The following is a 72,089-nucleotide window of genomic DNA, read 5'->3' as shown; positions in this document are numbered from 1 at the left end:
AGGCTTGGATGAGAAATGTGTGCAGGATGTTGTTAATGGTTTGTATAGTGCGTTCAACTTTATCGTTTTGTTGAGAGGTATAAGGAAATGAGAAACAAATTTTAATTCCATGCTCATTAAAAAAAATTCAAGAATGATTTGTTGTTGAATTTAGACCATTATCACAATAAAAAAAAGTTGAATATCAGTTTTAAATTGGTTTACCACATAAACACGAAAAGATTTAAAAGTAGAAAACCCATTTGATTTGGAACATAATGGAAATATTCATATAAATTAGAAAAAGCATCCAAGAAAAGAACGTAGTATTTAAAACCACTAATACTTGGAATATGAGAGGTCCATAAATCAGAATGAATTAATTCAAACACATGACTAGTTTAGGTTTGAGATAAAGAAAATGGTAAACGACAGTCTTATCTAAGTTTGACAGGCGTGGCACAAATATGTGTTTTTACTAGGACAATAAATAAAATTACATGACTTCAGAAACTGAAAAATAGTGGTGCTCGGATGTCCAAGTCTTCTATGCCATGTATCATGAGAAACGACACCAAGAACAAGGGATGAGGCATATCGTGCAGTAGGCAAAAGGACATGATAAAGATTAGAGTGGTTGCTATCACATCATTGAAGGAGAGTATCAGTGCTAAGATATTTCATAGTGAAACCAAAGGGATCAAACTCAACAGAAAAAAAAATTGTCAATTGTAAATCTACGAACAAAAATAAGATTCTTGACCATTTTATCAGAAACCAATTTTTTTTGAGTGAGAAACGATCATTAGAAATAAGAAAAAAAAAGATTGTCATATAGAATTAACAGGAAGTACAGAACCATTGCCAACCATAATGAATTTTAGAGCTACATGGAGTTAGAGAGTGTATCGTACCTTGAGTAAAGGACATGTGAGAGCTTTCTCCCGAATCCATACAGTAGTTGTTGTCGCGAGGTGGTTGGATAGACGTTGCTTTGAAGACGAAAGAAAGATCTGTGAAATGTTGGTGACAAACTTGATAACCAAAGGCATGAGAAAGAGGTTGATGTGGTGGACCTGTGGATCTCTAAAACTGTTAATGCGGAGTCAAAAAAGATTGTTGATGAGGTCCGAAGTGGGGCAACACTTTCAGTTATTGTTGACCGAGAGTAAGCAACAACTGCGAAGGTTGCTGGAACGATTGGAAAACAACATACAGAGGTTGTTGATAACCTCTGAATGGTAGGATACGGAGTCCGTTTTGAGCTCCATAAAAAGTTGGAAAATGACATGTTGCACCTTGAGAACCTGAAACATGAGAAGTGATGTGCACAGATTATAACTATCTAGTTTTAAATTTATAAACCTAACTACTTATCTACTAATACACCTATAGGCAATGTACCTAGTCATTTTACAGTATAGTAAAGTAAGTTGGGTGTCGAGCACAGGGAACGAATTTAGTTTACTAAAATAATTACTAAAAAATAATCTAAAAGCAATTAAATAAAGTAGGGGTTTTTATATGATTTTTCAAGTTCGGATTAACTTAAATCTAAGCACTCAACAAAAAAACGATTGTAAACAAGATTAAGAAGACACTTTCCTTTAGCTTCGAATCCCCCTTTTTCCTATGTGTAGTTTATAAGTATGGATTTACTCAGTTGGTTACCAATATAAATATAATTAGCAGTCTTGATCCGATCTACTAATATTTTCACCAATTCATGAACTACTATGTAATGATCATACACAAGCAAACATAAAATTGATTATGAATGATATTTGGGCTATGTAAGATTCATCTAAGATAACTATCTATGATCAAGACAATTAATTAAACACAATTATGATCAAATTATGTTCTCCAACACAGCTAAAGTTGTTACCTTTATCACTTAATCTAAGATGTGATTAATCCTAACTCTTGCAATTTAATGATCATAAACTACTAAGTAAACAAGTTCATGTAATTCAAATGGTCAATAAACTACACTTAACTTGAATCAAAGCCACAAAGACGCAAACTTTAACATTATAGGTAATGATTATCAAATACATGCATAAACCAACTTCATAAAATCCAAGTATAAGAAACTAACACATAGTATTAGGGTTCATCTACACTAAACGAAAGCCTAATGATTTAGCTACTCATGGCAGAAAATAAGCACAAAAAAACATTAGAATTCGACATGATTGATTCAATGCAAACCGAATGTGACATGTGATTTTCAAATCTTCAATCTCGAGTCGTTCTCTCTTCCAAGGATTGTTTTTCTCTCTTCTATGACTGCTGATTTCGACTATAACTCCATAAAATCAGATTCAACTTCCTTAAGTCGAATGTGCAAAGGAGTATTTATATTTTCCTTAAATCATCCTTCACGTCGTGAAAATTAGGGTCTCACGTCGTGAGACCAGTACACTCCGTATTCAACAAGGAAACTGCATTCCGCGTAGTTATCTTCTGGAATAATCAATCTCACGTTGTTAGATTATAGTTCTCACGTTATGAGAACTGGGAATTAGTATTTTGCACAAAAACGAAAGTCATCCAAAATTTTGTCTAGTTTCCGGAACTTTTTTATTCTCGTCAATCGGAGTTACGAGTCATGAGATATGGTCCAGCAACATCCTTTTTGTATCCTTTTCAGCTCCAGTCCTCTAACTTCCAGGTTTTGTTAAGATTTGGCCCTTTTCTTCGTGAATATCCAATTTAGATACAAAATAGAATTTAAACATTATAAGTACCAAATATCTTCATTATTAACTAAAAATGTAACATAAATGTATTAATATAATGCCTATATATATATATATATATATATATATATATATATATATATATATATATATGGCAATATCAAAATAGCCCACACTTATATTTTGCTTGCCCCCAAGCAAAACTAATCTTTTAAGTTAAACTTTCATCACCAACATCACATAAGAGAATCTATTCAGAACCCATCCATTATACCAAGACCTCAATGCGCATATTTGTGTCTAAGGTTCCTAAATACTTTCCAATCCTAACTACTCACAATCCTTATGAACATTCACCCCTTAGTTTGTACGACACTCATTTTTGCAACCCTCCGAATCCATCCTCATAAATCTTTCTTAGCCTCAAGGTATTTTTAGTCAAGCATCCCAAGAATACATATGATCTAAAAAGAAGTTACAACTTTAATACCATAATGGAGCTCCTTGAATTCATCTCCTCTTTGATATTTGTTCTTTGATTTCTTTGAATTCAACACCTTTTTGTTTGATTTTTGGCATCTTCAATTTTTGATTTCTTAATCTTCATACTTTGATAGCTTCTTCAAAATTCTTTCACTTTTGCAATTTTCTCGCTTTTTTATATATATCTCACTTTTTTCGCTCAATTCCTACATGCTTAAGCAAGGGAGCTTAACTTCAACCTTCATTGGTTAGAGATATTAGTCTAAGTGCAATGACTACATAAGCTCTCCTAGATAGATTTCAGGTACACGCTGTAAAACTTTTTATGTCATTCAAACTACCATATTACCTTTCATATCTCATCACTTTTCACTAGGACTGGGAAGCCACAAATATATTATAACATATGTTGGCTCAATTAAACATTTGAGTTCGCATTGGATCTTCCCACGCAACACTAGCAACTTAAGTTTTTAATTATTACTAGATTCCAAATTAGACCATTTTAAATTTTTGATAAATTTTTAAATTTTCTTGATCTAGAAAAATTTTTAGTTTTTAAACTTAAATTCCTTTTCCGACCCCTACCCCACACTTATTTCATACAATGCCCTCATTGTATGCATAAAACTATAAAAACAGTATAAAGGGAGAAAAAGGATCAAACTCCCCTGGGGTAGTAGTGGTGAGATCGATTTCTTGATAACGTGTGGAAAGCTTGAACATCTTGAATATGTAATTGGAACTGGACTTTGCTGGTACTCGTGAATGTGCCGAATAAAATGTAAACCAAAAACTCGCATCTTCGAAAAGTGTGGCGCATAAAATCTTCAAAGTAAGACTTGTACTTTAGCCAAAATGTGGGAAAGCATACGCCGCATTTCATGGTCGAAATAGAGAGCAAAAACAAGATTTTTATATTTCACGTTATGGGTATAGAGAGCTACAACGTGAGTCTAGAGTAAATTTCTTCTGAATCGTGATTATGTCAAGCTCACGATGTGCGGTAGAGAGCTCACATCATGAGAACTGGGGCGTGACAGATTGCATATCTTCTTCAAAATCTTCACATCGTGAAAACGCTATTTCCCTCGTAAGTCGTTAAGACACAGTTTAAGACCATATTTTCTGTAACTCTTCCCTTTATTCTCTAAAATTGCACACGATTGTTACCCCACACAAATCAAAAAGTGTGGTCTTCGATTCTTATCTCTAACGCTCACAACTTTCCTTTCTCTCGACATTCTAATAATTCTGCGAACAAAACAAACCACTGGTTGCAAGAAAACAAACATCTACCATCCGGTTACATGTCTTAAAAAACAAGCCAAATAAAAATAAAAACACACAAATTAAACACACCAAAAATAAACTAAGAAAATAAAATAAAAAATGAAAATAAAAAGGTTAAAGAAAATCATTCATCATCTTCATCTCTTCTTGCTCCATTAGGCCCGGCCCCATCGTGTTGTCCTTACTAATACTCGCTCCACAAAGGACAAATTGGTTATTGATTTCCCAAATTAGGTGGTTGCTCCACATGAAAGTGTTCAATCATGTTCTCCATAGTACCACCTATCCAATTCATGCTCAAGCTCATTCTGTCAAAATACCTGGCCATCTTCTCATCACGAGATGGTCCTCCTCCCATAGGTGCATTTTGTTGCACCGGTTGACCTCTCTCACCTCCCCTCCTCATGTTCCTGCGTCCCTGAGGCTTCGGTTGTGCTTCGGTTTGTTCCATTTGTTCTCCTCCATTATCAGCTGGAATACTCTAATGTGAGCCCATATTCACAATAACATACATTGACTCGAAGTAACTAAAAGAAAAATCACCCCCTTCCTTCTATGTCAAAGTGCAACTCAACCTTGGTGTTAAAATACCATACCACCTTGCCAAGCGAGTGACAAAATGGCCACCTGCAATAGGACTCCCAGCTCATGAAGTTACCACTCTTGAAATTAGTCTCACACTTGATTTGTTACTTTTTTAAAAAAAAGATGACTATGATGACTTATCCTAAAACTTAAATGAAAATGCAAAACTAAAGAAAATGAAAAGGAAAACCAGGCTCGGGTTGCCTCCCGAGAAGCGCTTCTTTTTATGGAGTCGTGAGAAGGACTCCTTCCTGCCCTACGTTGTTGCGTTTGGGAGTGGGGTCTCCCTTTTCTCCTTTTACTCCTTCCAGCTCCTTTTGTAGGCTTGAACCCGTTTTATGTATGCTTTATTGGAGTTTTCTTTCTTTGTTTGAACGTTTCATGCCTCATGCTTTCTTTTAACTCCTTGGATTTTTCATTTTTGGAGTTCTTCACTTGATTTTCAGCTAGTCCCTTTATGTCTATCTCCATTATGGCAACATTTACCTCCTTTCCTTCTTTATCATCCTCATCATCACTTGAACTTAGCTCTTCACTTTCACTTGGTGTAGTAAAGGAAAAAACCTCAAAGATCATTGGGATCGAGGCTCTTGGTTTAGTAAGATTGACTACTTTTTTAGGCTTTTCTCTTCTTTCGACCTCTTCATCAATTAATTTTTCTAATTCTTCAAGTTCATTGTCTTCATCCATAAATAATACTTTATTTTGAGTCTTAGACTTCCCAAATCTTTCTTCCACTCCAAATGTCATCTCCTCTTTTCCCACTCGCAAGGTGAGCTTTGATTCATGAACATCTAGCAAGGCTCGTGCGTTATTAAGTAATGGGCATCCAAGGATAATAGGAACATCTTCATCCTCCTTCATGTCTATCACCATAAAGTCTTTTGGAAAAACAAATTTTCCAATTTTTACCATTATATCTTCAATTATGCCTCTAGGATGAGTCACCAAATGATTCGCCATATGAATTGTTTGTTGGATAAGGTGTCTAAGTTCATAACTATATTTGGTATGTACTTGACCCGACCCGGCATGGTCCATTTGGGTTGCACTTCACCGGAACAATTTGTATGGATAGCTTTTGAGAATAGTATATTTATGATTTATTAATATATTATAAACTATAATATATTAATATGAAGTCATATTATTTAATTAGTATTGATCAAGAATTAATTTGGAATTAATTTAGTGATCAAAAGGAAACTAATTAAATATGGACTCTTATATATAGAACGGGCCAATGTTCATTTAGGATGGGCTAAGCTTGAATGGAAGTCCATGGATAGTCCATGGAGCTTTTAACCCATGGATCCTATGGAAATGAAAGGTCATGGGTATTAGGGTTTACATGGATGTAACCCTAATCCACCATACTATATAAAGAGGTCCTTGGCACTTGAAATGACACTAGTGTGTGAGATAACAAGAGTGGGCCGATTTCTAGAGTGCTTCATATTCTCTCAAAATCTTCCAAGTTGTTTTGGTGATTTGTGATTCCACTTGAGGCATTCACATTATTGGTGCTAAGCTCTTAAAGCTCCAAGCAATCAACCACAAGAAAAAGGTATGTCATTCTACTAGTTTTATTTTACAACTACCCCATGATATGCTAGTTAGGATGAGAACCTTGGAAAAATCAAACTTTGCATGTATAATAGAGAAAACATAGATCCAAGGTTTCTAGGGTTGCATGCACACCATATGAGTGTTAGAATGCTCAAAACCCATCAGTGGTATCAGAGCCTAGGCTTGTTTTCATTATACTTGATGAAAATTGTTGGAAAAAGTCGAAATTCTGCTCACTGTTCAGTGAAATCGCCGAGTCCATGGGGGGACTCGACGAGTCCATGGGGGGACTCGACGAGTCCAAGTGAAATCTCATCCTACTCGTCGAGTAGGTTCTTGCACTCGGCGAGTAGGAGGCCCAGAGTGCAGAATTTCGAGTTTTAATGCTCGAATTGGACTAGAATCATTACCATAAACTGTTTTGGACTTATAAAATCTGTTTTTGATGTGGTAATGATTATGCTAATCCATTTTCAAAGGTTATTATCAAAGTTTCAAGTTTTATATATGCTTATATGATTCTTGAAAATTGTTGATATGAATGTTCATGCTTATAAGTTTTGGTAGATCATAGGAATTATTTGCAAATTGTTTGTTAGTGTAATTCTTGATCTAAATGCCAATTAATGGACTCCATAACTTGTCCTCAAGTTATGGAATTCCAAAATTCTTTTCTTTAAAACCATTAAAACTCATAAGTTATAGAAATGAAAGGTTTTGAATAGTTTCAAAACTTTCCCTCAAGTTTTGGAATTTGTAAAGTCTCACACACACTTTAAATCCAATCCCTAGAATTTCAAAAGTTCAAAATTCAACCCTTGTACTTTATAATATTATAAGTTAATAATATATATATATATATATATATATATATATATGTATAAGATTAAGTCTGTCTTACCGTTACTAGGCCTCATTCACGAAGCCGGTCTATAAGGGGGTATAAGGTCGTTGCCTATAAAATGGCAGCTTAATGGGTGTCCACTCTCACCCACTGCTTCCTTGACTGGTGGAGGGTCGTTAGCCGAACGGGTAGGACAAGGACTATAATTCTCATTAAAAGTATAATGATAAATATAAAGTAACTAAACCTTTTATAAATTCCCAATCTTAGTTACTTTAGGAAAATGTGAATTTGGTGCTAACCCATGAAATTACACTTTGCACCTTACCAAGTCGTTAGTGGAGCATGTGTGGTTAACCGGCACACTAACATGGACTAGTAAGTGTGGCAAAGGGTAGCTTAATGTTTATCATAGATTGGTGGAGCGCGTGTGGTTAACCGACACATCGATTTGGTGATAAAAATTAAGGGTACCAAGTTAATTTGCATGGTTATTCACACCTTGTTTGTGATCCTCGGCATCCCAGTCACAAACTTGAGAGGGCACAATCGAGATTTAAACATGCCATTGAAAAGTTCAATGAATCTCAAAAGAATCTAGGAGTTTTAGTCCAATTAAAACCTAATAATTTATTTCGTTTTCATGGTGGAAATTGGTGAATCGTCATTCGCATACCTTCAAATATTTTATAGCTTGGATTACGGCACCCCTCTTCCAAGTTATAAAGTATTGTGTTGGGTCCTAGCCTTAATATTACATTTGGGTGTCTTATTAACGACTCTTTATCTAATCTAAACTTGTCTTTCTTCTTTTCAGATTTCTTCCAACAATGCTTCTGGCTCAAACCCTACCGCCTCCTTCTCACTCATGAATCTTTGTGGGAGAGTCATCTTTGATGGTTCCAACTTTAATGATTGGATCAGGAACATCAGGATGGTCACACGTTATGAGGACAAGGAATATGTCCTCGATAAGGAGCTGAAGGAAATTGATGAGTCTTCTGCTACTCCACAGGAGATCGCTGACTTTAGGACTCATGAGAGAGATGCCACCAAGGTGCCATGTATCATGTTGGCCACAATGACAGATGAACTCCAAAAGTCCTATGAGTACTTTTACCCTTTTGAGATGCACATAGACCTGATGGATAGATACCATCAGAGTGCTCGTCAAGAGAGGTATGAAATCATCTCTTCCATGATAACAACCCGAATGAAGGATGGTGAACCCATCACGGGCCACATGCAGAAAATGCAAAGGTTTGTGGACCGTTTGCTGAAGTTGAATGTGAACTTCCCCGAGGAGTTGGCTATTGACATCATACTACACTCCTTACCTACTTGTTATGATCGATTCCGAATGACCTATCATATGAACAAGGAGGAGGTCAAACTCAGCAAGCTTCAAGGACTTTTGAAGACCGCCGAAAGTGGTCTCAAAGGAAAGTCGGTTGTTACCACTCCTACTCCTACCACCGCCCCTATTTTGGAAATCGGGAAAGGTAAATGGAAGAAGAGAAAGGCCCCTTCGAAGGGTACCAAGGGAAAGTCTCTTGATGGATCCTCTTCGAGTGGAACCAAAGGTGGTTCTGCCAATCCCTCTGCCAACCCTAAAGAGGCTAAATGCTTCTATTGTCATGATAAGGGGCACTGGAAGCGAAACTGCCCAAAGTACTTGCAGGATGTTAAGGATGGGAAAGTTAAACCCACCCATGTAGGTATTTACTCTATATTGTCTAATAACTCACCACATACTAACTCTTGGGTCCTTGATACAGAGTGTGGAATAGGAAAGCTTCACCTGTCACCAAGATTGGAGCACGGGAAGATAAACTTAATCATGGGGAATAGGAAAGCTTCACCTGTCACCAAAATTGGAGTTTATTCTTTATTGTTGAGTAGTGGGTTAATATTAGATTTGAATAAATGTTGTTACTCGTCTGAAATGGCGAGAAATATTATTTCTTTTCACGGTTTGTACAAACAAGGATTTACTTTTTCATTTGATAATGAATGTGGTGGTATTAATGCTTTTTATAATGGTGTTCTTTATTTTAAAGCATTACATTGTGATGGTGTATATGAAACTTTACCCGTTGTAGACAACTTAGGAAATAATGTATTGCATATTGATTCTTCCAGTAGTTTGGATAAGGCATCCTTGTGGCATTATCATCTTGGACATGTCAACAAGAAGCGCATAGGCCAACTCCAAAAGGCTGGAGTCTTGGAGTCATTTGACTTAAGGTCAGATGATAGTTGCAAATCTTGTTTACTTGGAAAAATGACTAAGTCACCCTTCACTCTTACTTGTGCTAGGGATGAAGGTTTGTTGGACCAAATACACATTGATATGTGTGGACCCTTCAGAACCGCCACAAATGATGCTAGCCACTTCTATGTGACTTTTACTGATGATTACAGTAGATATGGTTATGTCTACTTAATCAAGCATAAGTCAGAAACCTTTGAAAAGTTCAAAGAGTTTAAATAAGAAGTCGAGAATCAGCTGGGCAGGAACATTAAGATGCTACGTTCCGATCGAGGTGGAGAGTATCTTAGTACAGAGTTCCTTGACTATCTTAAGGAATGAGGAATCATTTCACAATTGACACCTCCTAGAACACAACAACTTAATGGTGTGGCTGAGAGGCACAATCGAACCTTGTTGGACATGGTTTGTTCCATGATGAGTCGAGCTTCGCTACCAATCTCATTTTGGGGGTATGCCTTAGAGACTGCCACCCATATCCTTAATCTAGTCCCAACTAAAAAGGTTGCCAAAACACCTCACGAGATGTGGACTGGGAAAATCCTTTGGTTACCTCTTCTACAGACCCAATGAAAATGTGGTATTTGTGGCAAGGAGAGGAGTCTTTCGCGAGAAAGAATTCACAAGCCAAGGAAACAGTGGGAGGCAAATTGACCTGGAAGAGCTTCAGGAGTCAAGTGGTGAAGGAACCTCAAACCCTAGCAATAAACCTGAGGAGGAAACTCCTGTTCAACCAACTGACGAGTTTGTACCTCTGAGGCGCTCCACTAGAGTTAGAAATCTGCCTGAGCATTATTATGGTTTCCATATTACTGCGGAAGGTGATACATTTATCAGTGATAGTACACTGGTAAATCTGGATGAACCTAACATCTTTAAGGAAGCCATGGCAGGCCCTGAATCTGCCAAATGGAAGGAGGCTATGGACAGCGAGATTCGGTCCATGTATGACAATCAAGTTTGGAACTTGGTTGAAGATATATCGGGTCGTAAAACAGTCGGGTGCAAATGGATCTTCAAGAAGAAGACCGACATGGATGGGAAAGTGCACACTTATAAGGCGCGACTGGTTGCGAAGGGCTTCACCCAAACTCAGGGAGTTGACTATGATGAAACCTTCTCACCAGTAGCGAAAATTAAGTCTATGAGGGTTATGCTGGCCATTGCTGCATTTCATGATTATGAAATATGGAAAATGGATGTCAAAACCGCTTTCCTTAATGGAAAGTTGGCTGAGGATGTTTACATGAGTCAGCCACAGGGTTTTGTCAATGCAAAGTACCCTGATAAAGTGTGTAAGCTTGAGAAATCCATTTATGGATTGAAACAAGCATCTCGCAGCTGGAATCTTTGTTTTGATGAGAAAGTCAAAGAGTTTGGTTTTTCGAGAAGCGAGGATGAGTCCTGTGTATATGTCAGAGCTAGTGGGAGTATAGTTAGCTTTTTGGTACTGTATGTGGATGACATACTACTCATAGGAAATGACATCCCAACTTTGCAGGAGATTAAGTCCTGACTTGGGAAGTGTTTCGCTATGAAGGACCTTCGAGAAGCTGCCGATATCCTAGGGATAAGGATATTGAGAGATAGGAGTAAAAGACTAATTGGACTTAGTCAGAGTACCTACTAGGACAAGGTGTTGAAAAGGTTCAACATGCAAAATTCCAAGAAATGTGATTTACCGATCCAAAGCAATGCCAAACTGAGCAAGGCTCAGAGTCCGAGTACAGAGGCTGAGATAGCTGAGATGAGTCGATTACCGTATGTTTCCGCTGTTGGCTCGATCATGTATGCTATGACTTGTACCCGCCCTGATGTGGCCTTTGCTTTGATCATGGTCAGCAGATATCAGGGGAATCCTGGCAAGGCTCACTGGACTGCGGTAAAGAACATTCTCAAGTACCTGCGAAGGACTAAGGACTGGGTCCTTACCCTTGGTGGGAGTGATGACTTGAGAGTAGTGGGGTATAGTGACGCTAGCTTTCAGACTGATAGGGATAATTTCCGCTCTCAGTCGGGGTGGGTCTTTACCCTAAATGGAGGAGCAATTACTTGGAAAAGTTCCAAGCAGGAGACGGTAGCTGATTCAACTTGCGAATCAGAGTACATAGCAGCGAGCGAGGAGGCGATATGGCTGAGGAACTTCATTGGAGACCTTGGAGTTGTACCTGCTATAAAGGAGCCTATGGAGATTTTCTGTGACATCAATAGTGCGGTTGCCTTAGCCAAGGAACCGAGAGATCATGGAAGATCCACACACATTGACAGAAAATATCACTTCATAGGACACAAGATAGAAGAAGGATTCCTCGTGGCAAAGAGGGTATCGTCAGAAGAGAACCAGCAGATCCCTTCACGAAGGGACTGACTAGGGTTAGGCATTTCCAGCATGCGAGGCACATCGGCCTGAAGGACGATATTAGTTTTACTGATTAGATAGCTAATTCTGAAACTTGTAAAATGTAATTGACATTTGTTGATTAAATAAAAGTTGTTGTTTATTTATGAGTAAAGTGTTACTATCTTGTGTTAATCGTTTACTATTGTTTCAACTTTTCATGTTTTGACTTCCAGAATAATTACTTTATTCAAACTCTCCACAGTCAATCATACTTTGGAAGTAGGTATGAATCAAGACTGTCATGAACTGGGCTTGTAGATTTCTAAAGTGTTTAGACATAGCAAAAGTTGCTTCAACATTCATGATTGCTCATAAGTTCTGAGTATTGTATTAAACCCACGCTCACTTGTATCACTTCATGGAATTTATCTCGAGTGATCATGAGACGTTAATATCATATAAGTCTTCAAACCTAGAGATATGAGTTGTTGACTATGAGTTAGTTGTACATTGATTGTATGAAAACGCATCAGTAACTTGATGTTATAAAACGTGCCTTTGTGTATGATTCAACAAGTAGTTAGTACAAGCATATGAGTCGACGTTTATCTGTTCCTTTTAGTCCTTGGAGGATTAAAAGCGATATCTGGGCCCCTCGATGGTTTTGTTTTGACCTATGTGTCGAGCCCGGTCAGAACCAAATTGATGTGTTCAGTTTAGTTCTATGTCAAAAAAATCGGAAATCGGGAAACAAACTGCTGGACAATAAGTACGACGTTGTTCCATGTATTTGTCTGGCTGATATCTTGAACAGAGGATTATATGATCACTTATCTAAAATGACACTTCATCGTTCAACAGAGTTTTAAGAGCTATGATTGTTGGTCGGTTCCTGAAGTCATACTTGCAACTATAGTTATCAGACTTATCCAAGTGGGAGACTGTTGGATAAGGTGTCTAAGTTCATAACTATATTTGGTATGTACTTGACCCGACCCGGCATGGTCCATTTGGGTTGCACTTCACCGGAACAATTTGTATGGATAGTCTTTTTAGAATATTATATTTATGATTTATTCATATATTATAAGCTATAATATATTAATATGAAATCATATTATTTAATTAGTATTGATCAAGAATTATTTTGGAATTAATTTAGTGATCAAAAGGAAACTAATTAAATATGGACTCTTATATATAGAACGGGCCAATGTTCATTTAGGATGGGCTAAGCTTGCATGGAAGTCCATGGATAGTCCATGGAGCTTTTAACCCATGGATCCTATAGAAATGAAAGGTCATGGGTATTAGGGTTTACATGATGTAACCCTAATCCACCATACTATATAAAGAGGTCCTTGGCACTTGAAATGGCACTAGTGTGTGAGATAACAAGAGTGGGCCGATTTCTAGAGTGCTTCATATTCTCTCAAAGTCTTCCAAGTTGTTTTGGTGATTTGTGATTCCACTTGAGGGATTCACATTGTTGGTGCTAGGCTCTTAAAGCTCCAAGTAATCAACCATAAGAAAAGGTATGTCATTCTACTAGTTTTATTTTACAAGTACCCCATGATATGCTAGTTAGGATGAGAACCTTGGAAAAATCAAACTTTGCATGTATAATAGAGAAAACATAGATCCAAGGTTTCTAGGGTTGCATGCACACCATAGGAGTGTTAGAATGCTCAAAACCCATCATTGTCATCCTTGTGGTCTTTAATTCTGGAAGGTTGAGCTTCTAATAAAATGAATAAGACATTAAGTTTATACTAGCTCCAGAATCGTCTAAGGAAAATGTCTTCGTGTTATTTCTAAACTCACATGGTAAGTAAGGCGTCCGGGATCTCCCATTTTCTTTGGTATTCCTTCCATAATTACCATTGAACATTTTTCACTAAGAACCACTTTGGACGTCTTCTCTAATTGTTAGCGAGTATTGAGGAGATCTTGAAGAAACTTAGCGTATTCGGGAATTTTGGCTAATTGGAATACCCTTGACTTGTTGTAAAAATCTTTTGTGTAATAAAGAGAAATTTTAACATACTGTGTATATTTACATAATTGACCCTCAAAAATAAAGTATTAAACAATCTCGATTGAGATGAACCAAGTGGTAGAGATTGTAACAAGGTTTCCAAAAATATAAAGAACACTAAAATCCGAGTTATAACGAATAAGTTATGACCAATCGAAGATCCGCAACAAAACCGACAAAACACAGTTCAATGTAAAAACTGAACTTTTAATAAAAAGGCTTTTCAGCCATAACAATCTAAATGAAAGTTGTTGATTACGTTAAACCGAGAACTTTCATAAAAAGAACGGCAAAATCTGACTTCGTATGAGGAAGTTATGATTTTTCTAAGTTTCAGTATAGCAGTATACAGCTAAAAACTCGAAATAAAGATCGAGTGATTTTTAACCGACACAACCTAAACGAGAATTGAAGGTCTCGTCAATAGTAGTACAACGGTAAAAAGACAGACAAAAACGAACGTCAGATGAAGAAGTTATGAATTTTTAACGGATTTCATGTCCCGGTCTGTTAAAAATAATAACATTAAAAATAAAGTTAAAGTTATCCGTAGAAGTCTAAACGAAAGTCGTAGAGTATAATTTTACCTACGCGTGCATATAAAGAACGTCGAAAACGGAGCTCATATGCGAAAGTTATGAATTTCACAACTTTGGGCACAAAAACCGAGAATTAGTGGATAACCGGGAAAAACCGCATGGCCACAATCCGGACACGTCAGCTCGCATGCGAGGCTTCCCGGTGTCCGCTCCGTGTCGTCTGCTGATTCGTCTGAAACCGAGGTCCAATGGGCATCCGACGCACCTCGCACAGGTGGCGCCTTCCGAGCCTCGCACCGCTGCTTCTGACTTCGGCCTCGTGGCACCTTCTGATTGGACCGAAGTTCGGTCCACTCCTGATCCGACACGACCGAGCCAGCTGTCCGAAGCGAGCCCTCTTCCCTCGCCACCTGTCCGAACATGCGGCAGCTTCTCCCTGCTTCGGATCTGAGGCTTCTGCCTATATAAGGCATGCGAGACTCTCCAGATTTTTTACACTTTTCACCCCATTTTCCAATTCTTTTCACTCCTTTCACTTCCACAAACTTACATACAACCCCCAAAGCCCCGGTATCAAGTCTAAAACCCTAAGCAAGCCTCGAAACCCCGAGATTCCCGAGAAAAACAACTTTCTCCAGTCAAAACTCTGCTCGATTTAAGCCGTTTTTTGTAAATAAACTCTTTTCCAGGAAACGAAACGTTGTCCAAATCACCACATATCATGTGAGTTCATACCCCCGTATTTTCATAATTTCTACTGTTTTAAGGGGGAGAATACAAGTATAACACAAGAACTTTGTGTTATAAAATCATGACTTTAAATCATGATAAAACGGCATTAAATCATCAAAATATTCTAAAAACATTAAACTCTTTTGTAAACTTATATTTTTACCCAAAATTCATATTTGTATATATATATATATATATATATATATATATATATATATATATATATATATATATATATAAGATTTAAAAGGCGTAGGACTAATAACTCATTATGGGTCCTTTTCCTTGTTTGGATGTGGGCTTATAGTACCGGTTATTTGTCCGAATGTCGTTTAAATTTTACTTATATAAAATTGTATATGTATATAAATATAAAAGTTATTTCATCTAGTTTAAATACCCTTTGTAACATGCTGAGCAAGGGATTACATTCAAACACAATAAAATACCAATTCAAAAAGTACATATAAATTATAATAGGTATAATTTATGATACATAGAGCAATAATACATGATTCAAGTATACTAGAATACATAGTTTTACAAGAAACAAAGGTTTGATTCAAAACAAATCAAGGGATATACAATTTTCATATACATGTTAAGAATACTAATTCAAGGACATACTGTCAATCATTTATTTCAGAATGATTGGGTTTTCATAACTAATATACATATAACGTTTATATGCTTTTTTTGAGTCATTCAATTCAGGTTGTTTAATTCATTTAGACAACCAAGCTAAAGTCCTGATATTATAACCAGAGTCTCCAGTCAGGGGATTGAAACAAGTTGTGGTAGATCTATATCAGGATTGACAACCCCGCACTCAGGCTGCTAGCTACAGTCAGGCATACACGCTAATGAGTGGCAATTATTATCAACAGTTTAAACGCCCACAAAGCGTTTGTTTCAGGCCATCATGTCTTAGTATGGTTATAATAACTCATTAAAAAGATATTAACAATACGTTAGTGTATAATCAACTAAACGTAAGTACACCTTCAAAGTACAAGTTTACAGAATACAAACTACAATAGTACAATACAGTTTTCAATAACAGCTGGTGAAACCAGGCACACTCTCAGTTACAAGTTTTACATAAAGGAATACAAATACAAAACATTGATTTACAAAGAGAACGGTTTTATGGGAATAAAACTACTTTTCATATACAACAGAAAATATAGGATTTTCTGGAACAGTTTACATATGCAAGATACAGAGACACCCTTTCAAACATAAACACTTATGCACTCACTCAACTTTATGTTGATACTCCCTTTTCAAATTACTTGTATTCTTAGGGAAACAATAAACAGGTACTCCCCGAGCTTTTTGAGAAGATGGAGCTACTTTGAGTCATATCTTCTTCTTTTGTATAACTATTTTGGTTTCAATATACAATGATTGAACACATGTAAATACTTATACTTTTTAAATACAATGGTTGTTTGTACTTTGATTACTATGATGCATGTGTTGTGATACTACAAATGAAGTCCTCCACCCCCGGACGTTTCCGCCGTCTGGTTTGGGGGTGTGACAGATTGGTATCAGAGCATTGTTTATAGTGAACCCAGTATATCAATCCATAAAAGATATACAAACTATAAATACATCGGGGCTAAGAGCTCTGAATACAAGTATACTTTTTAAAATTCCAAGTATTTTTACAAGAAGTATGCTAACACTCATACCTACAAGTACAGTATCACAGTCATAAGAACTTAAAAGTATTTAGATGTTGAACACTATAGTCAATCTTGGGCAGTTATGTAATCATATCGGGAATTAATATAGCATGATCAACTATATTGATTTGAGATATGACCAACATGTGTTTGGGAGTGATAGTAGTGTTGCGACATGTCTAAAACTTACCATACATATTCAGAAGAACCATAGAACAGAACACAAAGATTAGAATACTACGGAGAGTATTTTACTAACCTTACTTCTAATACAGAACCTATGGCTGAAAACAATTTACCTGGGGACCCCTACTGTTGGATTAGGTGTCTAAGCCCATAACTATTATTGGTATGTATTCGACCCGAGAGTAGCATGGTCCATTTGGGTTGCATATCATCAGGACAATTTGTTAGGATGGACTTTTGAGAGAAGGTTATTTATGGTTTATTAATATATTATAAGTTATAATATATTAATATGAAATCATATGTTTTAATTAGTATTGATCAAGAATTAATTTGGTATTAATTTAGTGGTTAAAAGAGACTAATTAAATCTATGGGGACTAATTATGGTAATTAGTTATATTTATATGTGTTGGGCTTATGATGCATGTTGGACCAAGTTTATGTATGGATACATAAAGAGTTGGGCCACATGAATCATGGATCATAAGATCCATGGATATGGGTTTGGGTTATACCCATGACTCTTAGAATTCAACACATATAAATACATATGTTATGACCTAAAACCGCGACCCCTAGTCACCCTAGAGTGTGTGTGCATGTTCTTGGAGTTCATGAAGGTTTTAGAGTGCATGGAGATTCTCTCTCAAGTCCTACCTTTGTCCTTGATGTGTTGTGACTTCATTTGAGGCTTCCACACTATTGGGGCTAAGTTCTTAAGGCCAAACACATCAAGACTTCCAGCCATACAAAAAGGTATGTTACAATATCTAGTATTTTATGTAGTTTGTATGACAATTACATGCTAGCTATAGGTTCAATACCTTGGAAACCATTTGCATGTATAATTAGTGAAAACATATATCCAAGGTATTTAGGGTTGTATGTGCACCATATGATGTTGTATTATACCAAAACCCAACAGTGGTATCAGAGACAAGGCTTGTTTTCATGTTATACTTGTTGAAATGGCTGAAAAATCGAAAATTTTGGCTGTCTGGGCACTGGACTCGCCGAGTCCACTAATGAACTCGCCGAGTCCACTGATGAACTCGCCGAGTCCATGAAGAAATTCATCCAACTCGTCGAGTTGGTTCATGCACTCGACGAGTAGGACCCCCTGACAGCATATTTTCTACTTTTAAGGCTGAAATTGGACTAGAAACATTACCCTAAGCTGTTTTTTGTCTTGTAGACCTGTTTTTGATGTGGTAATGTTCATGCTAAACCAATTTCAAAGATAATTGTCAATAGATTCATGTTTTGTATTAGTTTAATGGTTAGGCTAATTTCATGAAAAAGTTTGACTTGAATTATCTTGTTCTTATGAGTTAGTTTAGATTAATAGAAAATTTATGTGATAATTTGTTTTCAATCCATATTAATCTTAAAGTTGCTAATGAAATGTGTTTTTGTAACTTGTCCTCAAGTTATATGAAAAGTCACATTTATGATTTTTAAAAACTCATAAGATTTCCATAAGTTAGGAAAAATGAAGAGTCTTATTTTCTTAAATGATTTTAAAGTCTTCCATAACTTGTCCTCAAGTTATGGAACTTGAAGAGTTTATCCATTAAACTACTTTAAACTCATAGGTTATGAAAATGAAGAGTTTTTTTTTTCCTTAAAAGTTTTTTAAAGTCTTTCATAACTTGTCCTCAAGTTATGGAACTTGAAGAGTTTTTATTAAAACTACTTTAAATTCATAAGTTATGGAATTGAAATGTGTTTGAATTGTTCAAAACTTGCCTTCAAGTTTTGGAATTTGTAAAGTTTCCCCCCATGAATACTTTAGTTCCAAGTTAAACCCTTAGAATTTTAATAGTTTAAAATTCAACCCTTATACTATTATAATATTATAGGTTTAATATTTATATATATGTATAAGAGTAAAAGTCAGTCTTACCGTTAGTAGGCCTTATTCACGAAGCCGGTCTATAAGGGGGGTATAAGGTTATTGCCTATAAAATGGCAGTTTAATGGGTGTCCACTCTCACCCACCGCTTCCTTGACTGGTGGAGGGTCGTTAGCCGAACAGGTTTGACAAGACTATAATTCTCCCTTCATTAAAAGTATTAATGATAAATACTAAGTAACTAAACACTTATAAATTCCCAATCTTAGTTTCTTAGGAAAATGTGAATTTGGTGCTAACCCATGAAATTTACACTTTGTACCTTACCAAGTCGTTAGTGGAGCGTGTGTGGTTAACCGACACACTAACATGGACTAGTAAGAGTGGCGAAGGGTAACTTAATGTTTATCATAGATCGGTGGAGCGTGTGTGGTTAACCGGCACATCGATTAGGTGATAATATTAAGGGTACCAAGTGAATTTTCATGGTTATTCACACCTTGTTTTGTGATCCTCGGCATCCCAGTCACAAAATCTGAGAGGGCACAATCGAGATTGAAACATGCCATTGAAAAGTTCAATGAATCTCAAAAGATCTAGGAGTTTCAAAACCAATTAAAACCTAATAAATTATTTCGTTTTACATGGTGGAAATTGGTGAATCGTCATTCGCCTACCTTCAAATATTTCATAGCTTGGATTACGGCATCCCTCTTCCAAGTTGTAAAATATTGTGTTGGGTCCTAGCCTTAATATTTCATATTGGGTGTTATATTAAGAACTTAAATCAACTAACTTGAATATCTCCCATTGTAGATGTCTAGTTTAGACATCTATGATCTTCCCAAATCTCTTGGAATTTCACTTCCTCCACCCCCTCCAATTATTCTCCCTAACCCACAAGTTCAAGGTCACTCAAGCCCTATTGGCAAGCAAGGTCTATGTGTGATCATATCTTGGAGATGAAGTCACGTATTGACAAGCCGGGAGAGTTGGGTGTCAAAGTCTTGAGAAAGTTGGATGTTCAATCACTTTCTAAGTCACATAGTGAGTTCCTTTGGGACTACTATGTGACAGACCGTGACTTGACCCTTAATGATCTTACCTATTTGCTTGGTGCTGCTGAGTCAGCAATGATTTTGAGCACTGGTAAAAGCAAATTTGATTAGAAGATCGACTTCCCAAACCTTCTATTGCCAAAGGAAGGGGCATTGGTTGCGAAGCTAGCCAAATTTACCTGATAGTCTGTAAGGACGGTAAAGTCAAAAGTTTTGACTCTACTTCAGGTAAAGTCCATCATCTAACTCTATTAAGTTCCTATTTGGAGATTCTTATTACATGGTGTGACTAGATCACATTTTGATGTTTTAAGAATCAAAGTGAAGAGGAAGCTTAAAGGAAGAATTTTGAGCTGTTACTTAAAGAGTTGTGATAGATTGCTTAGGAATACATAACAACCTAGTTTTTCACATGCATTTGCATTGTAAGGATAAGGTTTTCCGCAAAGTTCTAAAATAAAAGAAAAGGTTTTATTTTATTTTAAAATATCCTTACAGTGGCATTTGTGAGAATTTGTTGTTTATATGTTTCCATTGATAGCAATATTGGAAAATGGATTTGATTCTTTCGACTGTGGTAGTGTCATAATTTACCAAATAAGGAAAGATTCTCATCACCCAAGTTTCAGTTGGGTAGAAACTTAAAATCATGCAAGTTGTATGATGAATGAGAATTTTCATCTTTGGAAATTAAGACTAATTCATTATTCACATGTATATGTGAGTCAAGTGAAAGGATCAGGGGATCGGGTACACTTGAGTGTGCACTGGTCAGGTCCACCACAAAGAATGATGAGACTATTCGTCATGATTTACTAAAGCTTAGTAAATATGGTTATACTTACATGTTTAAGTATAATTCTGAAACATTGGAAAAGTATCAATGTTAGGCAGAACGAATAAGAAGAATCAAATAAGGCAGGAAGATAAAAGTTTCTCCAATCTGAAAAGATGGGAGAGTACTTGAGTATCTTGTTTTATGATTATCTTAGTGATTATGAAACCATATCACAATTGATTCTCTAAGGACATCTTAGTGCATTTGTTTGGCTAAGAAGAGAAATCGTGGATTGTTGAAATGGTTAAAATCAAAAAGATGAATCATACTTCGTTCCATAGCAAGTCTTAGAGTCATACTCCAAGATTGTAACTCGAGTGACATATCTTAAGGAAGGTTTGTAACACTTGTCAAGTGTAAGAGTAAAATGTGTCTCTACTCTTGTACATTTGAAATTGGTAAGTTGTGATGTTTTGGGTTAAACAGAGACCAACTAAGGCCAATTATGTGAAGTGTTAGTCTTGATAAGAATCCGCACTGACCCTTGATAAGAAATGGTTCTTGACAAGAGAGTCTTATATGTCAAGAGGACAGTGGGAGTCTTAAAGCTCTTGAAAGTTCCAAGAACTAATCAAGAATAAAAACCTGAAGTTCTTCACTAGCACACGACTTGAGGTTTATAACCTATCGTGTTGACATTTCTGTGCCTATTCCAGTTAAAGTTGGCTTTGCATAGGAGTTCTGGGAGTTCTCAATTGGTTGCATAACAACTTGGAAGCAATGGCAGGCCCTTGTGCTGCCAGTTGGCAAGAAGTTAAGATTGCACAAGTTCAATCCTTATGAGGTTGGATTTGTCACTAACCTTGTCTTGTGATTATGGTTTTGACAAATTCACATGGATAGGAACTCATTCACCATAAAATCTAAGTGTCATAAGGTTTCTGTCCGATTCATGAAAATGATGGTGAGGAAACGCTTTCACTAAGTAGATTTTAAGTAGATAGCAATTGTGTTATTTGCATTCTCAAAGTCGTTAGTGGAGCGTGTGTGGTTAACCGGCACACTAACATGGACTTGTGAGAAGTGGCAAAGGTCTAAACAATTGAGACTATGATTACGGCATCCCTTTTCATAGTTCTAAAATTGTTTAGACACACATATGAGCTATCTAAGGAAAGGTGTATGAATTTGATAAATTCTTATCAAAGCATCTCGTATCAGAAAACTGAACTTTGTTAAGAAAGTCAATAAAGTATTAATTTCTAGAAGTCTAGCTGATTTCTGAGTACATGTCAAAGCTAGTGGTAGCATAAGTGTTGTGCTGATAATTATCATGTTAATGGGAGCATGATTATTATGTTCAGTATTGCAAGTTAGCAATGTTAATTATAGAAAACAAAAGTTTCAATTCGTGAAGTTGCAGGGGTTGAAAAGTTGTTTTGCTATAATTAAGGGAGAGGAAATTATACTTCATTTCAATTCTAAAAGCTTAGATTGAGATTTTAATCGTCTTTAGTCAAGGATATATATACGAAATTTATGTTGGAATGGCCAAACATAAGGAAATTCTATATATATTGCGTTCTCAAACTTCGATTATGATTACGGCATCCCTCTTCATAGTCAAATTTTGAAAACATGGCAAATAAAAAAATATTGTAGCAAAAGACTGTCTATGATCACGTCTTTATGTGAGACATCATGAATCATTTCCCATATGCTTCGGATATAGGATCGATTTCATGTGCTATAATATTCATCCTTTCTAAATTTTCCAAATGCTCAGGGCATTAAGAAGGGAAAAGTCTAGAATTGGATATGACTAAAATGATTAAGCAATTGTCGAGGACAATCTAAGGTTTACCAAAGATTGGTTGCTCACGGACAACTGGAAGTATATTGTTAATTCTGGTAGGACCATATTAACATATTCTGAAAAGAGGTAACTCTTGTTCAGAAGTGATAGTCAAAATGGGAATCTGGAAAGGTTTCCATAGGTGGAAGTTGTTCTTTAAATCTGTGTAAGATTAGAAAACTTAATGCAAGAAGGATGTTCAAAGGAATGTACTTTGAATGTGAGACTTCATTTCCATGGAATTGATCTCCATTGGAATACTCTGTAATATCTGTTGACAAGTCTTTGTGACTTTGTGCATAGTCATTACGAGAGGATCAATGCATATAAGTTTAGAATCTAACAGATTTCGTTAAATGGTAGGAATTTGGAATTCTTACATTTGCGATAAAGATTTGGGATTGTGAAATGAGCATCATTGGAATCATGTTCAATTGATCTATTTCACAAAGTAAAGATCATAGTTAAACATAGTGTGCATACTTGGTGTATGGCATGACAGTGTTTAGAAAACATAGTTTACATGCTTGGAGCATGGGACAACTATTGTTTTAATTCAAGTATAAAGTTGATTATTTGAAACATTATACAATGAATAATGAGTAATCAATATGGTGTTTAAATAAAAGGTGTTTTATTTACTCTCAAAGGTGCTTGGGACCATAGAGTGATTAGTATTATTCTTGTGTTTCACTTTGCATGTTTTGACTTCCAGAATAGCTAGGTTATTCTTCCCGAATGACTAAGTTATTCAAACCATCCACAGTCGATAATACGTTGGAAGTAGGTATTAAGGCAAGACTGTCATGAATCGGGTTTGTAGATGTCCAAGATAGTGGACATAGTAAGAGTTACTACAACATTCATGAGTACTCCTGGAATAGGGATTCGAGTATTGGATTCAACCCACGCTCATTTGACTCACTTCATGGATTTTATCACGAGTGATCATGAGACGATAATATCTTATATTCTTCAAACCTAGAGATATGACTTGTTGCCTATGAGTTGGTCATACATTGATTGCACGTAAACGCATTTGGTAACTCGATGTTATAAAACGTGCCTTTGTGTATGATTCAACAAGTAGTAGAACAAGCATATGAGTCGAAGTTTATCCATTCCTTTTACCCTTAAAGGGATAAAAGTGATATCTGTGGGCCCCTCGATGATTTGGTGATGACAAACGTAAGTGCTCGGTCGGGCCTGGACTGATTTGATTTGTTCAATTAGTCAGTCGTCGTAAATCGGAAATCGGGAAACAACAAATGGACAGAGAGAATGATTATAATCCATGTCTCAGTCCATATGATATCTAGAATGGAGGAATATATGATCCCTTATCTAATGGATGTGTCATTGATTTGTTCAGAGTTCGAAGCGGCTTTAAGAGCTACGATTGCTAGTCGGGTCTTGGAGTCATACGCAATAATAGTTTTAGACTTATCCAAGTGGGAGACTGTTGGATTAGGTGTCTAAGCCCATAACTATTATTGGTATGTATTCGACCCGAGAGTAGCATGGTCCATTTGGGTTGCATATCATCAGGACAATTTGTTAGGATGGACTTTTGAGAGAAGGTTATTTATGGTTTATTAATGTATTATAAGTTATAATATATTAATATGAAATCATATGTTTTAATTAGTATTGATCAAGAATTAATTTGGCATTAATTTAGTGGTTAAAAGAGACTAATTAAATCTATGGGGACTAATTATGGTAATTAGTTATATTTATATGTGTTGGGCTTATGATCCATGTTGGACCAAGTTTATGTATGGATACATAAAGAGTTGGGCCACATGAGTCATGGATCATAAGATCCATGGATATGGGTTTGGGTTATACCCATGACTCTTAGAATTCAACACATATAAATACATATGTTATGACCTAAAACCGCGACCCCTAGTCACCCTAGAGTGTGTGTGCATGTTCTTGGAGTTCATGAAGGTTTTAGAGTGCATGGAGATTCTCTCTCAAGTCCTACCTTTGTCCTTGATGTGTTGTGACTTCATTTGAGGCTTCCACACTATTGGGGCTAAGTTCTTAAGGCCAAATACATCAAGACTTCCAGCCATACAAAAAGGTATGTTACAATATCTAGTATTTTATGTAGTTTGTATGACAATTGCATGCTAGCTATAGGTTCAATACCTTGGAAACCATTTGCATGTATAATTAGTGAAAACATAGATCCAAGGTATTTAGGGTTGTATGTGCACCATAGGATGTTGTATTATACCAAAACCCAACACCTACAACCAACAAGGGGCGGGTTGGAATTCAGACTCAGATGAAGAACCCACTGAAGACACCGAATCAAGTGGTACGGATACAGAGCCACAAGTATGAAACCCTAGGGAACGTCCCCTGAGACAAGATGAAGCAGAACCCATACCCGAGTGGGGCCAATATATAAACCATTGGAGTCGGCAAGACGGCCAACGCCCTCCTTACGGAATGGCACGAGGTTTCTATAACGTCTCTAGAGGAGGAACAACCGATAGAGCTCTTCCAGTTATAGTAAACCGAATAGACCGGCAAGCCGATCAATCAAGGATTTCGATCAATCGAATCCTACAAGTGAATACTGTTGCGCAGGCTAACACTGCAGATATCCTTCGTCTTGATGAAATGCAGGATGATACCCAGCATCATACAGAAGCCCTTCAGAGGCAAGTCAATGCTGCTCAATTAGAGATAAGAGAATTGAGAGAGCATCAAGCTGCCCAAGAAAGGCGCTGGAAAGCACAAGACGAAGCGGGACCCAGCAACCGTCGTAGCAACCTCCGCAAGTAGTGTTCGCGCTACTTCTACTTTCTACTTTCTATATCGAATGTATATACTACTTTTAACGATATGTACAAAACCGGGTATCAATAAAACAATAAGCACTTTACTTCAACAAGAGTTATTACAATTTTCATAAACGTCCTGTTTCAAAGTTTTGGTTATAGGACAGACATGTTCTAGTGTTATTTTTCATGTTTTTCGATACGACCGCGAAAATTTTATTTTCGGTAGGTCGGTTCGATGTCGACACTTCCTCAGTATTGTGGTATATTATAGACCTGCTTTAAGGTCAAGTGTTCTGGATTACATATACTTAATATACCAATACAGTCGACATGTATTTTCATACTCTTTGAAAAATAACCACTCAAATTCATATTATCCTATTGCAAGTTGTTTTTGCAATAGATTTCTATTTCCAATCCTTTACAAAATTCATGTTGAATTAAGTGTTTCGTTCAGAGATATCAAATTCATATTCATTCTTGATATCTTACCATCTTTTACCTTTTAACTTTTATAGAAAAGATGCCTCCTCGTAGAAACCCAAGACGTAACAATGAAGCACTGATGCCACCCCCACCACCACCTCCTCAATTCGACGCTGCTATGTTTCAAGCAGCGGTCATGGCGGCTGTAGCGACTGTCATGTCTCATATCAATGCTCCTGGTGCTAGTAGGTCGGGAGCTGGTGCACATCCTTCTAACCATGGCGAGGGTCATGAGCACTCGCGAGAGTGCACTTATAAAGATTTCTTGAACGCCAAACCCAGGACCTTTAATGGAACTAGAGGAGTGATGGTTTTAAGGCAATGGATTGAGAAGACGGAAGCAATTTTTGAAATTTGCTCCTGTCCGGAAGGTAGCAAAGTTAAATTTGCTGCTTGTACTTTTTCAGATAGGGCTCTAACATGGTGGAACGGACATGTTAAGTCGCTAACTTTGGTAGTGGCTAATACGATGAGCCGGGAGAACTTAAAAGCCATGCTAATGCGGGAATACTGTCCGCGCAGGGAAATTCAAAAACTTGAGCAGGAATTTTGGGGTCTTACCATGGCCGGTGCAGACATAACAACTTACACGAATCGATTCTGTGACTTGGCGATTCTGTGTCCTGAAATGGTTGCTCTGGAGAGCAAAAAGATTGAAAGGTATATTTGGGGACTGTCACCCCAGATACAGGCAAGTGTCATTGCCTCTAGGCCTGTTACCTTTGACAGTGCCAAGGAACTGGCACAGTCACTTATTGACCACGAAAATCGTCAAAACTTTGTGGTTGCTGCCCCAGAACAACCTAAGGAGAACAACAACAACAGCAAGAAGAAGGGTTTGAACAAGAGGAAGGGCAAATCTCCTTTGGAACCTTCAAAGAAGAAACAAGTAGTGGCAGTCCATGCCACTACTGTACCTGCTACTGTCCCTAACAACCTTGCACCAACTAAGCCCTATGCTGGTAACCTCCCTAAATGCAGCAAGTGCAATTTTCACCACAATGGAAATTGCCAAGAAATGCAGTGCCGTAACTGCAATAGGAAAGGGCATACTTCCCGATTCTGTAGAATACCACCCCAACCACTTAACCAAGTACCTGCCGCTGGAGTAGGTCGAGCATGCTACCAATGCGGTGATGTGGGGCATTTCAAGAAAGATTGTCCAAAAGCTGGAAATGTTAGTGAAGTCGAGAGGATTCTAGCAGTGGGTCACGAAGAAGCGGTGGCAGACCCTGTAGTGGTCACGGGTACGTTCCTTCTCAACAACACTTATGCATGCATTCTATTTGACTGTGGTGCTGAGAGGAGCTTCGTGAGCCATGATTTTAAACATCTACTAAATCAAAACTCCCAACCACTAAATGAAACTTTCACAGTAGAAATGGCTAACGAGAAATCCGAATCCACCAATGATATATACATAGGATGTACCCTTACCTTGAATGACTTGTCTTTCCCAATAGACCTTATGTCGGTCTCTATCAAAAGTTTTGACATCATAATAGGTATGGATTGGTTGTACCCCAACCATGCCGACATCCTATGTTATGAAAGAGCTATTCGTTTGAACTTGCCAACTAATGAAACTCTTATTATCTATGGCGACAAACCCGGAACGAACCTTCAGATCATTTCTTGCATCAAGGCACATAAATACCTTCGCAAGGAGTATTGTGCTTTCTTAGCTCACGTGGTAGACAAAAAGCAAGAAGTGAAAGACATCGCGAGCATTCCTGAGGTCTGCAACTTTCCCGATATTTTTCCTGATGATCTTCCAGGAGTACCTCCTGAACGACAAGTCGAATTCCGAATCGACTTAATCCCTGGAGCTACCCCTGTAGCCAAATCCCCCTATCGTCTTGCACCTTCTGAGATGCAGGAATTATCTAGCCAGCTTAACGAACTCCTAAGAAAAGGTTTCATAAGACCAAGCTTCTCACCTTGGGGAGCACCGATTTTGTTCGTAAAGAAGAAGGATGGATCATTCCACATGTGCATAGACTACCGTGAGCTGAATAAACTTACCATCAAGAATCGATATCCTCTGCCTCGCATTGACGATCTGTTCGACCAAATTTAAGGTGCGAACTACTTCTCGAAAATAGACTTAAGATCCATGTATCACCGCGTTTAGAACTCGTTATGGTCATTACGAGTTTATAGTGATGCCATTCGGATTGACGAATGCACCTGCTGTGTTCATGGACCTAATGAACAGAGTATGTCGTCCATTACTGGACAGACAAATTCGTCATAGTCTTCATTGACGACATCCTTATCTACTCAAGAAGCAAAGAGGAACATGGCCAACATCTTCGTCAAGTATTACAAACCCTTAGGACAGAAAAACTCTATGCGAAGGTTTCAAAGTGCGAGTTTTGGATTAGGAAGGTTGAATTCCTAGGTCACGTGGTCAGTTCAGAAGGAATACACGTAGACCCTTCCAAAATCAAAGCAATTGAAAACTAGCCAGCACCCAAAACACCTACAGAAATCCGACAATTCTTAGGTCTTTCTGGCTACTATCGCAGATTCATCCAAAATTTCTCCCGAATCGCTAAACCGCTTACCACCCTGACGCAAAAGGGTGTAACTTTTAATTGGGAATAGAAGCAAGAAACAGCCTTCCAAACGCTCAAACAAGCCTTGTGCAGTGCAACGATCTTGTCTCTACCCAAAGGGACAGAGGACTTTGTAGTGTACTGTGATGCTTTAAATCAAGGGCTTGGGTGTGTTCTTATGCAAAGAGGAAAGGTTATCTCCTATGCCTCAAGACAGCTAAAGATACAAGAGGTCAACTATACAACACATGACCTTGAGCTAGGAGCGGTGGTGTTTGCTCTGAAGATCTGAAGACATTACTTATATGGCACGAAATGCATAATATTCACGGACCATAAAAGTCTCCAGCATATCTTCGATCAAAAAGAGTTGAACATGAGACAACGACGATGGGTGGAGCTACTGAACGATTACGAATGTGAAATTCTTTACCACCCTGGTAAAGCAAATGTAGTAGCTGACGCCCTTAGCAGAAAAGAATACTCGGGACGCCAAGTAAAGTCGTTGACCATGACAATCCATTCACATCTGTCCACACAGATCAAAGAAGCTCAACTTGAAGCCTTGAAACCCGAAAACGTGGCAGGTGAAACCCTGAGAGGAATGGATAAGAACTTCGAAGTCAGGGATGATGGAGTCTATTATTTCATGAACCGGATCTGGACACCAAAGTTCGGTGGTTACAGAGACATGGTTATGAATGAAGCTCACAAAACCCGATACTCCATTCATCCAGGTTCAGACAAGATGTATCTGGACCTTAAGAAACTATATTGGTGGCCTAACATGAAGGCCAAAATTGCTACCTTTGTGGGTAAGTGTCTTACTTGTGCCAAAGTCAAGGTAGAGTACCAGAAACCTTCAGGTTTATTACAACAATCTGAAATCCCTGAATGGAAGTGGGAGCGGATTACAATGGATTTCATAACCAAATTACCCAAGACTTCGGGTGGTTATGATACTATTTGGGTAATCGTCGACAGATTAACCAAATCCGCATACTTCTTGCCAATAAAAGAAGCCGACAAGATGGAGATGCTAACAAGAACTTACCTCAAGGAGATTGTTAGACTGCATGGTGTGCCAATATCTATTATTTCAGACCGAGATAGTAGATTCACCTCTCGTTTTTGGCAGTCTTTACAAAACTCTCTGGGAACTAGGTTGGACATGAGTACAGCCTACCATCCACAAACTGACGGAAAAAGTGAGAGGACGATTCAAACATTAGAAGACATGTTGCGAGCTTGCGTGATAGACTTTGGAAAGGCATGGGATATTCATTTACCCCTTGTTGAATTCTCTTATAACAACCGTGATCACACTAGCATAAAGGCTGCTCCATTCGAAGCCCTCTATGGCCGCAAGTGCAGATCCCCTCTGTGCTGGGCTGAAGTGGGTGACACGCAGCTAGCTAGAGGTCAAACTCCTGACAGTGCTCTCACTGGTCCGGAAATTATTCGAGAAACTACCGAGAAGATCGTACAAATTCGGGAGCGACTTAAAGCTTCCAGAGATAGACAGAAAAGCTACGCTGACAAACAGAGAAAACCCTTGGAATTCCAGGTTGGTGACCGCGTCTTGTTAAAAGTCTCACCCTGGAAGGGCATGATATGCTTTGGAAAGCGTGACAAATTGAATCCAAGGTACATAGGACCATTCGAAATTCTTGCTAGAATCGGTCCTGTAGCTTACAAACTTCGACTACCCCAAGAACTAAGTAACATTCATCCTACCTTCCACGTTTCGAACTTGAAAAAGTGTCTATCCGATGAGACTCTTGTGATCCCACTCGAGGAAATCGAGTTAAACGAGAGCCTCAATTTTGTGGAAGAACCCGTAGAGATTCTAGACAGGGAAGTTAAGAAAACCAAACAAAGCCGCATCCCGATAGTGAAGGTTTGCTGGAATGCAAAACGGGGACCTGAATTCACTTGGGAGCGGAAGGATCAAATGCAATAGAAATATTCACATCTTTTTCCCTAGTCTATCTGTAATGCTAATTTCGGGACGAAATTCTCTCTAACGGGGGATAATGTAACAAACCGTTATTTCAAACCTATGTAATAATGTAGGTCAATTTGTAGTTCTTTTTAAAATAATAAAGAGAAATTTTAACATACTGTGTATATTTACATAATTGACCCTCAAAAATAAAGTATTAAACAATCTCGATTGGGATGAACCAAGTGGTAGAGATTGTAACAAGGTTTCCAAAAATATAAAGAACACTAAAATTCGAGTTATAACGAAGAAGTTATGACCAATCGAAGATCCGCAACAAAACCGACAAAACACAGTTCAGTGTAAAAACTGAACTTTTAATAAAAAGGCTTTTCAGCCATAACAATCTAAATTAAAGTTGTAGATTACGTTAAACCGAGAACTTTCATAAAAAGAACGGCAAAATCTGACTTCGTATGAGGAAGTTATGATTTTTCTAAGTTTCAATATAGCAGTATACAGCTAAAAACTCGAAATAAAGATCGAGTGATTTTTAGCCGACACAAACTAAACGAGAATTGAAGGTCTCGTCAATAGTAGTACAACGGTAAAAAGACAGACAAAAACGAACGTCAGATGAAGAAGTTATGAATTTTTAACGGATTTCCTGTCCCGGTCTGTTAAAAATAATAATATTAAAAATAAAGTTAAAGTTAGCCATAGAAGTCTAAACGAAAGTCGTAGAGTATAATTTACCTACGCGTGCATAAAAAGAATGTCGAAAACGGAGCTCATATGCGAAAGTTATGAATTTCGCAAGTTTGGGCACAAAAACCGAGAATTAGTGGATAACCGGGAAAAACCGCATGGCCACAATCCGGACACGTCAGCTCGCATGCGAGGCTTCCCGGTGTCCGCTCCGTGTCGTCTGCTGATTCGTCCGAAACCGAGGTCCAATGGGCATCCGACGCGCCTCGCATAGGTGGCGCCTTCCGAGCCTCGCACCGTTGCTTCTGACTTCGGCCTCGTGGCACCTTCTGATTGGACCGAAGTTCGGTCCACTCCTGATCCGACACGACCGAGCCAGCTGTCCGAAGTGAGCCCTCTTCCCTCGCCACCTGTCCGAACACGCGGCAGCTTCTCCCAGCTTCGGATCCGAGGCTTCGGCCTATATAAGGCATGCAAGACTCTCCGGATTTTTTACACTTTTCACCCCATTTTCCAATTCTTTTCACTCCTTTCACTTCCACAAACTTACATACAACCCCCAAAGCCCCGGTATCAAGTCTAAAACCCTAAGCAAGCCTCGAAGCCCCGAGATTCCAGAGAAAAACAACTTTCTCCAGTCAAAACTCTGCTCGATTTATGCCGTTTTTCGTCAAATAAACTCCTTTCCAGGAAACGAAACGCTGTCCAAATCAACACATATCATGTGAGTTCATACCCCCGTATTTTCATAATTTCTACTGTTTTAAGGGGGGGAATACAAGTATAACACAAGAACTTTGTGTTATAAAATCATGACTTTAAATCATGATAAAACGGCATTAAATCATCAAAATATTCTAAAAACATTAAACTCTTTTGTAAACTTATATTTTTCCCCAAAATTCATATTTGTATATATATATTTATATAAATAATATTTAAAAGGCGTAGGACTAATAACTCATTCTGGGTCCTTTTCCTTGTTTGGATGTGGGCTTATAGTACCGGTTATTTGTCCGAATGTCGTTTAAATTTTACTTATATAAAATTGTATATGTATATAAATATAAAAGTTATTTCATCTAGTTTAAATACCCTTTGTAACATGCTGAGCAAGGGATTACATTCAAACACAATTAAATACCAATTCAAAAAGTACATATAAATTATAATAGGTATAATTTATGATACATAGAGCAATAATACATGATTCAAGTATACTAGAATACATAGTTTTACAAGAAACAAAGGTTTGATTCAAAACAAATCAAGGGATATACAATTTTCATATACATGTTAAGAATACTAATTCAAGGACATACTGCCAATCATTTATTTCAGAATGATTGGGTTTTCATAACTAATATACATGTAACGTTTATATGCTTTTTATGAGTCATTCAATTCAGGTTGTTTAATTCATTTAGACAACCAAGGTAAAGTCCTGATATTATAACCAGAGTCTCCAGTCAGGGGATTGAAACAAGTTGTGGTAGATCTATATCAGGATTGACAACCCCGCACTCAGGCTGCTAGCTACATTCAGGCATACACGCTAATGAGTGGCAATTGTTATCAACAGTTTAAACGCCCACAAAGCGTTTGTTTCAGGCCATCATGTCTTAGTATGGTTATAATAACTCATTAAAAAGATATTAACAATACGTTAGTGTATAATCAACTAAACGTAAGTACACCTTCAAAGTACCAGTTTACATAATACAAACTACAATAGTACAATACAGTTTTCAATAACAGCTGGTGAAACCAGGCACACTCTCAGTTACAAGTTTTACATAAAGGAATACAAATACAAAACATTGATTTACAAAGAGAACGGTTTTATGGGAATAAAACTACTTTTCATATACAACAGAAAATATAGGATTTTCTGGAACAGTTTACATATGCAAGATACAGAGACACCCTTTCAAACATAAACACTTATGCACTCACTCAACTTTATGTTGATACTCCCATTTCAAATTACTTGTATTCTCAGGGAAACAATAAACAGGTACTCCCCGAGCTTTTTGAGAAGATGGAGCTACTTTGAGTCATATCTTATTCTTTTGTATAACTATTTTGGTTTCAATATACAATGATTGAACACATATAAATACTTATACTTTTTAAATACAATGGTTGTTTGTACTTTGATTACTATGATGCATGTGTTGTGATACTACAAATGAAGTCCTCCACCCCCGGACGTTTCCGCCGTCTGGTTTGGGGGTGTGACATCATTAATCTTCTTTCTTTTCGGCTGCGAATCGGGCTGCTTTGTGTCTTCATCTAACGCCTCTAAAAAATCAGAGATGGTATCTTCTTCAATGTATATGGACATGATATGTGGTTTCCGCTTATGATCTGGAATTTCAGGTGGTAATCGTTCGTTAACTAGTGTAGTTAATTAATCGATTTGAGTCTCAATGTTTTTGACAGATGCTTGTTGGTTTCTAATAGTAACATCAGTTGCATCGTGTCATTTTTCATAAGCCTCCATGAACCTATTAATCATTGACTCAAAGTCCAACTTCTTCTTGGGTGGTGGTTGTTCTTTTTGGTAGAAGCCCCGTCCATTTTGCCTATATTTTTCTTCTTTTTGATTCTTGTATTTTTCATAAGGCAACCATTCTTTCCTTGGCATGCTCCAATCTTCATCAACTCGATCTCCACTAGAATAACAAACTTGAGCCTTTCTATTCCTGTTTTGGTCTAAATCACAATCCCTTGTCAGGTGTGACCCATTCCAATTTTCAAAACCCACATGTATTGCGTGTATTGATTGATCCATCTTCGTCATTCTCCGATCCATGGACTCTAATTTTGCCAACACCACATCTAATTCTTCCAAAGCACCATTCCCATCCTTGTATCCTCTTGTCTTGTCTTCTCGAGGGTTGTGGTATTCCCTTGAATGCTTTAAAAATTATTTGATTAACACTTTAATTTGAGCGGGATTCTTCTTTGTGAGTGGTCCTTGAGAATCGAGGAGTTTCCTAGTTGTTACATTTACCCCATCATAGAAGACCGAGACTTCTTGTTGCACATTAAAATCATTATGGGGATAATTTCTTAGTAACCCCTTATAGCGTTCCCATGCTTCATACAATGATTCCCCCGCTTGTTACTCAATATTGGCTATGGTCTTCTTAAGTTTAGAAACCTTCGATAGTGGGAAAAATTGTTGGATGAATACTTCACACATTTGTGCCCATGTTGAGATTGCATGGGGTGGGAGTGCCTTTAACCAATCCTTGGCCGCTCTTTGGAAGGTGACCGGAAGCATTCTTAACAACACCGTTTCTCGTGGTACATTAGGAAAATTAAAATAATCGGTGATGTCATTGACTTCCTCGAGGTGTTTGTATGCGTCTTCATGATCATTTCCGTAGAATGGGATATCTTCTACCGCGGAAAGGATGTGTCCCTTAAGCTTGAAGTTGGCGGTGGTGGGAATTCCAGGTTGAACAAGGCCCAGATTGGTGTCCTCACAAATTCGCTTCTTGTATGCCTTCATAGTTATGTCGGTAATGTTGGCCATCTCATCTTTTGGCTCGCTTTTGGGTTCAATTTCTTTTTCTGATTCTGTTTTGGGCTAGTAACCAGCTTCCTTTTTGTTTGGAGTGATATCAAGGATTTCAAACTTGTTTTCGTTTACCGGCTTTGTTGCTTGATTCTCCAACGTGTGTGTTCTTATTTTTATGAATTATAATTGGATTATGACTTCATTTTGGAATGAAGAGTAAGTTTAGTTGGAATGAGGTCCAAGCAAAACATAATGACACAGTCTACTACAAAATAAGAATACACAACTTTTATTGCTAAAGTCAAATATGATTGGATGAATGAGTTCATTGAAAAACTATGTTGATTTCTGCCATTCAAGGATCACATAGAAATCTTTGTGACTTCGAGAGTAGCTAACGGACTCTATGTCACGAAAGAACACCAATCATATTCTCCAATATATTTAACTATACCTAGAGTAAAACTCAAATATGGAGATATAGTATTCGCGAAATTCACACAAATTAAATTTAGTCGAACCCATTAATAAATTCTTTCCTTTTAAGCTAAGTATGAGTGGTCACTTAAGCCATAAGACATTTATTATTCTAGAAATGGGATTTTTGTTTGGATTTAGTATTTGGATATTGGAACATTGTAACAACAACTGTTAAATATTATTTTGATATACTGGGATATGATCATTACATTAATACTTGTTGTGTTCTATATTAACTTGTTTAATACATGAATAATCTTATTATTATAAAGGTTCATAGTCGGTCATGATTGTGGGAGCAATTATGAAGTAAGACTAATATGAAAAGTATTGGTTGACTCTCACCAGATGAAAGTAGGCAAGAAGTTGTAACCAAGTTTCACAGGTACTTGTCAGAGAACTAGTACTGAATGGACCCGCATCACGATCAACTCATAGATCGCAGTCATGAGTGACACTTGATTAAAAGGTATTATCTTTGTATCCTTAACGCTTGAGACTCATAGTGGGACTTAAGTGTAGTGAGTGTTGTGCTTTGATATGACCAAATGTTGTTCCTTAACCGGGAAATTATAAAAGTCATTTTCGGGTATGGTGTGAACTATGCAAGAGGCTTATGTAGTCAAGCTGAGATTTGTTCCTATTATGTGTTGAGAGTTAGACATCTAACGCGCGTTACCCAAAGTTGAATTACAAATGAGATTGATTGCGATCCAAGGCTCATGTTCAACAGGATGTCTGTAACAAAGGGATAATTGATAAACTTACCTTAATACATCAATTGAAGCTTAAAGCTTTTGGGAATTGGATGTTGATGAATGGGATTATTTGTCATATGTTATTGGGGGCAGTGAAATGTTGCTAGATTTTCACCGCTGTCTATATCAATCTATGATGAGTCTTGTGCAACTGGGAGATTGAAAGATCTAGTATACCCAAGAGTCATTATAGAATGATATTGCTAATAATATATAATCCTATAGGGTCACAACATATAGCAAGTTACCGTCAATTGATTATTTATGAGTATAATTTGCTTATTAATAAATATATCAACACTTGTATTTAATTGGAAAATTATTATTTCATGGAAATAATATTTTACTAATTGAGAATTTATTATTTGTGGAAATAATATTTATTGGAGAAATAACAACTTATGAAATATATCATAAAATATGATTATTTATAAGTTATATTTATATATCCTAATAAACTAGTTCAATTTATATAAAAGGTAGTTTTATATAAAATAAGATATTTATATATTAATATTTATATCTTAATAAGCTAGTTACAATTTATATAAAAGGTAGTTTTATACAAAATAAAATATTTATATATGACTAGTTATATATATATATATATATATATATATATATATATATATATATAGATATGTTGGGAATTCTTTATAAATAAGATTGAATTTTTATAAAGATAACATGTATGCATATATAAACTACCAATGAAACAACTTTCGTCTTCTTTTGTGCCTAGCCTTTTTCGAAAAAGTAAGAGGAGACCAAGCATGGTCTTCTTTTGAACTGTTTAATCAATTCTACCATACTTGTAAGAAACATGTCTCATGCTTTTGCTATATGGTCTCTTCTTGCTTTTTGTCCATTGTATAAGGGAGGGCATGGAAGGTTAGATTAGAGTTCTTGGAAGCCTCATTTGGTTCTTCTTTAGAGCCAAAATCCGAGAGCAAATTGCTCTCTATGGGGCTGCAAAATTTTGAGCTTCATAAGCTCTACTTCTCCTCCATTCTCTTGCATTTTGATGTTAGACAAAGTCCCTTTGTTGCTTCACCTTTGAAGATATATTTGGTATATATATTTCAAAGGCTTATGAACAACAAAATTACAAGTGAAGACTAGCATGTTTTGATGGTTCTCTTGCTTGGTGGATACTTCTAGAGAACTCTTGTTTTCGAGTTTCATGTCACACTTCATCAACTTCCAACCTCCCATGAGGATCAAAGTCTTCAAAGGTTGTTATGTTTTCCCTTCTATGGTTGTTTTAATCTTTCAAACTCTTATAAAATGATCATTGGTGGGTAAAATAGTTTTAGTTTTATTCAACATTTGTAAAGCTTCCGTTGTCATTTTTACCGGTTGTGAAACCGGATTTTTGAATAAAAACCCAACACAAGATACATCTAATAAAATTATCTATGATCAAGACAATTAATTAAACACAATTATGATCAATTTATGTTCTCCAACACAGCTAAATTTGTTACCTTTATCACTTAATTTAAGATGTGATTAATCCTAGCTTTAGCAATTTAATGATCAAAAACTACAAGGTAAACAAGTTCATGTAATTCAAATGGTCAATAAACTACACTTAACTTGAATCAAATAAACAAAGATGCAAACTTTAACATGCTAGGTATTGATAATCAAACACATGCATAAACCAACTTCATAAAATCCAAGTATAAGAAACTAACACATAATATTAGGGTTCATCTACACTAAACGAAAGCCTAATGATTTAGATACTCATGGCAGAAAATAAGCACACAAACACATTAGAATTTGACATGATTGAATTAATGCAAACCGAATGTGACGTGTGATCTTCAAATCTTCAATCTCAAGTCGTTCTCTCTTCCAAGGGTTGTTTTTCTCTCTTCTATGACTTCTGATTTCGACTATAACTCCAGAAAATCATATTCAACCTCCTTAAGTCGAATGTGCAAAGGAGTATTTATAGTTTCCTTAAATCATCCTTCACGTCATGAGAATTAGGGTCTCACGTCGTGAGATCAGTACAATCCGTATTCAGCAAGGAAACTGCATTCCACATAGTTATCTTATGGAATAATCAATCTCACGTCGTGATATTATAGTTCTCACGTCATGAGAACTGCGAATTAGTATTTGGCTCAAAAACGAAAGTCGTCTGAAATTTTGTCTAGTTTCCGGAACTTTTTGATTCTCGTCAATCGGAGTTACGAGTCATGAGATATGGCTAAAATACTGACGAAAGGTCAAGTTGTCCAACAGCATCCTTTTTGTATCCTTTTCAGCTCCAGTCCTCTAACTTCCAGCTTTTGTTAAGATTTGGCCCTTTTCTTCGAGAATATCCAATTTAGCTACAAAATAGAATTTAAACATTATAAGTACCAAATATATTCATTATTAACTAAAATGTAGCATAAATGTATTAAAATAATGCGCATATATATATATATATATATATATATATATATATATATATATATATATATATATATATATATATATATATATATATATATATATATATATATATCAAGAAGCATTAGTATTACTAGAGGAAACACTAGAGGAAACATTCTTGATATATATATATATATCAAGAAGCACTAGAGGAAACATTAGTATTACTCCTACCTTGGAAGCTCCCCACCTATTATTCTCTCATTAATTAAATTTTTTCGAGATTTTTGTGGTTTGAGGAGGAATAAAGAGCAGTCGAAGAGGTAAGTGGAACATCGCCAAGTAAGTCGATTGCTTCTTCTCATGAATCATGAATCAAGAGCATGTTTTTGGCTTCAAGGAATTATGGAAATGGTTTTGTATTTGTGATAGCATCAACAATGCTATGGTGGGAGGGAGGGAGTTGTCGAAGAATTTGCATCACCAACTCAACATCATCAATTTGAGAGATACAATCAACCAATGCTTCAGCCAAGTTCTTTAAGGAATGACAAAAATCAGGAATGGATGAAGACCCTTGTTTGGTGTTGTGAAAATTTTCATGAAGTTGGAGCATTCGTGACATTTTGTTGTTGAGAAAGAACGCATGAAACGTATCCCATAAATCGTTTGAGGTGGAATCGTCATTGGAGATGATATGCAACATATTTGCATCATACATTGAATAAAACCACAATTTTATCCTAAGATCAATAGCATTCCAATCCTCATTTTCATCTCGCTGAGATATGGATTTTCCAGTGATATGCCCATGAACTTTAGCATATTTGCACATATCCAATAAAATTATACGGCATAATTTGTATCTAGAGCCATCGACAGATAACTTGAAGCTAAACTGCGAGTAAACATTAGTAAGGGCAAAGACTAACTAACTAGCACTTGGATTCGATCCCATGGAAGAAGAGGAGTGCGCAGGAATATATATATATGATGAACCAGTGAAAAATACAAAAAATAAATGTAATTAGGACACGAGATAAGATGCTAGAAGCTTACCTTGGGTGGACGAAAACTAAAGAACCAATGGGTGCCTCCGTGTACAAAAATTGCAGGGGAGAACAACTTCAATGATCGACCAAAATCTGCTATGATAGGATCAACAGCAGTAGTAAAAATCAAATAACATAGTGACAATAAGAGGGTAGGAAGGCAGGGATCTACGACTAACGAGGAGAGATAAGGAGGTCATCGAAACAATTTGATTGCAAGTAGTATAGTCTATCAGAAAAAAAAAACGAAGACAAACTTGCATCTGATCTATGGTGAATCAAGAAGAGGCGTAAGATATATTGGCTCGGATACCATGATAGAGTATGTGGAAAACCCATAATTAAGGTTACGTGTATAAATCTATATATATATATATATATATATATATATATATATATATATATATATATATGTACAAATATTACAAAGGAGCCCTTATACTATACAAAGAGTATAAAACAATAAAACAAAATAATATTTTAAGAATTAGGTTATATAATAAGAGAAAATTACAAATCTAGCCATATGTCTTAATGACTTTTTACTTAATAGCCAAAAAATAGCCTTTAGCGAAAGATAGCCTACCAAACAGTGTTTCGACTAAAAACCTATGGTTTGAAGAGTTTTAGAGGTAATAATCTACGGTTTACAGCTAATGGGCTATGATTTTGGAGCCCATCTATGGCTTGGTGGCCCATTAGTCCAAAATATATAAATTTAGAAAATTTCATTTAGGTCATTTTTGGGTGTACAAAACTGTAGGTAACGAAGGTAAACAGTAGGTTTGTAGGCTTCACCTATGGTTTTGTTCGTAACTAGAATGACGTTCATTCCAACCCGAAACAGTAGATTTGTTGAGAGCATACTGTAGGTGAGTAACTTCATCTACGGTTTTTTCCAAATATATATATATATATATATATATATATATATATATATATATATATATATATATATATATATATATATATATATATATATATATATATATATATATATATAATAAGAGGCCAAACCGTAGTACAGTGACAAAACCACAAACATCTTAATCTGGAGCCGACACATTTTTCTGGTTGTACGAGTGGTTGGGTGTGGGTCCGCTGAAATCCGTATTTCCGGTTTTATATCGGTTAGAGTCTCAAAAGAAATGCAAAGTGGAAGAGAATTTTGGTGCAGGATTTTCTTGGTCATGGGATGCACAACCTTCTAATCATCAACTACTCCTATTATCTTAGACTATTGGATCAAAAAATCCCAATCAACAAAAAGATTGATGGAATTGTAGTCTAGCTTCGGATGAGAGATATAGAGTGGAGATTCTAAGACGATGAATAAGGAAGATACATACCAGCTCTGTAATTATTAGGATCTCTTGGATGAAAGAAGTACCAATAAAGGTGTTAAGTTTTGTATGGAGAGCTCCAATGAATAAAATCCCATCTGCATCGGAGCTAAGGAAAAGAGAGGTGAATATCGGTATGGATAGATGCGTTTTGTTCAACAAAGAGGAGGAAACCACAGATCATGTGTTGTGTTATTGCAACTTCGCGAAAATTATGTGGGAGCAGGTTCTCAGGTGGTGTGGTGTTCAGCCTTTACGATGTCCTAATTCTGCTCGAGAGGTTATAAACTTCGCATCTCAATGGGGAAATTACCCTAAGAAAATGACCATACTAACTGGGATTTGTTATGGTACGCTATGGGGAATATGGAAGGTTTGTAATGATCTCGTGTTCAACAGGAGAAGAATCCCTCCATTGGTGGTTATGGATCTTGTTAAATCGATGGTTTTTTGTGGTTTAAATTAGGGGTGTGCAATAAACCGCACAAACCGCATAAACCGCCCGCACCACACCAAACCGCACCGCATAACGCGGTTTAAAACACTCGTGGTGCGGTTTGCGGTTTGTATATTTGTTAAACCGCATTATGCGGTGCGGTTTGTGGTTTAAGATTACAAAGTTGCGGTTTAAACTGCACCGCATTGATAAAATCAATTAATGATTTTATATATATATATATATATATATATATATATATATATATATATATATATATATATATATATATATATATATATATATATATATATATTCAAAAATATTTTGACATGTCCTAAATTAGTGACATTATCTTAAGTTTTTAAAATGTAATCGTAATTAATCCAAAATTTAATGCAGTTACCATAGTTTTTTGTCTCAAATTCATTTTCAACTAAGATTCAGTGACCATTATTTTATGGTCACTATGTTTTCATAACTTATGTATATTCATAAGTAGTTAACGACCACAATTATTTGACCACCAAATTTCTTAATGACCACTTAGTGAGCCGTTAGCGATGACAATGATAGTATTATCATTAAATTTAAAGTAAATAATTAGTCAAACCGCATGTAAACCGTATAAACCGACCGCACCAAACCGCACCGCATAATGCGGTTTTGAACGTTTGCAGTGCGGTTTGCGGTTTCTAAATAACTCAAACCGTATATGCGGTGCGGTTTGCGGTTTTGGCTCTAAACCGCATCAAACCGCACCGCGCACACCCCTAGTTTAAATACAAGGGTAAATCGGTTAAAATTAGGTGGTTGGATTGAAACATTTGTCCATTCCATTGTCTAGTTATTATCTTCTCCTTGTACTTTCTTTTGCTTCTATCTAGTTTTATGCTTACAGAAGCTTTTTGTTATATATATTATTGGCCAGTTCTAAAAAAAAAAAAAAAGTCAATAATATTTTTGGCTAAATTAGTGGTTTTCTATTATAATAATCATATTCAACGTTTTTAATATAAAAAATATTAAAAGAAAAACAACTACAAATAATGATAACGAACCATACTTGACCCAATTCTTTCTGATGTGGATAGAAACTTGGTCGTTAATAGACACGTCGGGTCCGGATCCTTAATTGCAAAGGAAGAGCCAACTAGGAAACTCAATCCAAATCCATCGATCCACAACTGTCGGTAGCCACTTTTCGAAAATAAGCACGAGTAACGATGGGGTTTAAAAGGAAATGGTTGACTTTTTGAAAGAGAGAAAAGTCAAAACAAGTTGTATTAGGAGACATCATTTCCAATTAAACATCACTAGTATCATTACTACTCAAAAATTGCCCATAACTAGAAGAAAAAAAATCTAATACATCACCAAAGTTATCTTTTACAAACTTAGATACTTTTTGCCTTGGGATATTTCCAATTTTGGCTCTAAAATTAAAATCCATTGGTTGATTTTGTTGTATGCAAACAAAATTTAGAATTAGTTTTGTCATCCAGAGAAAGGGCTAGCGGCACAGCTTGTTGCTCGTTTGCCTTCCATCGATATGTATTGACCTATATTACTCCATTTATGTTATATATATATATATATATATATATATATATATATATATATATATATATATGAGAAATCTCCAGAAAAGTCCTTAAATTTTAGTCCAATTTATAATGAAGTCTCAAACTAAATTTCGTTTACAGAAAAACACAGAATACCGGCTAAAACTTCGAAAAAACCCTTTTTGGCCGGTTTCACAGATTTAGCCGGTATTCTGTCATTTTTCGTTAATTTCCTCAAAATTTTGAGACTTTTTCGGAAATTACATGATAACCAAAATATTGAGACTTTTTTGAAAATTACCATGGAATTAATGGATATTATTATTAACAAATCATTTATAAACATAACAAATATTTTTATTTTAAAAAAGGGAATACACTTGTTGCTAATTTCTATGAATAAATTGGTGGTCTAAGTACTCCTTTATTGCTTATTGACCACATCAAACTCTTTACGATGCTCCGATGCATCGTTGTGGGTATGATGGTGAGACGTATTTAGTGAGTGTTCCTCTAATGTTGGTGTTCCTCTGATGTTGTTTAACCTAACTACCACCCAACATCCATTCCTCACATGGTAACAACCATAGGCTAACACACATCTGTTAAATGTGAGAAAGTTAATCGTGAATGATAGTTTATATGGAAACAAGTAAAGGGTGATTATCTAGTTAAATTGTCATTCAAAGTTTACTTTTCACTATGTGTGTAATTTGATGGTTGTTATCGACTAGTGTATGGAGGTTAAGTAGTTGTAACGCCTGGTTCCTGGTATGTATTTTAACTTATTAATTATGCAATTTAATAGATCAACTCGACGAGTTGGTAGCCGCAACTCGTCGTGTTGAAAAGTTTTGGACCGCGTGTTTTAAGTGACCAACTCGACGAGTTGGGAGGCCTCAACTCGACGAGTTTGGGTGTCTCGATTCTGTTGAAAAAGGAAGAACTCGACGATTTAAGGAAAAACTCGACGAGTTGATTCGAAATATCGTTTATTTAGTATTTCTAAAATGAAATTTTTGGGACCGTATTTTGAGTATGTTACAGTGGTATTTAGATTAAAGAACATAATGATAGATCTATATGTTCAAGAATCATTGTGTGATGATAATCTCTAATAACATGTGATCCTATAACGTCACACCTAATAGCAAGTAGACACTTATTGATTGTGTATTAATAAATATTATCAACTCTTATTTAACTGAAGAAACATACACAGTACATTTCACTGTCACACCCACAACGATACATAGGAGAAACATAGGGAGTTGGAAGTGGTCAGCAAACATTAAAGAAGTATCTAGTCGACCATTGTATTCTTAGAAATTAGAAACAAATGTATTTCCTTTGTTTATAAAAAAAAATATTTGTTATGTTTAAAAATGATTTGTTAATAATAATATCCAATAATTTCATATTAATTTTCAGAAAAGTCCCAATATTTTGGTTATCGAGTTATTTTCAAAAAAGTCCTAATATTTTGAGCAAACAAACGAAAAATGACAGAATATCGGCAAAATCTACGAAACTGGTCAAAAAGGGTTTTTCGAAGTTTTAGCCGGTATTTTGTGCTTTTCTATAAACAAAATTTAGTTTGAGACTTTTTCATAAATTAGACTAAAATTTTAGGAATTTTCTGGAGATATATATATATATATATATATATATATATATATATATATATATATATATATATATATATATATATATATATATATGGGGTGAGATCGGTTGAGAGCTCATAGTTTCTCGAGAACCCGAGAACTAAAAGTGAAACCTTAGATCAAAATTAAATCATTAAGAGCATGATCATCATCTTACCAGTCAAAAATTTAGAAGAAGCCTATATGTAGATTAGAACCATAACATGAAAAGAATTTGTACATTTGTTGTCTAAATATCTCTCATATCATGAATAAAGATTTCAATCATACCAAAAATTTTGTATCTTTTAAAGTTCCTCAAGACAGTTTTATATATAAGACTGTTATGTAGTGCTAATGCATGTATTTTCATAAGGCTAGAATGGACCTTTAGTGCCTCAAATGCTAAAGTTTTACATTCATCATAATGTTTTTTGACGATACTACTCATATGTAGAGAAAATATTTATTAATGTCTATGTCATACATCTTACTAGTATTTTTTCCTTCTTGCAAACATCCTTTTTTTTTTCTTAAAACTTGGATCATATGTGGATCTTGGTTTTAAATTACTGGATTTATCAATTATTGAATTTAAGGACTCTTTGATAACCTAATGAAATCATTTAGAGGTTATATCTAATCATTCAATGCAATCGATACAATTTCTAAATAATTTCTAAACAAATCAAAAGCCTCTAAACGGTAATAATAATAATAATAATAATAATAATAATAATAATAATAATAATAATAATAATAATAATAATAATAATAGCTGTTAAAAGGTTGGAACCATTCGATAGTAACCATCTAAATTGTTCATAATTTGATATCCTTTATAGGTTTTATGCAAATTATACAAAGTATTTTAACCAATTGTTCTTTTGAATTCAAAACTGACTCAAACTGTAGAATTGCAAACATAAGGCACTAAATGAAAAGAATATCAAAATTGAAGGACCTAGAAGAGGATATTCCTTTATAGAGAAAGTCATATCCTTCACGTTTTTGCTGTTTTACATGATCGCCACACTTTATCTGGCACATGCATTTATGACCAAGTTTCGTTGTCCACTTCTTGAGCCTCACAAATTTATTTAAAAAGTCAAACTTCATTTCTCTTTGACCAAATATTATGCTTTACTTTTTCATTAATTTGACTTTTGAATTAAAAAATATTATTCCTTTTTCTCACTCAACCCCCACCCATATATAAAACCATACATTATTCTTCATAACAAATATTCACAAACTAGAAACCTCTACTTTCATTCATTCAAGGTTCAAAAAAGACATTCAGTTATCAATCTTTCTTCTCAAAGCTATTGTGGGTTGTTCTTGAAATTTATCCATTCTATAATGGGAGATCATAAGAATGTCGAAGTCCCTCCATTTTTCGTATGTCCCATCTCTTTAGAACTCATGAAAGACCCTGTAACACTCCCTACAGGGATCACCTATGATCGAGAAAGCATTGAGAAATGGTTATACGCTAAGAAGAACAACACTTGTCCTGTGACAAAACAGGTTCTTTCAGATCTAGATCTTACACCAAATCACACCCTTCGTAGATTGATCCAATCTTGGTGCACCCTTAATCCGTTGTCTGGTGTTGAAAGAGTCTCCACGCCTAGGATTCCGATTTCCAAATCCGAAATTCTTAAACTCCTCAAAGATTTGAAGTATCCCAATCTGCAAATGAAGTCGTTGAAGAGATTGAAAGTGATTGTTTTGGAGAACGAAACAAATAAGAGGTCAATGGAGGCAGTTGGAGCTGTTGATTACCTCGCTCATATCTTAAGCGACCAGAAGAATGTGACGTCATCTTCACCGGCCGACGAAGACTCCGACGTGGAAGGTTTCGAGCTGGTGACGCCGGCTGACGAAGCTCTAGGTATCCTTTACCACATGCATCTGTCTCAAACTGGGCTTCAGGGTTTGTTTGCAGAGACTGGTGATTTCGTTGAGACGTTAACGAGCGTGATGCAACGCGCCGCCAACTATGAGTCACGTACATACGCCGTCATGTTGTTGAAATCGATGTTTGAGGCCACCAGCCAGAATATGCAAGTGACGTCGTCGTTGAAGCCTGAGTTCTTCATGGAGTTGGTCAAGATTTTGAACGATCAGATTTCCCAAAAAGCCACAATAGCGACATTGAAGTTACTCATTAACGTTTGTCTATGGGGGCGGAATAAGATAAGAGCGGCGGAGGCAGCGGCGGTTCCGGCATTAATCGACCTCCTACTAGATTCCTCCGACAAGAGGCTTTCAGAGATGGTATTATTGGCGTTAGACCTGCTATGTCAGTGTGCTGAAGGGAGATCGGAGATGTTGAAACATGGTGCAGGTTTGGCCGTTGTTTCTAAAAAGATATTCAGGATTTCACAGTTGGCCAGCGATAGGGCGGTGAGGATATTGCATTCAGTGGCGAAGTTTTCCGGCAACACCACTGTGGTGACGGAGATGTTGCATCTAGGGGTGGCGGGGAAGCTTTGTTTGGTGCTGCAAGTAGATTGTGGTAGCAAGATGAAGGAGAAAGCTATGGAGATCTTGAAGATGCATGCTAGGGTTTGGAACAATTCTTCTTGTATACCCAGTAATCTACTTATATCATATCCATCATAAAACAAAATTTGAGATTTTAGGTTAGATAATTTGACGACATTTTAAACATTTGATTTAACTGATTGTATACATATATACTTTGAGATTTTAGTAATTTGAAAAGAACAACGTGACTAAAAACACACAATGTAATACTTTATAGAGGTTCAATTTATTCAAGATTTGTGGATCCATAGGAAACAAAAGTAAAGAGTTCATTCGGTTGTAATTTTCATCTGTATTTTCTTAATTATTTCCAGGCCATTAAATAAAGCTATATATAAATTTTACGAGTTTAATTCGTTCTTTCATTCATATTCATATCGTAAAACGAGGCATCTCATTTTCAAAGAAATGATAGTTGATGTGATCTTCAGCATTTCGTTTCTGAAAGCCTTCTGAAAAGCCTGGATTTACCAAAAGGTTTCTAGCCCAGCGGTATCAGGTATTGTCTTCCCTACTTAAGGTTGAGGGTTCAAGTCTCGTCTGAGACATAGATGGATTTAAAAGTAGTTTAGGAATATATTGTATTTGTCGTTAAAAAAAAGTTTGGATTTAATGCCAAAAGCATAAAATCCTTATAAGACCTGTGTGTGGGAAGTTTCCCTCACCTTTGGTCTGCCACGTCATCATTTCCCCTACTTTTCTTTCCATCACCAAAAAACTAGGGCGTGTGTGGGAGGAATCTTACTTTTTTTTTAAATATATTTCATACAAATATTATACTTATTTTGTATAAATTAAAAACCATGAATTTTGATATATTTTTTATAATTTTTTAGTCGGTATATAATTTAATAAATATTAAAAAAACTAAAAAAAAAAACATTGACCAATCACACGAGGAGAGAGAGTAGGGAATAGACTTCCTTCACTCTTTTCCCTCACCTACGGTATGCTGTTTTAGGGTGGAGGAAGCTTTCCCCCACTCATTTCCCCCAGCACACCGTCCGGCCTAATTATTTGAAGACTTCCAATGTAGGAACTTAATGTTCCATGTTAGGTTAATCGGATTTATAGTGCGGGGGTGATTTGGAAATAAAAAACTTTTTATTTTAAGCATTTGATTTAGATTAGGAAGTTGTGTGCTTGTTTACCAAGCATTATGTATCTGTTAGGGTTAGGACTCTTTTGTTTTCCTTTAAACACATGTAATGTTAATGTTTCCCTATTTTGAATAAGATTAAGCATTAAGCATCATATCGCTTCTCTTCTGTTATTCTGTCCTTTGTTTTTCTTCCTTGTTCATAACAGAGGATTTATCAAGTTTAGTTCAACACTTTGTATCAGAGCGAGGTTAAGATGGTGTCGGTTTGAGAGTCGACTTTCGAAGGGGAGGAACCCCCGGGTGCGGGGTTGCCATCACAGCGGAAGCGAGGTGTTTGGTAGCGCTTTTTTCTACGGGGAGTAGCAAACTGAAGGTTTAATCGCACAAGAAGGTTTGGGACAGCAGGAGTTGTTTCGAGACTGTTTTACAGTAGAAGACGGAGACGGTAAATTGTTTTCGGGTTGACCGTTGTCGTGGGGAGACGGGCAGCACCGTTCGGGACGAAGGGGGTGACCGGTGATGAACATAGGCGGTATGTAGCTATTAGTTACGATCAAAGAATGGTTTATTTCGAGTCGTTTTCAGTAACGGGTGATGATGTCGAGATTTTGCAGTTCTTGATTGGGTTGTTCATGATAAGGGGATAATGGTGTAGGTTCGTGAAAAGCAGGTAAAAAGGATCCATCAAAGCAGGTTGCTTTGGATTTAGTTCATTTGGAAAACGGTGAAGCGGTTGGCTTTGTTTTCTTGGTAGGTGGAGATGCCTCTTTGAAAAAAGGTGATTGAAACAAAGGAAGAGATTGGAGAAATACACTGTGTGAAAATTATGGCGTTGAAGTTCAAATCGGGTGGCTTTTGTTGTGGCCAAGGAGGAGGTCATTGATCCGGGAAAAGTCGAGATGGTAATGAACATGTCCAACGGGATGTCATGGTATATGTCCCATGTCTTGTCAAGAATCAAAGAGATTGAGAGAAGACTTTTGTAACACCCTGTTCCTAATCATTTCCTAATGTGGGGTCGTGACCCGAAGACCGGTTATCATAAGGCTTAGGGCCTTTGAGAAAGAGAGATTTAGACCCATTTGGGTGTAGATAAGGTAGGATAGATGATTTGGGAATTTGGTTTGTGATTTGGAGCCCAAGGGTATAACCGTAAAGTGGAAGTCGGACTTTTTATGAATTTTGGATTTTTGTTCGGAACGTTTTAAAGCAAGGACGAGTTGATAGAAGTGTAGAGCTTCTCATTACCTTTCTGGGGATATAAGGATCGCCGAAAACGGACTTAGAACGAAGAAGTTATGGCCTTTGAAAGCTTGGTGGTTCAAGGGTTAAACCTAGTACGCGGGGCGTACATAAGTGTACGATGGGCATACTAGTGTTGAGCCTAGTATGTTGGGCGTACATGGGAGTACGCGGGGCGTACTAGGAAGATTGGTCAAGGATGCTTAAGGGAGTACACAGGGCGTACCATAAGTACGCAGGGCGTACTCCAGTCAGACCCAAACCCTAATTTAGGGTCTTGGAGCCTATTAAAGCTCTTTAACTCATCACTAAAGCCTATTATCTTCAGCCTCCATCCCCTTAAACCCTAGAAATGAAACCCCAGCCTCCGTTGGTGTGGTTCTTCAGTTTTTGGTGGTATTTCATGCATTTTGGTGCTCATAGAAGAAGAAGGATCTTCTTGGAGAAGTGTTGGATTGCTTGGATCTTGTGGATCCAGGCTTAGTGCATCTTGAGAGGTAGGATGAATCCTACTCACAACGGGTAGTCCTTTGTGGTCCCTGAGATGAAGTAGAGGCGCCCTGTAGCTCAGCCAATCGACGCTCGGCTGCGATCACTCTCTCCTCGAGAGCCACATGCCTCTCCTGATATTCCCTTACCTCCGCTCGAGTGGTGGTAAGGTCCTCAATGAGTATATCCACGGGATAGTAGTCTCTCTCCAAATATCGAGTCCGCACGTCTGTGACCTTTGCAACGACTCCCAACTCCAGAACGCGGTTTGTTGTTTCCCTAGTCTGGTCACCAAGGTCCGTGATCCGCTGGATCATGACTGGGAGGGCTCTGTCGGCCGGTCCTCCTTGGCTGAGATTATAGTAACCTCGTTGCATACCAAAAGGCGAGCGTTGGCGCTGGTGGCGGCTCCACCTCTCTAGGTCTTCCGCTCAGCGGGGCGTATGTCCGTTGTAGCCTAAACGGTGTGCAGGGACTCGTGCGACGTAAGGAGGGTTTATGACTTCGGACTCCGCATCCGATTCTGTTGGGTTTTGAGCATTCTAACACTCCTAAGTGTACATGCAACCCTAAATACCTTGGATCTATGTTTTCTCTATTATACATGCAAATATGAACTTTCCAAGGTATTTATCCTAACTAGCATAATAACATTGATTCATATGAATATATCAAGTTAGAATTACATACCTCTTTGATGTAGAATGACTTCATGAAGCTTGAGTGCCTAGTGCCCCAAGTATGACACCTCAAATGGTTCACACAACACCAAATACACTTGGAATAACTTGAGAGAATTGGAACACTTCATCAAATCGGCTAGCCCTTTCTATCACACATAGCCGCTGATTTTGGTGAATAATATGATGCTTATATAGTATGTTACAATTAGGGTTACACCATGTAAACCCTAATTGTCATGACCTTTCATTTCCATGACCCATGGGTTAAGTAACCTCCATGGAGCATCCATGGAGTATCCTATGGGTTTAACCCAACTTGATTATCCATGGAGCTTTGGCCCACTATATAAGTTATGGAAGATTTACACAATTAACCCATATATTTAATTAGTCTTCTTTTGATCACATAATTAATTCTAAATTAATTCTTGATCAATACTAATTAAATATTATTATTCTTATTATTAATATATTAGAACTAATAATATATTAATAACCATACGTGTCTTATTTCTCTCATTTAGTCTATCCAAGTGCATGATGCCATGCAACCCAAATGGACCATGCCTGGTCGGGTCAAGTACATACCAAATATAGTTATGGACTTAGACACTAATCCAACAGATTCCTCCTCTTCCTCTTCCTCTTTTTCTTCCTCCAGCTCTTCTTCAAACTCTTCCTCTGGCTCCTCTTCCATGATCTCCTCGGGATCCTCCTCAAGATCCTCCTCAATCCACCCTCAATACCCCTGGTTGGGGAAGTAGGGGTCTCCTGGGTTGTGGAAACCTGCCATCGTTCCTGTACGAGAATATAAGTACGAGAAATACATGAAAGGTTTATAATGTGCTAAAATACTCCTATAGTATTTTAATTCTTTAGGTTCGGTTCTTAGAGCTTTTTGGTATAAGGTTGGTAAGTTTTAGATTTGTTGTCCACCACGACCACTCCTAACTGTCTAAGTTTACCCTAGATATGATTACATAACTGTCTAAGTTTAATCGCGATGTCCAACTCTTCTAAATACTTCTTATTATAACATTATTTCTAATATGCATGCATGTATGTACACTTTTATAAATTACTTATATTTTTAAAATATACTTTTAGTCAAAGTGTTTTAGTCCCATTTATTTATAGTTGTATATCTTGTATGGTTTGATATACTAGTTCACTATAAACAATGCTCTTATACAAATCTGTCACACCCCCGAACCAGGACGGCGGAAACGTCTAGGGGCGGATGACGTCATTGTTTAGTATCATAACAGTTGAATGTAAATGAATCATAGCAACCTAAACATCATACATTGAGAATACAAGTTTACATAGTTTTTCTTACACACTGTGTTTCTTCAAAAGTAAACATCAAATAACTGAAATGTAGAAATCCATGATTCTGCAACTCCTGTTCTCAAAAGATTTGGATACTTGTTTACTGGTTCCCTTAGAATACAAGTGATTTTGAAAAGCGTCAACAATTAAGTTGGTGAGTTCATAAGCATTTTTGAATGGAAAGGGTTTGTAACTGTTTTGCTTAAAATGGTTTTGTATACTTCCAGAAAATCTGATATTTTCTATAAAAATAGGTTGTACGTCTTATATCCAAGACTAAAAATGTAACTCTTTTGTATCTTTTCCTTGTAAATATGATAATGTATGTTTCCATAAAATCCAATATTTTTTTATATGTGAATTGTAGTCTTAAACCCTAAGACCAGAAATGTAAACAATATATGGAGTTTTATATTTTTATAAAACTGATGAAGTGCAAGCTTCCTGTAAACCAAGTAGTATTGTTAATCCCTATGTGAGTTATTATAACCATGTTTAATATGACTGTTATGCCTGAACGACGTTCTTCAGGTGTCGGAATCGGTAGATATTTGTCACCCTAGACTTGTCGGTCTAACTGTAGCGAACAACTTAGGTGTGTGGTTGTCAATCTCGTATAGATCTATACACAACTATATCGCTCTCCCTCCAGGAGACTCTGGTTATAATGCAAGACTTAAAGTGTACGCTAGGTAGGTACGGTGAAGAGAATGTCTCATTAGAGCATTAACAGATTTACGTGAACTACGACTCTCTTTTTCTTGTATAATGAAATAATTATACCATTGAAAATTTATGAAAGTGTGGTTTTGTGACTCCCAAACTATACCAATTATAGTTTGCCTTGTATGTTTTTGTGTAGACTATTTATATAATATTTTATATAAATATAAAGTTGTAATCTTGTCTTGTGTTAATATATGTTACAAAAACATAATATTTTTGGGTTGTAACCCACCAAAACAGTAATGGCTAAAATATGACCATTTGTTGCTAGAAATGCCATTTTTAGTAAAAGTTACCAAAAATCTTGAAATTTTACAACTCATACTTTCCTGTTGATATTTGTATCATATAATAAGTTATATCTTTGTCACTTTGCATATCAAACTTATATAACACGATTTTTGTGTAAAAATAATGGTGATAACCACATTTTATACGAATATTATACCATATTCAAATAATAAGAATGAAACATGCAAATATCCATGAGACAAACATATTTTGACTTGTATCCCCCCCCCCTCCCTAAAAGCATGAAAAACTCGAAAAATGGGGGTATGAAGCTCACCTTGAGTTGATTTTGTGGATGATTTGAAGGAAGAAGATGAATATTTTCGAGCCTAGCTTCTTGTGGGAAGTTGACAAACTTCTTGGAAGTGTGATTATCCTAAGGGTTTCACATATGAAAATATGTGTAAACATGATGAAATTAACCTAAAAATGCATAGAACTACTTAAGATACACAAAAATGCTTACCAAAATGCTTAGGACCATCCTTGAGTTGGTGATTTTTGGAAGATTTCAACCTTGTTTTAGAGAGAATAAGAAGAGAGTGGGAGCAAGAATGAAATGGCAAGAGTGGGATAACCCACTCTTGGCCGAGGTCTTTATGGAGGGAGGAAAGAGAAGGTTTTTGTTGTATGGGATATTAGTATGTGTGGTATGGATGTTTGAAGAGTATTTAGTTGTCTTTCATGGAGGTATGTAGGGTAATAGCATGTAAACTTTGGATGTCACACCACAAGGCCAACTTTTCAGGTCTTGCACCCAACCGGCAACCCATCTACCGAGGAGGAGGTCCTCGGGTTTGAAGCCACAGAAAACCAAGGGGTTCTTGGTTAAGGTGACCGAAATCACCCTCCCCTCGCATAAGGTTCTCGATTCGAGGGTATGGGTTCTCGGTCCGAGGGTTTCTTGGCCCAACTTGAGTGTTTCAACCACAATTTGAGGTTTTTAACTTATTAATCCAAACTTAAACATCATTCATGCAAATTTGAATTTCTATAAACTTTTGATCCTTCTCATTAAATTTTCAATGTTTATCAGAAAAATTTTGTGATATGGTTTTATACTATCTGTAGATATACTTTGCTGGATCAAAATTTCCTGGTTGTCACATAAAGGTTTCGGCTTTATGGTTTAAGACATCATTTAGGGTTAAGTGATGTGGTTGGGTGCCTTTGACTTAACCCAATAAGAGCTTAATGTGAATTTTTGGCCCCTGATGAGTACGCTAGGCGTACTCAGCTGTACGCTCAGTATAAATTGAGTTTCAGTGCTTTATGGACTTGTGCATTGCACTTAGAGGGTAAGTACGTGGGGCGTACACTTCTGTTACGCCGAGCGTACTCTCTAGGATGTGTAATTTTGGGTCTTTTGGTTTGGGATTTGTTGGACCATTGGACTTCTGACATTGGGCCATGGATTGATTATGGTCTTTCTTGGAATTTGATTCATGATGGTTTTTGGGCCCAATTAGGAAGTTGTGCCATATCGGGCCTTGGTTTTAGGCCAAGTAAGAAAAATTATAAAATGGTCTTTTACCCTGGTCATTAGGCAAGTAATTCAGATTCTTGATTATGGGTCGAGATTCAATTATTAATTGGATGATATTTGATGATGCTAGCGTACGGGGATTTCCAGATCAGCGGTCTCAGAATTTGTCTGAGATATTCAACCGCTTCAGGTGAGTTTTCCTCACTGTAATTAGGGGTCCAAGGCACCAAGGTCGACCCATTGGATTGGTATCCTGTTACACACTGACATGCTGAGTATGGAATAGATATGCATGGTTATATGCTAGTTGTCGATGTACTAGTCTGGTAAATCAATAGGACTACCCGTGATTCTGTCTGCATGATTATCTTTATATGTTTGTTATCTGTTATATGTCGACATATTGTGTTGGGTTGAGGTTGTACTGCTTTGTGTTGTATCCAATAAACCCTAGAGCATTCTAGATATGATTTGAGGGCCGGGTAGGGCATGCCAGACTCATACTGAGAGCTCAGGTGCATTCCAGATACGAGCTGAGGACCGGATGACATGCCAGACTCATACTGTTGGCTTGAGGGTATTTCAGTCTGATGGCTGATTGGGTCAGGGAGCAAGCTAGACATAAGTTGTGGGCCCCGAGGGCAAGCCAGACTTATGTTGTGGGATCAGGAGCAAGTCAGATATGAGCTATGGGCCCGATAGGCAAGCCAGACTTATACTGTGGGCATAGGGATAATCCAGTCTTTTAGTTGTGGACTCAGTACATGCTGTTATTTATATACGTTATATGTTTGTGTGTTGGTACTTTGGGAGAAACTCACTAAGCTTTGTGCTTACAATTTTACTTTATGGTTTCAGGCTCTTCAGAGGATCGTGACGAGGCGAAGGCGTAATCGTACACATCCTTGGTTTTACTACTGATTGGATCTTTGGAGACTCTGATTTTAAATCATGTTTTGGAAACAATGGTTTTGTAAACACTTTTATTACTAAATGGGTTGTTTTGAAAAGTTTAAATTGGTTGTGATTTTAGAGGCGTTACAAGTTTGGACGTAATCAAGGTGGAGGTCGGGTGTCCGGGAAAAGTCGGGATGGTTTGGGAAGACGGTGATTCAGCACTGATGTGAACGAGTGGTATGACCAATCCGATTAAGGGAGTGATTGTGGGGTTAATCGGATTTATAAGCATATGGAGTGGCGAGTCTAGAATAGAAAACCACATGATTCACTAATTTTTCTATAGAAAATTTTCTATACAAATTCAAAGATTTTATTCATAAGGTAGGTCCTAAATTTTTTCTAAGGTATGTCACAAAAAAAATTCTATAGAAATTTTAGATAAATTAGAAAAATTAGGTGGGTCATTGGAACCAACTTTCTTATGCATATCCCCGCCACTAAGTGCATTGATATTTTGGGAAAATCCTTCTTATTTTAAGTATTTTAGTTAGATTAGGAAGTTGTGTGCTTACTTAACAAGTATTACGTATTGCTTAGATTTATAACTCTTTTGTTTTCCTTTAAATACATGTAATGTTTCCATATGTTGAATAAGATTAAGCATTAAGCATCATATGTTTCTCTTCTGTTTTTCAGTCCTTTGTTTTTCTTCCTTGTTCATAACAGAGGATTTATAAAGTTTCATTCAACATTTTGTATGAAATGTATTGTAACAAGTTTACGAGATATATATACATCGGCCACAAAGATCAAAAGCATGCATGATTTGATTAATATTTGAAATAAACTCACAAATGATAGTATGATACTGAAGAAGGAAAATTTTGTGTTGTCCATCTATTGATGAATCCCAACTATGTCCCTAATACTATGTGAGATTTGAATTCATGTATGTTTTAATCCTTCAAGCGATGTGGAACTCAAAGTTAATAGCGTAAAACATGAGGGTGGCAGATTTATGATGAGATTGGTTGAGTAAAATAAAACAAAGTATAGGGAGACAAGAATTGAATCTACAACCTCATGCATAAGCCACCAACGTCTTAACCACCAAACCAAGATTCTATTTGTGTTTTTAAGTCACAATATATATATATATATATATATATATATATATATATATATATATATATATATATATATATATATATATATATATATATATATATATATATATATATGTGTGTGTGTGTGTGTGTGTGTGTGTGGCATATATAATAAATATATTAAACACAATTGGGTTTGGTTCGGTTTCGCTCGGTTTTTACATTCCCAAAACTGAAACCGAACATAATTTATCGGTTTTTAAAAACTTCAAACCCAAACCTTTATTTTTTTTCGGTTTTTCAGTTCCGGTTTTGCTCACCCCTATTTATGCGACCTCAATAGTTGCGACAATTGTCACTACTAATACCCAAAAAACTAAGTGTCAATTATTCCCTCTAATATCAGTTGATCGTCGTCTCTAATGCTGGGCGTCACCGCTAAATCATTATCCCCATCACACATCTTTTCCCCTCTTTTCAGATTAGAGATCTTTCTCACATCCTTTATTCTCCGGTCATTTTGAGTGAAATATTGTTTTCTTCGATGTTAACTTAATTGAAATGTCACTCACACATCTTATGTCTTTTGAGTTGTGCTTGCTTAAATTCTTAGTGGAAAGTTGAAAAGTTATGATATTAAAACTAATAGTTGAAAATAGAGATCTTTCTGACATCTCTTTACTCTCTGATATTTTGAGCAAAATATTGTTTTCTCTGACGTTAACTTACTTGAAATGCCACTCACACATCTTATGTCTTTTGAGCTGCGCTTGCTTAAATTCTTAATGAAAAGTTGAAAAGTTATAATATTAAGGTCTTGTTTGATAGTTTCAGTTTGGAAAAGTGTTTTCTGGAAAAGTGCTGTATGAGAAAGTCATTCTGATTGGAAAAGAAACCTGGCTGTTTGATTGTACATCTGAATGATTGTGCTGAATGATGAAAAATGATTATATTACCCTGCTGTTTTATACTGTGATGGATGAAGTTGTTGAATAATTATAAAAAATGCAAATTGTCATATAAATCAAAATTACACAATAATCATTTAAAAATCCAAATACAACTTGCCATACAAAGTAATTAAACACAAGTCAATTAAAATCCAAATAGAATGTCGATTATGTTGTTTTTAGTTTCTTGTTTTTCAAGTTGATGTTATGTTGTTATTTTATAATCCAACGTGTGATTCTTGACCCGATTTATGTCTGATATTGATGGGATGGATAAAATTTTTTATAATAAATTAGGACGGTAGTGGTGTTGTCCAAAAAATATTAATCCAATAAAAATGAAATAAAAAAAATTAGTTAAAAGAAACTAATAATACAATAAAGTAATATTTGTTAATATATAAATATTATATATTATAAATAATATTTATTAATATATAATAACCTAGTAAAAAGTAATAATCCAATACAAAAAGAAATTTAAAAAATATATTTAAAAAATAATAATAATCCAAGAAAGAAAGAGACGATGTTTGGGGCGCAATTGTCTTTTCAATTCATTTAGTCATAAAGATATGATTTTGTGGCTTTCTGGGAAAGACATATCTTACTGAGAAAGACCCATTTTTTTATGCAAATCAAACAGTCTTTCCGGTCCATTCAGTCAAAAAGATTTGTTTGAACCTGAAAAGATGTCTATCAAACGGAGACTAAAACTGATAGATCATTTCAACTAACAAACATCTTATTCGTATGAGATGATTATCAATAAATCTAAAATAGAATATTTTCTTAAGGCGTGTAATAATCAAACTATGAGTTTCTTGCCTAATTTTTACCACCATTAGCTGATATTTTATTATTGTTCATTTATTACGATATGAAATTAAAGTTATTTTTTTTATGTGCTGATTGTTTAGAACATATGTCATGATTTAAGATACTTCATTAGCAATAAGTTTAAATTAGTACTAATTGTTTTAGAACATATGTATTGATTTAAGTTACTATCTTTATATTTTATTATTATATTTATCAAGATATGAAATTAATCACTATAAAGGATATTTATATTATTTTATTTTATTTATCTAAATATAAAACTTGTATTATTTTATAAGAGGCATTTCGAATAATATGATTCAAGATATATATTTATATTTATTATACTAATTTTAATATTCTTAATTATTAACTATCACAAATTAATGTAAAACTTTTTAACCACTTGACATTCTTTATTATTTATTAGGTGTGAGACCTGTATATTATACGAGTTAATTTAAAAAAAAAGATTAAACATTAAAGTGTAAGTAGTAAATATTTTTTAATGTAAAACTTTGAAATAAGAAAGGAAGAAACGCATTCATTGCAATTTAATTTCATATATATTATATTTAATACTTTACATATATAAGTATATGAATATAATTTTAAAATTTGAAACAAATCAGAAATTGACAAGTGGATAATATTTATTTCACAAATACCATAAAATGACAAGTGTCAAAACTCATGAGAGATTGACAAGTGGCAAAATTATTTTCATTTATTAGGAAAAAAATTTCATATCAAAATAATAATATATTATGTTTAAAAAATATATTCATTTATTAAACATCATCAACTTCAACCATTATAGGTATAATTTGTAATAGACGTCTCTTCTATCATATGTTTCAAGATAATGACAATATTTTATATCCACTTTTTGATTTTATGTATAAAAATTATTATTACATAGTTAATCACAAATGCAATAGAAATTATTAACAAAATACATTTCTTGTTTTATTCATGCGCAACACTCGAGGATTTTGTTGGGTTTTGGTATACTACAACATCCTATGGTGCACATACAACCCTAAATACCTTGGATCTATGTTTTCACTAATTATACATGCAAATGGTTTCCAAGGCATTAAACCTATAACTAGCATGCAATTTGTCATAAACAATACAAGATACTAGTTAGAGTAACATACCTTTTATGTGGCTTGAAGTCTTGATGTATTTGGTGTTGCTTGAAAGACTTTGTCCTTTAAGAACTTAGTGCCCCAAGTGTTGCACCTCAAATTGTTCACAAACACCATGAATAAAAGATGACTTTTTGAGAGAAGCTTCTTGTCACCCAAAATCGGCTATCTCCTCCTTAGAAAGCATAGGTACCGATTTTGGTGACTATGGGTCCTTTTTATAGTGTTTCATGGTCTAGGGTTTCATCGATGCTGTAACACCTAATTCCTGATATGTATTTTATTCAAGAATTGTATGTATTTTCTCTGGGACTCGACGAGTTGGTGGCCTAACTCGTCGAGTAGAGTCGGATCCGCAGGAAGTTTAAGTGACCTACTCGACGAGTAGGAGACTGACTCAGCGAGTAGGTGCTGTTTGAGTGAAACCCTAAATCTGAGGGTTTGCACCCTATTTAAACACCTTATCTCAGCTTCCATCGCCCTTATCACTCCCAGAAAGCTGTGTAACGAAACCCTAGCTGTTTTTGTGTGTTCTAAGGCCATTTTGGTGCTTTTTGGTGGGTTGTGAAGCTTGAGAAGAGGAAAGGAGCTTGTAAGACCAAGGGGAAACAACAAGATCCAGAGTTTGGAGCTCATTTTCAACTTATTGGAGGTATGAAGCTGAACCTTTGTCTATAGATCTTGATTTTGGGTCTTTTCCTTCATCTTTCTAAGCCCTAGAGAGGTGGTATTCGGGATTTAGTGTTGGAAGTCAGTGTATGCTTTAGATCCAGGTCTATTGGGGGGTTTTATGGCACAAAGGTGCCTATTTTGTTGCCATAAACACCCCATGCACCATGGAGGCCATCTTTTATGGCTTTTTGGGCCAAAGACCCCTTGCATGTGTACCAAGTTTGGAACTTTACATATGAAATGGACATTAGGGGGCCAGATCTATGGTTTTGAGGTGTTAAGGCCCATTGAAATCGACTGTATAGTATTGCTCAAGGATGGACTCGACGATTTGTTCTTGGGACTCGACGAGTCGCGGTGTAATGACCACCAAATCCTTTCCGTGGACGGACCAGTTGTTAGGGAGGAAAGTCTCGTAGATGTTTAGACACGAAAAGGGACCTGGGAATCATGGGACTCGACGAGTGCATGAGCAGACTCGACGAGTCCAAGGCAATCTCCCAATCTTTGAAGATGGACTCGACGAGTTGTTCATACAACTCAGCGAGTCATAGACTGGACACATTCTTATGAGGGAGATGAACTCGATGAGTTCAAGGATGAACTCGGCAAGTCGGATGAAGATGGTCCCGATGGTTTGAATGAAAGAGAACCCGTCGAGTTCTTGCTAGACTCGACGAGTACAGTCGGGGTTGGATCGGGTTAGTGAAGTATGGACTCGACGAGTTGGTAGACCAACTCGGCGAGTCAGGTCAACTGGGTGTTGACTTTGACCAATATTGACTTTGAATGGACTTGAGTTGACCCTGGGTAGGGTTTTATATTCCATTTGATGACTTAGAAGGGTCGTCATGTAGGGATTGAGGAGTCGAGGAGAGTCGATCTTCACGTAGGGGACAGTTCAGACACTAAACGACATCGAGGTGAGTTACCTTCCAGTAGAAGTGGGTCTAAGGCACCAAGGTCGGCCCACTAGTAGTTGTTTAGCTGAGATGATTGTCTTTGTGATAATCGTCTGGTCTGCTATTGCTTGATATGCGAGGATGCTAGTTTGCTTGATATGTGATTATGCTAGTTTGCTATGTTATGTGAGACAGTATCAGTAGGAGGGGACTAGTCCCCGAATCGGTCGTTAGGACCAACGGGTAGGTCGGACACCCCAGATATGTCTGACAACATGATTGAGATATGATATTATGTGTTAGCAGTAGGGGGTGAAATAGTCCCCGTGCTCGGTTGAAAGACCGGAGGGTAGGTCAGCACCCCAGAATGGCTCGACATGGGTAGGTCAGCACCCCAGAATGGCTTGACATGGGTAGGTCAGCACCCCAGAATGGCTTGACATGGGTAGGACGGGCGCCCCAGAATTGCCCGACAGCATTTATGCTATATGATTATGTGATTATGTGCTATGATGGGGGAACTCACTAAGCTTTGTGCTTACAGTTTTAGTTTTGGTTTCAGGTACCTCTTCGTCTAAGGGGAAGGAGTCGGCGGTGTAGCAGCGCATCACACACACACACACATGGTTTCCGCACGGAGTTTTCTGGGAATGTACTCTGATTTATTTTACTTTTGACGATATGATTTTCAGACACATTGTTAAGTTTCTTTTTACAAATGACATGGAATGGGAATTGTTTTGGTAAACTATGCTGTGAATTACTTAATTAAAAATGAAATTTTTTGGGCTTGAAATTTGGGATGTTACAAGTTGGTATCAGAGCCCTTGTTTGAGGGATTCGGACACACCCTCGGGGGTGTCTGGACTCAAACCGAGGGATTAAAAGATTTTTACAAGGAAAATGGTTTTCAAAAAAAAAAAAATCTGAGTCAAAGAGTTTTGAGAAAGAACAAGTTGACGCAATCCTTGAGGAAAGTACGGATAGATGTGGAAGGTAGTATGGGCCCGTACTACTGGAAGCAGAGGATTCGTACTCGAGTCAAGGAGGGCCGAGATGAAACCAGGAAACTTGGAGAGTGTGTGAGACCTCTCAAGGGCATGTGTGATCCTGACGTTTATGTGTTTATTTTCAGTATGGTGACCACACGACATGGAGCGGGAGGTTCAGGATCAGGATCAGGGTCAGGCTCGGGCGCAGGATCCGAGCAGGTTGATGACGGGTTACGCGAGTTCATCGCGTCTGAGATCACTAGAGGTATCCTTGAGTCGACCCCTATCATCTTCGGGTCGATCAAGGAGGGGATTATCAAGTTGATGGAGGATCGCCTCCAGGCATTCAGGAGGGACTCAGCGTCTAGCCAGTCGGGTAAGCGCACACTGTCCTTCAAGAACTTTAGAGGGAGTGGTGCGTCGGATTTTCATGGGGTTAAGGACCTCATTGCTGCCAGGAGATGGATCGCAGACATCGAGTCTGCGCAGTTGACGAGCTTCTGCCGGAGGGGTCGAAGGTCCGCTTTGCTGCGGGATGTTTGAGGAATAGAGCTAGAGATTGGTGGGAGTCAGTTGGTGACTCGTTGGGAGCCCCAGCCATCGAGGCTATGACTTGATCAGACTTTGTGACCAGGTTCAGGGCTGAGTTTGCGCCAGCTGTGGAGCTTCAGCAGTTGGCTAGGGATTTCCTTGATATGAGACAGACGACAGAGACGGTGGCAGAGATTACCACCAAGTTCCGGGAGAGGGCATTGTTGGTGCCCCAGTATGCGAGAGATGAGGATATGTGGAGGACCCGCTATCACGACATGTTGAGAGCTGATATCCGGGAGCATGTCAGCTTCTCAGCATGTCCGACCATGGATTCCATGATTACCAGGGCGAGGGAGAGAGAGATAGACTTGGAGCACATCAGAAAGAGGAAGGCAGAGGAGGGACAAGTTACTGGGGCTTCGGGGAAGAAGCCCAAGGGATCCGACATTAGGCCGAAGGGCCAGACGGGTCAGAGCCGCTGCAGGAAATGCGGCAGGCCGCATAAGGGAGCTTGTAGAGCGGGATCGTCAGGCTGCTACAAGTGCGGCAAGATGGGGCACTTTGGAAGGGATTGCACTGTCGCCGCCCCCACAGTCCAGACATCAGACCTGAGTTGCTTTCATTGCAATCAGAGGGGCCATAAAAGGCCAACTGCCCTAGATTGTCAGCAGTGTCAGCAGCAGCGCCAGTGGTGGCGCCGACTCCAGCGACAACACGAGTTGCGGATAACCGGAAGGTCTAGGCAGAGGCTCCAATGGTGAGGAGCCGAGCATTTCAGTTGACAAACGAGGAGGCACGCGCCGCGCCCGACGTGGTGACGGGTATGGTTTCTTCCTTATGTTCTTATTTTATGTTGCTGTGATTTTGATATGTTATGTTTATGCTCTGTTTAGGATCGTTCCATGTGAACGGTATCCTAGTTCAGGTGTTGCTTGATTCAGGTGCTACCCGATCATTTGTCTCTCTTGCGCTTAGCAAGAAGTTTTTTGAGACCTCGGGCATGTTGGATTGCCCTCTAGAGGTCGAGATTGCGGATGATCGATCAGTACGAGCGTCAAAGGTTTTCAGGGACTGTTTTCTGAGGTTGTTCGAGGAGCGTTATTTGGTAGACTTGGTTCCCATTCCGTTGCGTGGGAACAAGGTGATTATAGGCATGGATTGGTTGAGCCCCAATGGGGCGGTGATCGACTGCGCGCAACAGTTGGTGCGAATCAGGACCCCAAGTGGGGGAGAGCTGGTGATTCAAGGCGAGAGGCCACAGCGAGGGCCAGCTTTATGTTCAGCAGCGAGGGCTAAACGCTACCTTCAGCAGGGTTGTGCAGGATATGTCGCCTATGTTATGGACACCCGGGAGGCGGGTAAGGCGACGGTGGGCGATGTGCCAGTGGTACGAGAGTTAGCGGATGTATTCCCCGATGAGATGCCTGGGATACCTCCGGAGCGGCAGGTAGAGTTCAGGATCGACCTAGTCCCTGGTGCGGCTTCGATAGCAAAGGCACCGTATCGGTTGGCTCCTCCTGAGATGCAGGAGTTGTCTACACAGTTGCAGGAGCTGTTAGACAAGGGATTCATTAGACCGAGCAGTTCACCCTAGGGAGCCCCGATTCTGTTTGTGAAGAAGAAGGACGGGTCGCATCAGATGTGTATAGATTATAGGGAGCTGAATAAGGTAACGGTGAAGAACCGTTACCCACTCCCGAGGATTGACGACCTCTTTGACCAGCTACAGGGAGCATCTTGGTTCTCCAAGATTGATTTGCGCTCAGGATATCACCAAATGAGGTCAGAGAGGAGGATGTGCAGAAGACGGCTTTTCGGACGCGTTACGGCCACTATGAGTTCGTGGTGATTCCTTCCGGGCTCACCAATGCTCCTGCGGCGTTCATGGATCTCATGAACCGCGTGTGCAGACCGATGTTGGATCGGTCTATGATAGTTTTCATTGATGACATCTTGGTTTATTCCAAGACGCGAGAGCAGCATGAGGAGCACTTGCGGGAGGTTCTGGATACTTTGAGGAGGGAGAGCTTGTATGCTAAGTTCTCCAAGTGTGAGTTTTGGTTGCGCGAGGTGCAGTTTCTTGGGCATCTTGTCAACCAGGATGGGATTTCGGTTGATCCGGCCAAGGTGGAGGCCGTGATGAGGTGGGAGGTTTAGAGGTCTCCATTTGAGATTCGGAGCTTCCTGGGATTGGCAGGCTACTATCGGAGATTCATTCAGGACTTCTCCAAGATAGTCGTACCCCTGAACAGGCTGACAAGGAAAGCCGTGGTGTTTCGCTGGGGGCCTGAGCAGCAGGCTGCGTTTGAGACATTGAGACAGAGATTGTGCGAGGCGCCAATCTTAGCCCTGCCGGAGGGTATGGAGGATTTTGTTGTATATTGCGACGCGTCCATCTCAGGTTTGGGTGCGGTATTGATGCAGAAGGGGGCATGTTATTGCTTACGCTTCGAGGCAGCTGAAGCCTCACGAGGCGAATTATCCGACGCGCGATTTGGAGCCGGGGGCTGTTGTTTTCGCCCTCAAGATTTGGTGTCATTACCTCTATGGGGTTCTTTGTACCATTTACACGGACCCCAAGACCCTGAGGTATCTCATGGACCAGCCAAATCTGAATATGAGGCAGCGTCGGTGGCTTGATGTGGTGAAGGTTTATGATTGCGAGATCCTCTACCACCCGGGGAAGGCCAATGTCGTGGCCGATGCGCTTAGCCGCAAGGCAGCGCCGATCAAGGACATTTGTCTGAGGATGATAGTTGTGGCTCCGCTGTTGGAGCAGATTCGGGAGGCCCAACAGGAGGCCATGAAGGAGGAACATCGGAAGAGTGAGCGAATTGTGGGTTAGGTTTCCTCCTTCGACTATGATAGCCGGGGATTGTTGACTCTTCACCATAGGGTGTGGGTCCCTTATCATGGGGGTGTGCGCCAGGTATTGATGGCAGAGGCGCACAAATCTAGGTTCTCTATCCATCCCGGGGCGACGAAGATGTACGGGGATCTTGGTCTCGATTATTGGTGGCCCTGTATGAAGAGGGACATAGCTTGGGTTGTGGAGAGGTGTCTGACCTGCAGGAAGGTCAAGGCTGAGCACCAGAGACCTCACGGCAAGGTCCAGCCGTTGGATATCCCGTTGTGGAAGTGGGAGGATATTACTTTGGACTTCATTACAAAGCTTCCCAGAACCGCGCGAGGAGTGGATTTGATTTGGGTCATCGTTGATCGATTGACCAAGAGCGCCCATTTTATTCCGATTCAGGAGAGTATTTCGGCTGAGAAGTTGGCCGACATCTACATTAGAGAGGTAGTGGCGCGGCACGGGGTGCCAGTTTCAGTGATTTCCGACAGGGACGTGTGGTTCACTTCCAGGTTTTGGAAGAAGTTTCATGATGAGCTGGGTATTCGTCTGCACTTTAGCACCGCCTTTCACCCGCAGACGGATGGTCAGAGTGAGCAGACCATCCAGACTCTGGAGGATATGCTGCGGGCATGTGTTATAGATTTCGGAGGCAGTTGGGATATTTACCTTCCGTTGGCGGAGTTCTCTTATAATAATAGCTATCATGCGAGCATCGACCGTCCTCATTTCGAGAGGTTGAATGGGAGGAAGTGCAGGACCCCGATATGCTGGGGAGAGGTCGTACAGAGAGTCGTAGGGAGTACCGAAGTGGTACTCAAGACTACGGAGAAGATCCAGCAGGTTCGGAGCAGGCTTCAGACTGCTCAGAGTCGGCAGAAAAGTTATGCCGACAAGCGTCGATCGGATCTGGAGTTCCAGGTCGGGGATATGGTGATCCTGAAGGTGTCGCCATGGAAGGACGTTATTCGATTCAGGAAGCGGGGCAAGCTGGGCCCCAGGTATATTTCACCCTTCAAGGTTATAGCCCGGGTGGGCAAGGTGGCATATAGGCTGGATCTGCCAACCAAACTCAGTCAGATTCATAGCACCTTTCACGTCCCCCAGTTGCGGAAGTGTCTGGTGGACGATTCGGCAGTGGTACCTTTGGAGGATATTCAGGTGGATGATAGCCTGAACTACATCGAGCGGCCAATGGCAATCCTTGACAGGAGGTCAAGGGATCTGAGGAACAAGAGGGTGGAGCTGGTAAAGGTGCAGTGACGGCACCGCAAGGGCTCGTAATGGACCTGGGAGCCGGAAGACGAGATGAGGGACCATTACCCCGAGCTTTTTCAGGACCTAATGTCAGACTTCGAGGACGAAGTCTAAAATAAGTGGGGGAGATTTGTAACACCTGTTTCCTGGTATGTATTTTATTCACGAATTGTATGTATTTTCTCTGCTACTCGACGAGTTGGTGGCCCAACTCGTCGAGTAGAGTCGGATCCGCAGGAAGTTTAAGTGACCTACTCGACGAGTCGGAGACTGACTCGGCGAGTAGGTGTTGTTTGAGTGAAACCCTAAATCTGAGGGTTTGCACCCTATTTAAACACCTTATCTCAGCCTCCATCGCCCTTATCACTCCCAAAAAGCTGTGTAACGAAACCCTAGCCGTTTTTGTGTGTTCTAAGGCCATTTTGGTGCTTTTTGGTGGGTTGTGAAGCTTGAGAAGAGGAAAGGATCTTGTGAGACCAAGGGGAAACAAGAAGATCCAGAGTTTGGAGCTCATTTTCAACTTATTGGAGGTATGAAGCTGAACCTTTGTCTATAGATCTTGATTTTGGGTCTTTTCCTTCATCTTTCTAAGCCCTAGAGAGGTGGTATTCAGGATTTAGTGTTGGAAGTCAGTGTATGCGTTAGATCCAGGTCTATTGGGGGCTTTTATGGCACAAAGGTGCCCATTTTTTTGCCATGAACACCCCATGCACCATGGAGGCCATCTTTTATGGCTTTTTGGGCCAAAGTCCCCTTGCATGTATACCTAGTTTGGAACTTTACGTATGAAACGGACATTAGGGGGCCAAATCTATGGTTTTGAGGTGTTAAGGCCCATTGAAATCGACTGTATAGTATTGCTCAAGGATGGACTCGACGAGTTGTTCTTAGGACTCGGCGAGTCGCGGTGTAATGACCACCAAATCCTTTCCGTGGACGGACCAGTTGTTAGGGAGGAAAGTCCCGTAGATGTTTAGACACGAAAAGGGAACTGGGAATCATGGGACTCGACGAGTGCATGAGTAGACTCGGCGAGTCCAAGGCAATCTCCCAATCTTTGAAGATGGACTCGACGAGGTGTTCATACAACTCGGCGAGTCATAGACCGGACACATTCTTATGAGGGAGATGAACTCGACGAGTTCAAGGATGAACTCGGTGAGTCGGATGAAGATGGTCCCGATGGTTTGAATGAAGGAGAACCCGTCGAGTTCTTGCTAGACTCGACGAGTAGAGTGAGGGTTGGATCGGGTTAGTGAAGTATGGACTCTACGAGTTGGTAGACCAACTCGGCGAGTCAGGTCAACTGGGTGTTGACTTTGACCAATATTGACTTTGACTGGACTTGAGTTGACCCTGGGTAGGGTTATATATTCCATTTGATGACTTATAAGGGTCGTCATGTAGGGATTGAGGAGTCGAGGAGAGTCTATCTTCACGCAGGGGACACTTCAGACACTACACGGCATCGAGGTGAGTTACCTTCCAGTAGAAGTGGGTCTAAGGCACCAAGGGCGGCCCACTAGTAGTTGTTTAGCTGAGATGATTGTCTTTGTGATAATTGTCTCGTCTGCTATTGCTTGATATGCGAGAATGCTAGTTTGCTTGATATGTGATTATGCTAGTTTGCTATGTTATGTGAGATAGTATAAGTAGGAGGGGACTAGTCCCCGAATCGGTCGTTAGGACCAACAGGTAGGCCGGACATCCCAGATATGTCTAACAACATGATTGAGATATGATATTATGTGTTAGCAGTAGGGGGTGAAATAGTCCCCGTGCTCGGTTGAAAGACTGGAGGGTAGGTCAGCACCCCAGAATGGCTCGACATGGGTAGGTCAGCACCCCAGAAGGGTTTGACATGGGTAGGTCAGCACCCCAGAATGGCTTGACATGGGTTGGACGGGCGCCCCAGAATTGCCCGGCAGTATGTATGCTATGTGAGTATGTGATTATGTGTTATGATGGGGGAACTCACTAAGCTTTGTGCTTACAGTTTTCGTTTTGGTTTCAGGTACGTCTTCGTCTAAGGGGAAGGAGCCGGTGGTGTAGCAGCGCATCACACACACATGGTTTCCGCACAGAGTTTTCTGGGAATGTACTCTGATTTATTTTACTTTTGACGATATGATTTTCAGACACATTGTTAAGTTTCTTTTTACAAATGACATGGCATGGGAATTGTTTTGGTAAACTATGTTGTGAATTAATTAAAAATGAAAATTGTTGTGCTTGAAATTTGGGATGTTACACATGCAAAACCCTAATGCCCATGACCTTTCATTTCCTTAGGCTCCATGGGTTAAACCTCCATGGACTATCCATGGACCACCATATTGGTTTAGCCCATAACAATTGGCCCACACTATAAGAATTATTGATTTACCAAATCAATCCCCATATATCTAATTAGTATCTTTTGATCACAAAATTAATTCCAAATTAATTCTTGATCAATACTAATTAAATTATATGATTATTAATATATTATAACTTATAATATATTAACACATCATAATAAGCTTTTCTCAAGAATCCATCAAATTATCCTGGTGAAGGCAACCCAAATGGACCATGCTACCCTCGGGTCAAGTACATACCAATTATAGTTATGGGCTTAGAAACCTAATCCAACAGTCTCCCACTTGGATAAGTCTAATAACTATTATTGCAAGTACGAACCGACTAGCAATCATAGCTCTTAAAAGTCGATGTCGAACTCTGATCTAGTCAATGATGTGTTCATTAGATAAGGGATCATATATTCCTCCATTCTAGATATCATATGGACTGAGACATGGATTATAATAATTCTCTCTGTCCATTTGTTGTTTCCCGATTTCCGATTTATGACGACTGACTAATTGAACAAATCAAATCAGTCCAGGCCCGGCCTAGCACTTACGTTTGTCATCACCAAATCATCGAGGGGCCCACAGATATCGCTTTTATCCCTCTAAGGGTAAAAGGAATGGATAAACTTCGACTCATATGCTTTCTCGATATACGCACCAAATCACACACAAAAATGCGTTTTATAGCACCAAGTTACTGGTGCGTTTTCACATAATCAATGTGTAACCGACTTGTAGACTGCAACTCATATCTCTTGGTTTGAAGAATATAAGATATTATCGTCTCATGATCACTCGTGATAAAATCCATGAAGTGAGTCAAATGAGCGTGGGTTTAATCCAATGCTTGAATCTCATTCCAGGAACACTCATGAATATTGCAGCTATGTCTAGGCTACCTAGACAAACTACAGACTCATTCATGACAGTCTTGCCTTATACCTACTTCCAAAGTATGATTGGCTGTGGAGAGTTTGAATAACCTAGTTATTCGGGAAGTCAAAACATGCAAAGTGAAACACAAGAATAATACTAATCCTATATTGCCCCAAGCACCTTTGAGAGTAAATAAAACACCTTTTATTTAAACACCATATTAATTACTCATTATTCATTGTATAATGATTCAAATAATCAACTTTCTACTTGAATCAAAACAATAGTCATGCCATGCTCCAAGCATGCACACTATGTTTATCCAAACAATAGTTATGCCATACTCCAAGTATGCACACTATGTTTGTCTATGATCCTTACTTTGTGAAATACACCAATTGAACATGATTCCAATGATTCTCATTTCACAATCCCCAATTCAAATCGTAAATGTAAGAATTCCAAATTCCTGCCATTTACCGAAATCTGTTAGATTCTAAACTTATATGCATTGATCCTCTTGTAATGACTATGCACAAAGTCACAAAGACTTGTCAACAGACATTGCAGATTATTCCAATGGAGATCAATTCCATGGAAACGAAGTCTCAAATTCAAAGTACATTCCTTTGAACATCCTTCTTGCATTAAGTTTTCAAATCTTACACAGATTTAATGAATAACTTCCACCTATGAAACATTTCCATATTCCCATTCTGACTATCACTTCTGAATAAGAGTTGCCTCCTTTCAGAATATGTCAACATGGTCCTTTCCAAAAATTTATACCATGCTTCCAACTGTCCACGAGCAACCAATCTTTGGTAAACCTCAGATTGTCCTCGACAATTGCTTAATCATTTTAGTCATATCCAATTCCAGACCTTTTCCCCTCTTAATGCCTAGGCATTTGGAAAATTTAGAAAGGATAAATATTATAGCACATGTAATCGATCCTATACCCGAAACATATGGGACACGATTCATGATGTCTAACATAAAGACATGATCCTAGACCAGTCTTTTGCTACAATATTTTTTTATTTGCCATATTTTCATAATTCGACTATGAAGAGGGATGCCGTAATCATAATCGAATTTTGAGAACGCAATATATATAGAATTTCCTTATGTAGAACCATTCCAACATAAAATTCATATATATATCCTTGACTAAAGATTATTAAAACTCAATCTAAGCTTTTAGAATTGAACTGAAGTATAATTTCCTCTCCCTTAATTATAGCAAAACAACTTTTCAAAACCTGCAAAGTCACGAATTGAGAATTTTGTTTTCTATAATTAACACTTAACATAATAATAATGCTCCCACTAACATGATAATTATTAGCATAACACTTATGCTCCCACTAGCTTTGACATGTATCCAGAAATCAGCTGGACTTCTAGAAATCGATACTTTATTGACTTTCTTACTAAAGTTCAGATTTCTAATACACGATGCTTTGATAAAACTTTATCAAAATCATACACCTTTCCTTAGACAGCTCATATGAGTGTCTAAACAATTTTTAGAACTATGAAAAGGGATGTCGTAATCATAGTCTCAATTTTTTAGACCTTTGCCATTTCTCACAAGTCCATGTTAGTGTGCCGGTTACCCACACACGCTCCACTAACGACTTTGAGAATGCAAATACCACAATTGCTATCTACTTAAAATCTACTTAGTGAAAGCGTTTCCTCACCATCATTTTCATGAATCGGAGAGAAACCTTATGACACTTAGATTTTATGGTGTATGTGTTCCTATCCATGTGAATTTGTCAAAACCATAATCACAAGACAAGGTTAGTGACAAATCCAAACTTATATGGACTGAACTTGTGCAATCTTAACTTCTTGCCACCTGGCAGCACAAAGGCCTACCATTGCTTCCAAGTAGTTATGAAAATATCTGAGAACTCATAGAACTCACATGCATAGTCAACTATAACTGGAATGGGCACAGAAACAAGAATATGTCAACACGATAGGTTACAAAACTCAAGTCGTGTGCTAGTGATAAACAATACCCTTGATTAGTTCTTGAAACTTTTCAAGATCTTTAAGACTCCCACTGACCTCTTGACATATAAGATTATCTTTTCAAGAACCATTCCTTGACAAAGCAAATATTCAAGAGTTAGTGCGGATTCTTATCAGGATAATACTTCACACAATTGGTCACAGTTGGTCTCTGTCTTATCCAAGACATCACAACTTGCCAATTTCAAATATACAACAATAAGAAACATCTTATTCTACATTTGACAAGTGTTATAAACCT

At 37.7% G+C, this 72,089-nt stretch overlaps 1 protein-coding gene, 1 non-coding gene and 1 pseudogene across 2 annotated transcripts; 2 read left to right on the top strand and 1 right to left on the bottom strand.

Annotated features, from left to right (window-relative positions):
• The first annotated feature begins 34,369 nt into the window (after positions 1–34,369).
• On the top strand, positions 34,370–34,476 carry LOC145123159 (small nucleolar RNA R71). Its single transcript, XR_013715032.1, has one exon. It is a non-coding gene; the product is annotated as a small nucleolar RNA R71 (small nucleolar RNA).
• A 4,404-nt stretch (positions 34,477–38,880) lies between these two features.
• On the bottom strand, positions 38,881–39,312 carry LOC145121594 (uncharacterized). The gene has a single exon (XM_079057313.1). It carries the CDS (start codon positions 39,310–39,312, stop codon positions 38,881–38,883), a length of 432 nt encoding a protein of 143 aa, XP_078913439.1.
• A 6,459-nt stretch (positions 39,313–45,771) lies between these two features.
• Positions 45,772–47,408, top strand: LOC145118491 (E3 ubiquitin-protein ligase PUB23 pseudogene; annotated as a pseudogene).
• The last annotated feature ends 24,681 nt before the right edge of the window (positions 47,409–72,089 follow it).

This window comes from Lactuca virosa, chromosome 6 (assembly GCF_052849685.1).
Source record: "Lactuca virosa cultivar CGN04683 chromosome 6, Lactuca_virosa_CGN04683_v6, whole genome shotgun sequence".
Lineage (NCBI taxonomy): Eukaryota > Viridiplantae > Streptophyta > Magnoliopsida > Asterales > Asteraceae > Lactuca > Lactuca virosa.
Note: the sequence above shows the minus strand (reverse complement) of the source record. Positions and strands in the feature narration are given on the sequence as shown.

Bases quoted from the DNA above. Each gene is read 5' to 3' on its own strand.
- LOC145121594 (XM_079057313.1), bottom strand. From the start codon at position 39,312: ATGTGCAAATATGCTAAAGTTCATGGGCATATCACTGGAAAATCCATA.